At 45.6% G+C, this 59,353-nt stretch overlaps 8 protein-coding genes, 1 non-coding gene and 1 pseudogene across 22 annotated transcripts; 4 read left to right on the plus strand and 6 right to left on the minus strand.

The window, feature by feature from the left end:
• Positions 1 to 454, plus strand: part of LOC101784425 — a 2,449-nt pseudogene extending 1,995 nt beyond the window's left edge.
• A 3,172-nt stretch (positions 455 to 3,626) lies between these two features.
• On the plus strand, positions 3,627 to 12,660 carry LOC101784830 (protein RRNAD1). Of its 12 annotated transcripts, none has more exons than XM_022825465.1 (16): positions 3,627 to 4,605; positions 4,711 to 4,806; positions 4,915 to 4,998; positions 5,398 to 5,472; positions 5,593 to 5,673; positions 6,089 to 6,228; positions 6,302 to 6,535; positions 6,661 to 6,835; positions 7,386 to 7,469; positions 8,207 to 8,554; positions 9,309 to 9,516; positions 10,109 to 10,273; positions 10,346 to 10,465; positions 10,653 to 10,932; positions 11,089 to 11,373; positions 11,811 to 12,660. In XM_022825465.1, the coding sequence occupies exons 1-11, from the start codon at positions 4,462 to 4,464 to the stop codon at positions 9,510 to 9,512; spliced, it is 1,665 nt and encodes a 554-aa protein (XP_022681200.1). In that variant the 5' UTR covers positions 3,627 to 4,461; the 3' UTR covers positions 9,513 to 9,516; positions 10,109 to 10,273; positions 10,346 to 10,465; positions 10,653 to 10,932; positions 11,089 to 11,373; positions 11,811 to 12,660. The 12 variants fall into 12 exon arrangements, with proteins under 12 accessions (XP_022681200.1, XP_022681203.1, XP_022681205.1 ...); XM_022825468.1 differs by having other exon boundaries at positions 10,235 to 10,273; XM_022825463.1 differs by having other exon boundaries at positions 3,628 to 4,605; positions 9,309 to 10,273; positions 11,811 to 12,065; positions 12,156 to 12,660.
• A 1,131-nt stretch (positions 12,661 to 13,791) lies between these two features.
• LOC101785630 (NAC domain-containing protein 21/22) lies at positions 13,792 to 18,144 on the plus strand. Its single transcript, XM_004963092.4, has 3 exons — positions 13,792 to 14,132; positions 16,474 to 16,736; positions 17,424 to 18,144. Exons 1-3 carry the CDS (start codon positions 13,946 to 13,948, stop codon positions 17,898 to 17,900), a joined length of 927 nt encoding a protein of 308 aa, XP_004963149.1. The 5' UTR covers positions 13,792 to 13,945; the 3' UTR covers positions 17,901 to 18,144.
• Positions 15,746 to 15,819, minus strand: TRNAV-AAC. Its single transcript has one exon. It is a non-coding gene; the product is annotated as a tRNA-Val (tRNA).
• A 721-nt stretch (positions 18,145 to 18,865) lies between the features above and the next one.
• Positions 18,866 to 20,928, minus strand: LOC101786032 (CASP-like protein 1B1). The gene is made up of 3 exons (XM_004963093.3): positions 20,428 to 20,928; positions 20,188 to 20,302; positions 18,866 to 19,674 (listed from the first exon to the last, which is right to left on the minus strand). Exons 1-3 carry the CDS (start codon positions 20,787 to 20,789, stop codon positions 19,441 to 19,443), a joined length of 711 nt encoding a protein of 236 aa, XP_004963150.1. The 5' UTR covers positions 20,790 to 20,928; the 3' UTR covers positions 18,866 to 19,440.
• A 1,670-nt stretch (positions 20,929 to 22,598) lies between these two features.
• On the minus strand, positions 22,599 to 26,434 carry LOC101786434 (protein LOL2). 2 transcript variants are annotated; one of them, XM_004963098.3, is made up of 7 exons: positions 26,220 to 26,434; positions 25,698 to 25,811; positions 24,229 to 24,342; positions 23,468 to 23,580; positions 23,292 to 23,369; positions 23,123 to 23,194; positions 22,599 to 23,023 (listed from the first exon to the last, which is right to left on the minus strand). In XM_004963098.3, the coding sequence occupies exons 2-7, from the start codon at positions 25,807 to 25,809 to the stop codon at positions 22,979 to 22,981; spliced, it is 534 nt and encodes a 177-aa protein (XP_004963155.1). In that variant the 5' UTR covers positions 25,810 to 25,811; positions 26,220 to 26,434; the 3' UTR covers positions 22,599 to 22,978. The 2 variants fall into 2 exon arrangements, with proteins under 2 accessions (XP_004963155.1, XP_004963154.1); XM_004963097.4 differs by having other exon boundaries at positions 23,292 to 23,375; positions 26,220 to 26,430.
• Positions 26,435 to 26,675: 241 nt separating this feature from the next.
• LOC101753641 (septin and tuftelin-interacting protein 1 homolog 1) lies at positions 26,676 to 29,706 on the plus strand. The gene has a single exon (XM_004963100.3). The coding sequence runs from the start codon at positions 26,868 to 26,870 to the stop codon at positions 29,397 to 29,399; it is 2,532 nt and encodes an 843-aa protein (XP_004963157.1). The 5' UTR covers positions 26,676 to 26,867; the 3' UTR covers positions 29,400 to 29,706.
• A 237-nt stretch (positions 29,707 to 29,943) lies between these two features.
• On the minus strand, positions 29,944 to 33,230 carry LOC101754056 (cold-responsive protein kinase 1). Of its 2 annotated transcripts, none has more exons than XM_022825513.1 (7): positions 33,050 to 33,230; positions 32,504 to 32,644; positions 32,297 to 32,412; positions 31,797 to 32,007; positions 31,471 to 31,708; positions 31,220 to 31,370; positions 29,944 to 30,447 (listed from the first exon to the last, which is right to left on the minus strand). In XM_022825513.1, the coding sequence occupies exons 2-7, from the start codon at positions 32,568 to 32,570 to the stop codon at positions 30,094 to 30,096; spliced, it is 1,137 nt and encodes a 378-aa protein (XP_022681248.1). In that variant the 5' UTR covers positions 32,571 to 32,644; positions 33,050 to 33,230; the 3' UTR covers positions 29,944 to 30,093. The 2 variants fall into 2 exon arrangements, with proteins under 2 accessions (XP_022681248.1, XP_004963158.1); XM_004963101.3 differs by having other exon boundaries at positions 32,504 to 32,641; positions 33,038 to 33,230.
• Positions 33,231 to 39,302: 6,072 nt separating this feature from the next.
• Positions 39,303 to 43,045, minus strand: LOC101754452 (DEAD-box ATP-dependent RNA helicase 9). The gene is made up of 7 exons (XM_004963102.3): positions 42,604 to 43,045; positions 41,978 to 42,105; positions 41,480 to 41,888; positions 40,909 to 41,007; positions 40,562 to 40,786; positions 40,320 to 40,481; positions 39,303 to 40,239 (listed from the first exon to the last, which is right to left on the minus strand). Exons 1-7 carry the CDS (start codon positions 42,973 to 42,975, stop codon positions 39,778 to 39,780), a joined length of 1,857 nt encoding a protein of 618 aa, XP_004963159.3. The 5' UTR covers positions 42,976 to 43,045; the 3' UTR covers positions 39,303 to 39,777.
• Positions 43,046 to 51,387: 8,342 nt separating this feature from the next.
• On the minus strand, positions 51,388 to 53,475 carry LOC101754851 (patatin-like protein 3). The gene is made up of 3 exons (XM_004963104.3): positions 52,370 to 53,475; positions 52,126 to 52,188; positions 51,388 to 51,984 (listed from the first exon to the last, which is right to left on the minus strand). Exons 1-3 carry the CDS (start codon positions 53,348 to 53,350, stop codon positions 51,628 to 51,630), a joined length of 1,401 nt encoding a protein of 466 aa, XP_004963161.1. The 5' UTR covers positions 53,351 to 53,475; the 3' UTR covers positions 51,388 to 51,627.
• Positions 53,476 to 59,353: the final 5,878 nt, after the last annotated feature.

Genomic DNA, 59,353 nt, shown 5'->3' on the forward strand with positions numbered 1-59,353 from the left:
CGACGAGTTCACCCTCGCCGACCTCGCGCACTTACCCAACTGTCACCACATCGCGGAGTCCGGTAGGTTCAGGTACCTGTTGGAGTCGAGGAGGAACGTGTGGAGGTGGTGGAGCACCATTTCTTCGCGGGACTCGTGGCAGCAGGTGGTCCGCGACATGAAGACCGTGGAGCATGAGCACAAGCTGGCTTCGTTGGAGGAGCTGCGGTGGGGGAGGAAGCGCCGCGGAGCCGTCGTTCGACAGGTTCGGAAGGACCCCCGGAAGCACATCATCGCCAAGTCCGAGACGGTCTAGGGGGCCGGGGAAGATCGCTTGTGTTGTCCGTACTCCGGATCGACATGCTTAATTTCTGGCTTTGGTTTGAGACTTGCTTAATCATCGTATGCATTTAATAAGTGTCGCTGATGTGGAATGAGATTTTAAGAAAAAGTTATATAGTTTACTGTCATAGAATTTATAGCTTTAATTAGATTCACCACGAGAGCTGATGGTACGGTTTGATCTTGACAAAACTAAAATAACAATATTATTATATTCCTGAAACGTGTTACAACACGGAGGATGAGGATCCTTTGGTTGCGCTTTCAAAGTGTTGTGGCTTTTTAAAAAACTGAAAATCAACCAAAAGGACCAACTTCCTCCTAGGTGGAAAGCGGTTTCCGTATAGTTCATTTCCTGCAACAGCTTGGACCGTGCTTTTAGCGGCTGCGGTGGGCAGTTTTCGCTCAAAATTACCCGTCTGCCACTCGTAAAGCAGCGTGCCCCTTCAATCTTTCTTTTTTTTGCCATCGTATTCTCTTCTTCTCCGCTCCTGCTGGACCCAGAGGATCCCCGCAGGTGCCACTGCTCGCGGGCTCCCCTCCCCGGACCCCTCCTCCTCTCCCGGCCAGCGGTGGGCTCCGGTGGCGCGCTGCCGGAGTTCTTGGCTGGCAAGTGAGGAGGTGGACCTTCGGCTGACGGCCCAGGGAGCGGACGGTGAGCAGCAAGAAGCATTGGGGAGGAGTGGCGCGGAGGGGAGCAGCGGCGGTGTGCGGGTGTGGGACGGGCACGAGCAGCAGTGAAGGGGCGGCAGCAGTCGGCGGGTGCGAGGACGGCCCCTCCTTTCCCGGCGGCGGCGCCCCTCCTTGGGCCCTTCCTCTCCTGGTGGCGGCACCCCTCCCTTGGGCTCCTCCTTTCCCGATGCCGGCGCCCCTTCCTGGCCCCCTCTTCTCCCGGTGGCGGCGCCCCTTCCTTGGGCTCCTCCTCTCCTAGCGGAGCGCGCGGCGGAGTGAGAGGAGCCGAGAGTTGCAGTGCAGAGGGGAGGAGCGGCAACGGGCTGGCGCGGAGGAGAGGAGCTGCGGTGCCCCTTCTTCTCCTCCCGAGCGCAAGTAGTAGCAGCAGGGTGGCGGCGCAACTGGTGCTCCCCGGCCTTTCCTCGTCGGTGAGAGAGGGGAGGGGTACTATACGAATGACATGTGGGTCCGCTCGTTACTTTTTCCAAAAGCCACAGCTGTTTCACCAAACGGCTTTTCCACAGCCCACGGCCCACAGCTCACAGCTACTTTTCCACATCCCACAACTCATAGGTACTTTTTCAAAAGTTACAGCTCAACCAAATACATCCTTAACCTTTAGAAGAAACTTCTCATGTTCTTGTACAATGAACTGACATTGACATTCTCAGGTTTTACTAATAAATGGATGATGTGTGTCTGGAGAACTAAATTACCTTTGAAGATTAGAGTGTTCCTTTGGCAACTATGTAACGACAAAATACAGTCTGCAGAACAATTGAAGAAAAGAAATTGGCGTGGGGAAATTGAATACAAATTATATGGACAGGTAGAAACCACAGACCACATTATCTTTCAATGTGCTGTTGCTCAATTTTGTTGGTGTGTATATAGAGATGTTTTAGAGTGGCCCTTTACACCAACAAACAAATGTGGACGATCTTCGAGAGATACTAATAGAGGGATCTAATAAGCACATCAAAAATATTGTTTTCTTATTTGGCTGTGTGCCATGGAGTTTATGGCTTATCCTTAATGATTTAGCAATTTAGTAGTTCCCTCCCCTGATGTTGCTAGGTTTGTACCGTGCAATTTCCTTTATGCAGAAATGGAAGATCCTGAACAAGGAGAAGGAGCAACTCTGGATCGATATGGTGTCTCGGAAGATGAAACTCCAACTATCATTATTATTTAGCTGTTTCTTCTTTTGCTGTTTCTTCTTTTGCTGTTTAGTCTTTTGCTTAGAGGGTGTTTGAGAGATGAGTAGACATCTGTTATAAATCTAAGTACCTTGTAATAGCTAGCTGGAACTCTGTATGGTCTTGCGTCTAGAGGGAGTTGTAGAGAGTGGTGGTTGGTTATACTTAGCTGGTGATGCTTTTCTCTAGCTGGTAGCCGTACCTACTATTACTCTATATTAATGTTGCTGGACTGGGCGAATTCTCAGAGGCTGAGCTACGGTTCACCGACGCTGGTACGTGGGTCCGGAAATCCAATCAGTTATAAAAAAAAAAACAGAAAGAAGAAGACTCGAGAGTCCACAGGTGACACCGCCACACCGGGACAGGTCTCAGTCCTCCACGAAGAATCGGCGAACTCCATTTGCCTGGCCGCACCTATCGCCGTTGGTCCGCTCCGCACGCTGGGCCGCCGGCTCGCTCGACCGGCGGATCGCGCTGCCGCCCGCTCGAGCGGCTGCATGCGCCGCCCGGTGGCGGTGGGGATGGGAGAGCACATCAGCAACCACCGGCGGCCGTCGACACCGCTTGAATCTTGGCACGCGGAGAGAGAGAGCAGAGCTGTGCAGCGCAAGAATCTGGACAACCAATCGAATCAGGCGACCGGCGTCGGCTCTGCCATCCTGCTTCCACCGATAGACTTCCAGAGCAGTCTGCCACCGTGGCCTCTCACTACCCTCTCTGGAGCAACCAGCAGCCGTGGCTCCGTGCTCGCCGAGCCCAAAATGATGGCCTTCTAGGTACAGGCAAGACCTCAATCCCTTACTAATTACTATATATTAAGCAAAACAAAGAGAAAGTAGTATGTAGTACAAAAGAAAAGATATAGAGAGAATGAAAGAAAAATTACAGCAGAGTATGCAGCCGTTGTTCTACAATGGGAAAATAGGATTTCTTTGCTAAATAATGATCAGAGCAAATAAATGCATGAAAGTCTCTTTCATCTAGAGGACCGGCATGAATTTGATTTCTGGTTTCATTTTGATTTGTTTCCTAATTTTGTTCAATACTCAATACTATAATATATATTTATAGCAAATTAGAAAGACCATGTAATTATTTCCGTTATTGCTTTGAGTTAATAATTTTTGTATAGGCATGCGCATGGCGCACCAATATGTCTAGTATGTACTCCCTCCGTTCTTAAATATATGACACCATTGACTTTTATTCCAACTTTGACCACCAATATCTATTGAACGAGTTCTAAAGTAAAATGTTTATCATTATATCTATTGTCAAATATACATCATTATATCTATTGTCAAATGTACTTTAAATTTAACTCGTAGGTTTATCTATTTGCAAAAATATTTGTAGAAAAGATGAATAGTCAAACGAATAAAAGAAGTCAATGATATCATGTATTTAAGAACGGAGGGTGTACTCTGTAAGTTTACAACCCCAGTCAAAGGCTTGCTTTATAATAAAGCTGGACCGTATGGTCTTTTATCTATTATATTTCTGAAACAGAGGAACTATATTCTTTGGGCTTATTATCATTGAGCGGCCCAACCCAGGTTGCGTGGAGTTAGACCGTTGATTAGCCGTGGTCCGGCCCGTTCAACGCCCGCAGCCCATCCAGCAGTATGCGCGAGCCTCTCACATCTTTCTGCCACTCCGCTCCGCCGCTCCCGGCTCCCCTTCGCCGTTGGCGACTCGAACCGTAGCCTCCCCCGTCGCCGCCGGGATGTCCTCGCCGGCGCTGCCTCCGGACGCCGGCGCCCCTTCGTCTCTGCACCGCCTTCCTCCGCGTCGCCCGCTTCCTCCGCCGCAACCGGTCCCTCTACCGCCGGCCCGTCGTTGGGTTTCTCCAGTTCGAACTCCGCTCCGCCCCCCACCGCCGCCCTCCCTCGCTCCACCACGCCGAGCCGCCGCACCGCTTCGCGTTGTCCGGCCGCGCCCTCGCGCAGCTCGTCGACCTTACCTTCTCCTTCCTCCCCGACCCCAGCACCTGGCGGATCTGCGATGCCGGCGACGGGCGCATTCTCCTGGCCTCGCGCACCGCCGACACCACCGATGAATTCGTGGACCTCGTGGTCTGTGATCCTTTGCACCGCCGGTACGTCCGGATTGGGATCCCCGACGAGCGGAAAGTAGCCCAACACGGCCCAACATACAGAAGAACCCAGCAAAAAGTAGCCCAAACTCACTGACTGGACCGAACCTCACTTTCGAGTTCGGGCTCAGTTCCTCTGCCCACACAGCCCACCTCCCTCCTCCCCGCGCGATGGCGGCGACTCCGGCGAGCGGCGGCGGCGGCGCGTACTCGTGCGAGACGGCGGCGCGGACCCGCGAGTGGATGGAAGCCCTCGCCGCCTTCCTCGGCCGCCACCGCCCGCTGCTCGAGGCGCACGTCGTCAACTTCTTCAAGGTCGTCCTCGTTTTCCCCCGTGAATTTCAGCAGGCTCGGCGACGGATCGGATGATTCTGTTCGTTCGCTGAGTGTTTCCGTCCTCTATGGTTTGGTTTCGCGCAGGACAGGATGTGGGAGCTGGTGGACGCCGAGTGGATGGAGTGCCTCCGGCGGGAGCCCGTGGGGAGCTTGCTCAAGCTGCCATCCGGATGCGTCCAGGTATGCATTACTCTGCGTGCATGACAGCGACTCGATGTGTCCAAGTTCATCGTTGCTAGTTCACGCCCTTTCGAGTTTGATGGATCCAAGTGTCCGCTGCTTTCGCAGGAGCACTGGCCCGCTACGCTGCGAGAGTTTGTGCTTACTGCTAGGTCGCTTGTTGTTCCACGGGAGCAGAAGGCTCCGCAGTCGGTGGGTTTCCTGAATTTAACGGATTATTAACTGCACGCGCTCCACATGCAGTCGTGCTGCTTAGTTTGCTCTTCTCTCAATATATGTCTGCATTACATACTCAGTTCAATTTGCTGTCGTTTCTAGTCATTTAGTTAAGAGATTCTCTATTTTCCGTGATCTTCTTCAATATTGACATTTTTGTTCTTGAATATGTCTGGCAACTAGTCTCGCTCCACATGCAGCCGTGTTGCTTGGTTTCAATGAACAAACTATGAGATTGCTTTTCTCTTAATAGCTGTTTGCATTACATAAGCTCACTTGCTGTCGTTTCTAGTCATTTAGTTAAGAGATTGTCTATTTTTCTCATCGCTGTGATCTGCTTTAATCTTGACATTTTTTTTCCTTGAATATGTGCAGCTTGTACCTGATATTCATGTAGCTTCAATTGGCACCGTTCTCGCTCAAGGCATGAACTCAAAGAAGAAGCACGAAGTAGGTAATCCAGCTTTGTGCTGATTCTTGAACTTGCTATGCAGGCTTATTTATTTGCAAGTCTGATGTTATTTTTACTTGTTATTTGCACTCTCATTCTAGAGAAACTGCTTTATGCAGATTGAAAATCTAGCTGCAGTGGTTCATGCGATTGCTAAGAGTTGTGGAGCCAAGACAGTGGTTGATGTAGGTTCTGGCCAGGTAATGTCATCTGCATGCAAGCAGCTGCACGATTGTAATACAAGGTTTCAAGTGGACACAATTATCTTTCTAATACTTGGACAGTTGGCATTTTTCTTCATTGCTCTCGGTTGTGATTATGACATCTTAAATATCAGAACTGAAAGAACCAGTCATACATGAACTGCTTAAATTTAAGGTGGTCTGTATTTTTGTTAGATTTATTTACAAATTGGAATCAGACTGCGCAAGTCAGTTGTTTTCTAGCACCTGAAAATAGAAAACTGTTCCACTTGCATTTATTTGTGTAGACTTTGCATGGCCTTGGTTTTGTGTTGATATTTTCTGGGAGTGAAAGAAATGATTGATTTTAACATAATTCAACAGCAACGTGTTATATCATGTATTTATTTTTAATCTTATTTGATATTTTCAGGGTTATCTCGCACAAACTTTATCCTTTGAGTACCAACTCCCTGTTGTAGCGATAGATGCTTCATCACATCATGCATCAGTTACAATTGCTCGTGCAGAGAGAATAAAGAAGCACTATGCTGCTAAATGGTGCAACCTTCAGTGAGTTAGTTTGAGTTCTACTACCTTTGGGTTGATACCTGCTGCTATAAATTGCTACCTAATATTTTTGCAGTGTGGAGAAGCAACTGCTCACAGTACCTAGGACTGTCACCTGTCATGTTCTTTCTAGTGACACATTGGCAGCTGTCACGCTAGATGCATGTAAGGATAACCACGGTGAACATGTAAGCGAAACTAAGGCCTGTACTATGAAAAGCCCACAAATTCTGGAACCAACTCAGAACAGTCCTCCATTAATCCTTGCTGGTCTTCATGCTTGTGGTGATCTCTCAGTTAACATGCTAAGGTTGGTCTTTGCTGTCATGTAGTGTGGTCCTTTCTCCAAACTTGCTAAATGCTGCATCGTCAATTAAAAAAAATCCCCCACCTTGATGAAAATATTTTTAAAGTATGGCTATCTTTTTTGGACAGAGTTTTTGTGTCCTGTGAACAAGTAAAAGCATTGGTAAGCGTTGGCTGCTGTTACAACTTACTTTCTGAGGATTCTTATGAGGACACAAACACCTGTTCTGGTTTTCCTATGAGCAAGGCTGCCAAACTATCTAAATTGGTGCTTGGGAAAAGCATTCGTGATCTTGCTTGTCAGGTATGATGCATTTGACGATCTTAGTGTCGCCTGCTGTTCTTTTGAACATCTCTTGCTGCAACTCGTGAAGACACACAGCATAGACTGTATATACTAACAAGAGTTATTTGGTCAGTGGACTTAGACTTCTTTTTAAAAAAATGCTCACAAGCTCATTGAAGTTTTGTGCTTCCTCTGCACACTTGTGTCATTGTGTGGCCACAATTTTGTGGTCTAAATCATTATTGCTGAAAATTAAAGGATACCTATTTTCACCTCTGTAAGTTTTTATGTTCATCTGTTCTATGTTAGGTGAATGTGTTTAATATTGCATTCTAGAGCTAACTGTTACTTGCTCTGATAATGGTATCAGTTACTTTTATTGACATCACATGTTTGTTAGGTAACTAGTACACTTTGACTATATCTCTAGTTTGAACTAATTGCAAACATGACAATTGTATACATTTTAATCTACATACTATTAAAGATGCAGTCTTGGAAATATCTAAATGATTTAGTGATATTTTGGCTGCAGCTCTTTATTTATTGATATTTTTATTCCTTTTAGAGTGCAGAGAGATGGAGAAGTCTCACCGTGGACATTGCGCTGCAAAATTTTGATGTACATGCCTTCCGAGCTGCATTTCAAATGGTAAATGTTTTGTTATTTCAAAACAAACATTTTATTTTTTTCAATGTTTTCATTTATACTCTGGATATTTCACTGTGCTTTATGTTTGGTCACTCTTCATTTATCCTCATGTTCAATATTATTCTACAGAAAGGTCTTGAATATAGTGCACTTGCTGATGAGTATGTGTTCTTGTTTACCTAGTTGCATTGCATCAGCAATTCACTCATATGAATTCAGATTTATGCTATGCATTGTTATTTGTGCAAGCAACAGTTTCAATATAATATTCAGCTAGCTTGATGAACTGGCTTATAGGCTGGTCAACGGCGACAGGTCTTTGTGACATTCCCAACTTACCTTGCATGTTTAGCTAGAGATCTGCACAGTGGCTTCCTAGGAAAGACTAAATGCCTATGCACTCACGATTCACCACACATGCTGATATGCTAGCCACACTGCATGTCAATTGCTGTTTCTTGTATGATGTCAGTACCAAACATGTTTAGATTACATATTCATGCCTTTCTCTGTGAATATGGAAGTGAGTTGTGGTTTGTGAATATGTCAATTAATTTTTATTTGGACTTTTCTTCACGATGATTATTGTTCATGAAAGAAGATATAGATCCATTTAGATTCTACAACACTAGAATCCAGGAGCTTCTGAGTTTGACCTTTTGGGTAGATTTGTGAATAGCATTTTTTTTGTTATTTTAAAACTTTTGAATTCGCTGAACTATATGTTTCTGCTGTAGGTACTTGAGAAATATTTTCCAGAAGTGTCAAGGTTGAGTCCATCAATTGGAAGGCAAGGAAAAGCTCTTCGACGTCAGAGGCTTCGGAAAGTTGTGGAATCACAAATGGCTACGGAGAAAATTGATGATCTCTCCTGTTCAACTTTAAAGGAACAAAACATGAACACAGATAATGTTGATTCAGTCATATATGGAGTTGACACAGGACCAGATGACATCCATCATGATCAATGTCGAAAGTTTGCCCTTTTCAAAGATTTCGCACTATCAGGATTAGGTCGCCTTGGCTGTGGCTCAGTGGAAGACATGAGTCTGCTTGAAGTATGGAAGAGCGTGCAACCCTTCTCTGTAAGTTTCATTGAAACATCCTTTTTAATTATGCTGTCTTGTTATGGTACTAATTCCAAGAAGTTAAATGCGCGGATCATTTTCAATTATTTGTTCATTCTCAATAGAAGTGAAAATGATGTTATTCTGTCACTGTCTTGTACTCCTCCGTTCCAAATTGTAGGTCATTTTGGCTTTTTCAGGTGCATAGTTTTGGCTATGCACCTAGATATGGTATATGTCTAGATGCATAATAATATCTATGAACTTAGAAAAGTCAAAATGACTTATAATTTGGAACGGAGGGAGTACACACGTTAGGTAAGCAAGTCATCGGTAAACATTGATAAGTATGCTTGCTTAGGTCATTTCAGTTTTTAACACATGTGAAAGTCCTTGCAAAGGCCCATCATGGCTATTAATTTTTTGAACAGTACTTTAAATTGGGATTACATCACTGTGTTTCTGGTAGGTGAGTTGGTGGAACATGTATTGAAAGAGTTATGCAAAGCATAGTAAATTGATATGTTTTAATGCTGGATGAAGACAATATAAAGCAGATTGACAGTGTTTGTTGCTTATATCACAAAAAACTATATTAATGTGCTTAACAGTATGTCCGTCCAGATGCCTTTCCAACTGCTTCATATTCATAAAAGCATAGTAGTTGGGATATGATCGTGATCCCCCCCCCCCCCCCCCCCACCTGATTTTTTAGCATAAAAAGAACCACTCTATCACAAATATCTAATCACCATTTTTCTTATTCTTTCAGGAATATATAGGTCCCTTTTGGTGCCTTCGGGCTGCTTTAGGTCCACTGGTGGAAACATATATTTTACTTGACCGGTTATTGTTTCTTCAAGAGCAAAGCAGCCTAGTTGAAGCATTGTTGTTTCCTCTATTTGATCCTACTATGTCTCCAAGGAACATGGCCATAATTGCTTGGAAGTTATCTGCAAATTCTTCAGAAGCATGACATGGTAAATCTTCTGATGCTGGAATATGTAGGTTGATGAAATGTTGTGTTGTTACCAAAGACAGTCTAATGGCAGAAACGTGATCCTTCATTATATTTTGATACAATTATTGTATTTGTTGTTTTGCTGTATACAACAAAAACTGAAGATAGTCTTAGCTTTGAAATTATGATAGCAATGCATTATGAGACTGTTCTCATATACTTGCTGCAACCTAGCTTCTCCCAGATTGTATTTTGCTGCTTGTGTGATGTTCAGATTTTGCGAGAATGTGGCAGGCCATCTAGCCTGCTCGAGACTTTCAGTATATCTGCACAGGTAAGAAAGAAACCTCCAGCAGACTAGATCCTGCAAATCTAGTTGCAGGAATGTGCAAGATACTGCCCTCGAAGAGTGTGCCTTTATCCATTGAATGCTAAGTCAACATCTAGATTGATTCCATGGCCTTTAGTGCTTGCTTGTTTGCTTGTTTTTCTAAAGTGATCATGAAACAAGTTGCCATGGAACATTATCATTCCTGCAATATGTGTATACGTGTTCTATGCAAGAACTTATGTACATGTCATCACTCATTGCTGTTATATCGGCCTGAAAGAAAATGGCATTCGGACAACAGAAACAAAAGAGGATTTTGCTTCAGATACTCCTAGGCTTTTGCCTGCCTTGCATATCCTGATGCAATTGGTAAAGTTATGTCTGATCATGAGAACCTATGATTCAGCAGGGTTGACATAGAGGGGCAAATGATCATTTATGCAATGTAAGTTGCCTAACCACATTGACTATTTACCTGCAATCTACTGTGACTTGTCATAAAAATCAAATCCTGTAGGATCTCTGATGTGATGCCACCAACATGGGTAGGCTGAAAGAGGACCAGCAGAAGAGGTTGACTTGCGTTTTATGCACATGTGCTATCCACATGGTTCCATCAGTATGTTTGTGGTTTCAGGTTTGTCCTTGCTTATCCATGCATGTCATATGTGCGTGTGTATGGCGTGTATACATTTTTTAGTCCTTTGGTGATTTGACTTACTGTTCTTATCATATAAGCATTTATTTAATGGGTTTTTTATTAACTCCTTGAATTGTTTGTACTCCACCCTGCAGTTTGTTAGTTTTCTACTCTTCTGCTGCAGGCTTGACAACTAAAGAAAGGGCTTGGTTAATTGCCACTCCCAAAAAAAAACTTCCATGTTGACCAGTCATTTATTCAGTCTTATTCTCCACTCGTGGTTTGATAGTTTAGAGGGAAGTGATGAGAGCAGCAGAGGTGCTTGGTGTAAAGGCTAAATAATCCCTGGGCCATCATGGTAGCTCAAGAGCAACAAGCTGTCATATCATTTGTGGATGTGGTTTTACAATGCAATTTGACCAACTGAAGTTATATCCTTGCATTGGCCTGCTGTCAGAATCCTGGTACGTTTCATCCTTTTTGGCTGTACTACCACACAATAATTTGCTGATTTTACTTCCATGTGTCAAACGAAACTTTCCTTACCTAGATTGTACGTGATCTTGAGGGCGAGTGAGCTATGTAATATGCCATCTTCTTTTGTCCCTTCTTTTTTGCAGAATTTGTTCAGCCGTTGTCATGAGAGTGACGGTGCCTGTACTTCCGATGATGGATCAGTGTCAAGGTGGACACTCATCAGAGCCGTCGCGGCCCTTCTTTCCGTCCTCGAGCCCTTATCCAGATTTGCACACCCGGAGGTGGGCGACGAGGTCGCTGGTCAATTCGAGCTGCTTTTCACCGATGCAGCCAGCAGCATCCGGGAGAGGTAATGGCACACAGCTCTTGACCTGGAAGCTCTGCCCTTCTGGTGTGATGGACTGATGGTGGCCAGCCAATATCTTATGGTGAGATCTTGAGCATCATTTTAACCCGGAATATGCGACGAAAGACCGTTCCCTGGGCACCCGCCTGGCGCGAGCTGATTGATTGGTTTAGGTTAAAAGTGACTGGAATTGGGGTGTTAGGCCGTGCAGAGGGGGAGGGGGGGAGGTATGGGGATGAGCTTTCCGACGTTGCTGTCACGCCCATTTCCATGTCACTTTCAGCTCGTGTAGCGGTAGAGGTAGAGGTAGAGCAGCGGGGCATAAATTCCCCCCACTATTAATTATTAGTGTTGCGGTGAGGTCTTCCAAGAAGGGTTCCTGTTTACTTCTTGGATTGGATAGATCTGTGGGATGGCATCTCTCCATTTGTGTGCCGTGCTGCGATCTTATCGCGACTTTTTTCTTTTTCGATTCGACAGGAAATATGTGCTGAAAAGGATTTTCACCGCCTTTTTCAGGCTTGACTTGTCCGAGACCGCCGAAGAGCCTTTGGAGTTTGGAAGAAGCATGGCCGTGTCTTCGGTCACTGGCTGGGTTAGTGGCTGTGATCATATGCTGCACTTGCAGAGGAATCTGGCACTGGAGAGATGAGAACTTCTTTGAGAATTGAGATGGATGGATCAAATCAGTTTGGCCTGTGGTCGTCAGTTTCAGACGACCCGAAGACTGTTTCAGCTCAACTGCATAAATTCCGAAATACAGTACTATCAATGGTTTTTGCAGTGACTTTTTTTGTATTTCGAAAATAAAAATGTAAGTTCTTTCTTTTTCCAAAATATAAACGTTTTTTTTTCCCTGGACAGGCCTGGTTTGCTTTTTGTCGCGACGTGAGGCATGGCAAGGGAGAGGAGGGATGGGATGGGAGGCCGCTGGCTGGGATCGCTCACGTGATGCGGCTGCGCAACGGCAACGGCCGGTGCCGCCGCGGCGACACGGGATCACGCGGCAGGGGACGCGCCGCGCGCGTGTTTGGTGTGACGGCGGCGTACGCGCCGCTCGCATGCCAAGATCCATGCGCGTAACCGAACCGGCATCGGCCGGCGGCGGTCTTCGGCTTCCTGCCTCCGTCCGCCGCCGTGAGTTCGACGCGGCCACTTGCTCCTCCGGCCGGTCGGGGGCTACTGTTACCGGGATGCTGCACGTGTCGCCTTGCCCGTGGTGCCACGTAGCCCGCCTCCATCCTCTGCCAATCGAAGACTGCGCAAGTCTTTGTTAGTCTCGGTGTCTAAGAGCATGTTTGGACCGCAGTGATTTCGCTTGGATTTTATCCGAGTCTTCGGCGGATTTGCGGAAGGTCTCGCTTGTTCCGGTTCCTGATCGAGGAGGTTACATGGATGGTCATCAATGGCGGCTGGAAATTGCGTCGCCGATCTCGAGGCAGGCGCTAGGGTTCGTTCGTTCTTCATGGCTACGCCGTGGCCGTCCACTCGATGTCATCGTCGTCCTTAGCCGCCGGCGCTCGATCCTGATCGACGCACGCCTCCTCGGCTGGATGATTTTTTCCAGATTCCAAAGCCATAGCAGGACTCGGTTTATTTACATCCAGGTGTGGACAGAACGAAACCCGGTCATAATCTGATCAGCAGCAAGGCTTTAGCACGCACGAGGTAGGTGAAAGCAGAACGGTCTCGCCAGAAACCTGCCTGGAATTAGCTGACGGCAGCGCCAGCTTGCAAGCTACGTATTTGTGAATACGTGGGCAGGAGTTGTTGCAGCGACCAGTATTGCAATTTTCTTAGGATCAAGAAGATGAAAACACGCTGACTTGAGCTTTTCTTATTCTTTTTGTTGCGGAGAGAACAGGTACTGGTCTTCAATTGCGGGTGGGGGGGGGGGGGGGGGGGGGGGGTACGGTAAAATAAACAGTTTTTATTCCCAGTGATCAGGTTGGAAGGAGTCCTTTTGCGGTTTATCTTCTTCCCGTTTACGGCAATCCTCATCCCTATAAAATCCATTTTTTTATTTTCTAGGCAGAATATTTTTCAACATAGTGTATGTAGGCGCTCTACACGTAACATGATATACTTGAACTTTTCGTTTTCCTTCAGAAGTATTTAACATTTGACTTGAAGGAGTAGGGCAGCTACAACTTAGCTGACAAGTGGTGCACTTGCTTGTACATCCTTGGTGGATAGCAATCCAGCCTTTTCAGTTCTATTCCAAGGATTGCCTTAATTTTATAGATTCTTTTGCCTCCTTTAATTTTCTCCCTAATTTCCTTTTACATATATATTTTTAAGGGATTTTTTCTTGGTGCAATATGCATATATGGAGAGGTGTGCACATACTGTAGCATCTATTAGTCTCTTGTACTGACCTGGAAAGTGCTGCCCTTATTTGTGGAATGAAAAGGAAAAAATGGAAAGAGGGGGAAAAGGGATAGATGAGAAGCTTGAGGGAGACCCACCACCTAAACCACCTTATAAACCCCTCTTCTTCTCAACTTGTCACATGACACAGCACATATCTCAGTTCTTCTTGGCTACTAGGCTAGTTTCTCTCCCTCCTCCCCACCGTCTCTCTCTCTCTCCCTATTCCTGTTCTCTCTCTCATCTCACAGCTTGAGAGAGATAGGAGAGATAGGGGAGAGATCATGTCGATAAGCTTCTTGAGCATGGTGGAGGCGGAGCTGCCACCTGGGTTCCGGTTCCACCCAAGGGACGACGAGCTCATCTGCGACTACCTCGGGCCCAAGCTCGGCGGCAAGGTCGGCTTCTCCGGCCGCCGGCCGCCCATGGTCGACGTCGATCTCAACAAGGTTGAGCCATGGGATCTCCCTGGTGAGTTCAACTCGATCAGCCCACCTCTCTCTTTCCCTAAATCTTAAAGTTTGTTCCGATCCTTTTGACATCTCAATTGCTTAGCCATGACTTGCACCCAGTTGACGTGGGCATGGAGAGAGAGAGAGAGAGATCATTCCCCCGGATAAAAAGGAGATCCTTTAGTTTTGATTTTCTTCTCATCGAATACATATGATCTCCATCCTATTTTGTGCTATCTTTTTTTTATTTCCTAAAGCTATTTTGGGATCCTCGATTGCTTCTGCGTGAAGAAACGCCACTAGTTGCCAATGTGCTGTGCATACACTAAGTTGCACCCTTTCTTTTTTCCTTCCATTTGCGTCAAGGACAATTTCGCTCTTAATACCTAAACAAACCCTTAAAAATCATCTAGTATTTTATCTTCATATTATCCCTTTCTTTTATTTCTCCTGTTAGTATATGTATTTTTCCATACTTGATTTATTTTTCCTTTTGTGAAGTTGATGCCTCCTATAATTTCTAGTCATTGAGTTGAAATAAAGCAATCATGTAGTAGTTACTCGCAATTCAGATACATCTCGGTTGAATTATTCGAATTTGTTCTAGCCTTCAGTACTATTACATATAATTAATTCATCGCATAAAAAATTCTCATTTGTGTTGAAACCTCATGTGGCAGTCTAATATCAACGTCACTATCGGAGTACGTGTACTTGGTAGAAGACTATAATAACAAGCAGGTCTTTTTCCAGAAAAGAAAGTACATGTAGATCTAGCTAAGGACACTGCAGTACACATAATTCTTAGCATTTTCGATCAAACGAGAGGAAAATCACAGAACATATAGATTATACCTGCTTTTACGTGTTAGATATGTGCTCATGTTATTATCTAGCTTTAGGCGAATGTTTCGTATAACCGATATTTGCGCAATTTGTCATGAAAAATGGTACATAGAGAGATCGAATTGAAGAATACCCTGACAACCTCACAGAACGGAGTAAAAATATTCACCTTTTTTTGCCTGGGGTTAGAAATGCTCTCACTTTTTATACTTTAGCATTTTCCCTTATCCGCAATGGGAAATATTCCATTTGCTACACACTCTAGGGCCAACTTTTATTAACGTCTGGGATCAACGAATCTTCTCTGCAGCCTCTTTCAGTTTGTGTCCAAAATACTTTCTGAGGTGGAATAAAATTGCTGGTTTTAGGGTCTTGCTCTATATATATTCGTTCTATATATTCCCACAATTTAGGTGCACAACTTTATAGTATGTACACTGTATTCAACTTTTGAAAAAATAATGAAGCTTGTAGTCACATGACATATTGCATATTTGTTTCTCTATTTTTCAAAGTGATCGATGTTACTAACTTTTCTTATGTTTATAAAGACATGACTCGACTAGTTCTTTTAATTACGGTATATATATATACTAGCATTCATATCACATTAGCTTAGCAAAGTTAAAAACATGTGACCTACAGCCAAAATTTATCCAAGTTTTGATCATACTGGTTACAAAAAAGATTATTTCAATTCATATCATAATGGTATAAAAAACAAAGAGTAGGGGGAGCACATGAACAGAAATATGGATGCATGGGCAAAGAGATGGACAAAAAAAATGGCGTCGCCCGGACTTGAACCGGAGACCTTCAGTGTGTTAGACTGACGTGATAACCAACTACACCACGACACCACTTGTTTAACTGTAGGTTAATTATTAATCGAGTTTAATTAACGATTCATTTTTGTAACACTTTCAGTACATCTACATCGATATATCCTGAGTTCCTGGGCATTTCAAATTAGTGGCCATCAGAGAGCAACAAACTGCAAATCACATCTTACGCATGAGATCTCAGATTCCCAGCACACCCTCCGTGTGGGCCGCACACGTGTCCTCTGTTTTGCATCAGCACACCAGGTCCAAGCTATGGCAAGGCAGTCCCCATGCTATTTCTTCTAGTGGCTCCAAACCTCAGCATCCAGTAGCAAAAACCCCTTTTCCACTCATAGTGCACATGACTGCGACCACAAGGTGATCCATCAGCAGTTCAACATGTGCAACTACTGCCCATGAATAGCTTTCCCTACCGGCCAATGCCCAAAATGACTTTTATGAAGGAAAAAAGAGAGAGGGAGAGAGAGAGGTGAAAATGGAGCAGGTTGACCCCCTAAATTCACGGCATACCTAAACTTGTCGGTGTCACTGTCGAAAGATGAGCGCGCACAAGAAAACAAGAACATCTCTATAGCTTTAAGTGTGTGATCAATATTAATGATAGCTTTGCGATCAATGTTATTGCTTCTTCTGATCTCTTGATACATGTTGTTGTTTTCTGTTGACCAGTGGCGGCAGCAGTTGGGCCTAGGGAATGGTACTTCTTCAGCCTCAAGGACCGGAAGTATGCGACGGGGCAGCGGACAAACCGGGCTACGGTTTCAGGTTACTGGAAGGCTACTGGGAAGGATCGGGCAGTGGCGCGGCGAGGGGCATTGGTGGGGATGAGGAAGACCTTGGTTTTCTACCAAGGGAGGGCCCCTAAGGGGAGGAAGACGGAGTGGGTGATGCATGAGTACAGGATGGAGGGTACACTTGAGCAATCCTCCAAGGTAACGTGTGTACAATGCTACTGGTAATACTAGATTGCTATGAATCGAATGAATTATCAAAATATGTTTCATCTTACTTTAAAATATGTTGTTTAAGGCGTTCTGGAACCCAATTATCTTTAGATATTTTCCAAATAAAAAAATTAATTGCATAGCGTAGGTACAAACTGTGAGCTAGGCACATCTATTCTATAAGAGAATGACTTGTAGTGGGCATATTTCCTACTGAAAAGTCGTTGTCAAGACTTGTCACACTGTTCGTATGAGATGAACATCTCTACTTGTCTCTTTCCTTCGTTTATTTATTGTAGGAAGTTCTTCGTTTATTTTTGATTGATATTTGGCCAATATATTTTATTTTTGATATTATACTTCTTGAACACAGAAGGCCTTTTGCACCGCTTCACAGAACATCCTGAATTAACAGGTGCAGACATTAATATTATAAGAACCAATTCTAGTTTTGAAAAACTAAAAGAAGAACATTCTGAAGTAACAGAAAGATAGGTATCTTAATTCTTAAACGATGCATGATTTTACATGAAGGCTTGGATCAGGTCCGTAGAACTAGAAATATTCACCAGATCAGTGATGCAATTAGTGTTAGTACAGTCCAAGTGATTAACGAGACTGCATTCAATGAACTAACCGAGATGTTTTCACTGATCTTCCATGCGTCACCAACAGGATGAAGATTGGGTCCTGTGCAGAGTCATCTGCAAGAAGAAATTACCAGGAGGCGCCAGCTCCAAGGCGTCAAGAAGCCTCGCCACCAATGGCGGCCATGACACCGCACCAACCAGCTCGCCGCCGCTGCCACCCCTCATGGACACCACCCTAGCACAGCTCCAGGCCGCCATGAACACCACCGCCGGCGCAATCGAGCAGGTGCCCTGCTTCTCCAGCTTCAACAACATTGCCAGCAACAGCAACAGTGCTGCAGCAGCTCAGCCATGCTACCTGCCCATGGTCACTGGCAGCCATGGCATGAGCTTTCTGGACCATGGCCTGCCTGAGCTTGGCGGCTGCTTTGATCCTCTGAACTGCGACAAGAAGTTGCTCAAGGCAGTGCTGAGCCAGTTTGGAGGTGAGGTGGTGCCAAGCCTGCCGCATGAGATGGCTGCTGGTACTGCTGCAACCTCCACTTGGATGAATCACTTCTAGGGAAATTGATTCAGCAAGCACAAGCGATTGATGATTCCATATGAACTATATTTACTTATTGTGTGGTACAAGTACAATATTTATGTGTGAGTAGTAGAACATGCAACATTTTTTTTCTGTCGATTTCGATAAGGCAGGCAAAAATTAGGAGTGATACTCTGTAATGGCTGTTGAAGTGTGTATATTCAGATGTAGAGGACCAGAGGATTGAGTGATCAAGAGAATTTCAGATTTATTGTTTTGCTGTGCCTGAATCCTAATAATAGCGCAGTAACAGCAACAGAGCATGTACAATAATTCAGAACGCACAAGCTGCCATCCAGATACAGTACTGGTCCAAATTCAATCATGATATTTATTCAGGAAAGTAGGCATGACAGTCACATCCAGGCATCTCCTTGTGCATAACATCTTTCTTTTCTGCTGTATTATTGCAATGACAAGCATGGTAATCAAGCAGTAAGTTGAGAGTTCCTGGCTTTCCATTGCACTGTTCCTGATATGCTGCTGGCCAACTGCATGAGTGAGTGACCACTGATGACCTGTGTGCTTCATTGCACCTTTCAGAAAGAGGCCTTGATCGATCCTTATTGCTTTTGCTGTACTTTGTTCTATAAGTACTAGTACTCGTACGCTTATAAATACAACGTCCTGTACACCTCTTTGGCTCATCTTGTAGGAGTACAATTTGGAAGGTTACATGACAGAAAAGAAAGAGCAAGATGTGCTGGCATCAAGGTGATGGTTGCTAGGTACTGAAACATCAAAGTCTTCTCTGTTCTTTTGCAACAATTTGTTATTTTTTTTAGGCTACCTGCAATATTATGCAAATGTAAGATTGCACTCTAGATTCGCTTAGATACATGGTACCATTTCACAGTTTCTTCTCCATGTCAGTCCAATACATGAACATATATCTAGACTGTGATTTCACAGAGTGTTAGGTCGATGCGTTGAGCCAGATATTAATTAAATTCTTAATTTGTAGAGATTGCTGAAAGGAACACTTGGACAACCTCCTACATTTATGAAAATAAATTCGCTTATTGTGCATAAATAAGACCCTGTTTGGATGGATCAACATCCCATGCTACTCCAAACAACTTCTCTATTCAGATGTCTCCTTCTGAACTTCAGGCACAGCTTCAATATTCAGATTTATGTAAGAACTGTCTGCAAAGTAGCACCCTGAAGAAAATAAAGTAGCATCTGTACAGCATTGCCTGTTACAACTTACAACCACAAAGGATTAGAAACATTCAATAGAGTAATTACACAAACTTTTGTAAGAACTGGTCTAACCAAAGATCAATATAATAACCAACTGCAGCTATGTGCTTTTGTACTCTTGGCATACCCATTTCAGGCCAAGCAACATGGAACAGTTTGACACCAAATTTGGCAGCACTCAATGCTGTGATCCAGCTCCCCCACATGTGTATCAGAGCAGCTCACAGTTGTGTTGCCTTGACCCCCAGAGTGAGATCCAAATGCTGAAACAGTGCACTGTTGTGGATGAGCTGTCTGAGATATGGACTACTCATTGGCCTGCCACATTGGGCCGGTGAGCGTTGGATGCAGCTGATAGTAGGTTCAGTGCCAGCATGAGGACGACACCGATGAACGATGAAACGATCGCAATGCCTCCACGGCTGCAGAAGGAACCAAACTTGTCGCACATCGGGTTCCACCGTGCGTGCAAGTTACCGTTCTTGCCTAGCTCCGCCATCGAGGCCGCTGTGGCGGCACCGGTAGCCAACAGAGCCATGATCACCTGGACCAATGACAACAGAGGGAAAATAATGATGTGTATCCATATAAACTGGCATTGGTTTGACATTTGTCAGATAAGCTACAGTACATCCCTATGCAAGTACAGCAACAGAAGTTTCAGTCAGGCAACTGGTTTTGGACAGTTGCAATAGATTCTTGATTACGCTGAAATTTATACTTCTATAATAGCACACTAGCATCATTATTATAAGGCTCCAAATTCTGTTCTGCGTTCTCTGACCAGGTTTGGCTGCGTTATGTAGTGTGACGGCTCACATTTTCCGCGAGCAATCATCTCAGAGTGATTGCAAATGCACAGTTTGTCTCATTCCCTCTTACATTCAATTGATCGTTGATGTGGTAGTCTTGTTCAGACTTCAGAGAACTATTTCAGAGTTGATTTATGGTGATACTACTATTGAATTAAGTTGTCTTCAAGCGAACTAGTGCTACTATCAATTGAATCAATGGTATTCAGTTAGCTAACTGAACACAGAAGACCAGAAAGAATCACCATGTCGAGCATCTGCACGACCAAACTCGATGTCCTCCGCCGCAGAATTAGGCGCCTGATGATCAGCACCAGCAGGTTATACACACCGGCAATGGCATTGGCTATGACGAAGTACCTGCTCAAACAAATCCATCACCTTCCACAGTTACTGCTACACGCGCTGAAACACCGACGATTCATCAGAAAAAAAAAGAAAAGAAAAACTGTTTTGGCAATGAAGCAGAGGCCTTTCAGGCTTACACAAATGCAGGCGTGTCTCTGAACTTCGCGGTGAAGGTCTGCGTGAGCGGCCGGGTGCCGACGATGGCGACAACCGCGGTGTAGGACTGGGTGTTGAGCGCCATGACCGCCGCCGCCACCGCCGTGGCCAGGGCCGCGGCGGCGCGCAGCACGGCCGGCTGCACGGCGGCGAGCCTGTCCCTGAGGAGCTTGTTGCAGGTCGTCGGCGTCGCAGCCGCCGCCGGTGCAGCAGAGGGCTTCCTGCTGCTGCCATGCTCGAGGTCCATGGAGCGATCAGTGCTCGTGAATTGCACGTGAGCATTCAGTTGCACGAATGGAATCGATGCGTTTGTGCCGAGATTATATGGTGGCTGCCAGTTCATGTCAGAAAAAAAGATGATGCGTGTTGTTGGGTAATCGCCGGTCGGTTTCTGCAAGTTTGGGTTACTTGTGCTGCCGATTCTTCATTGAAGAAGTTTTGGTCTTGGCTTGCCTTTCTCTGTTCCGAATTGTATGTCCAGCTGATTAGTCAAAGAAGAGGTGGTGCTTTGGATAAAAGTTAGAACCTGTGGTCTGCATGAGCAGGGAAATGAGTGTCTGAGAAGAAATGTACATGCTGTTGTTTTCTTCTCTTTTTTTCAGGTTTACACAAAAGGTTGGTTTGGCAGAGAAGGGTGAAGGAGTGCGAGAGAAGGAATGTTGAGGAAAGAGAAAATTTGGCGCGCCACTGGAAAGGAAAACGGGCATTGAGTTCATCGGTAGATGCAGCTACCGTGGAAAGACGTGTTTGTAGAGTTATATGTGCATTTATAGACGTTTTTGGTGTTAGGCCAAAGGGGTGGTGGCGCAGTATGCTAGCGCGTAGGTCTCATAGCTATTGCGAGTGATCCTAAGGTCGAGATTTCGAGACTCTCTCACCCTAATTTTATTATCGTTTTATATGGTTTTAAAATGTGACGATTTGCAGTGAGACTGTTTTTTCTAGTATACTCGGAATCTCTCTCACCCCAATTTTTTCGTTTTACGGTTTTTAAATGTGACAATTTGCATCGAGACTGGTTTTTCTAGTTGTACCAAGTCTTTTTTTTTTGAAAATTTCTTATTTGACACTAGAAGATGACTAAATTCTTTTAATTTTTCATTCCTTTTACGACACTGAGTTCTATCTTTTATTCCCTATTTGATATTTTCATCACTTTTGTCACACAAGTCGAACAAAACAACCATTAAATCACCTCCAAAATTCGTAAAACTTTTTTTATAATAGAACAAATGAAGATGAGTCCATTTTGCTTAAACACGTACATGTCCTTTGCCATTTTCAAATTAAAATTCACCAAATCTGACTACTTTTGAAGCATGAGATGTAGTCACTTATAAAATTATTTTCTATCATAATTACATGAAGAATTACAAGGTTTTTTTAAATTTTTCCAAATTTACTGTTCTTCATAATTCTCTATGTAAGTTTTGCTAGGAAATAATTTAATGAGTTACAACATCTTATGTGAGAATATTAGTTATTTTCTTATAATTTTTAAAAGTGTTTTGGTGCCATGAAAATTCAGAGAAGTTATAAAGGTAGCATAAGTTGGTGAATTTTAATTTTAAAACCGTAAAGGTATATGTGTCCTTTTAATAAATATGGGTTCATATTCATTTGTTGTATCACTACAAAAAGTTTCATGATCTTTGGAGGTGATTTGTAGATCGTTTTACCTGACTTAACTAACACAAGTGACGGAAATGTCAAATAAGGAATGAAAGTTAACTAACACAAGTGACGGAAATGTCAAATAAGGAATGAAAGTTAGAAGTTGGTATCATATTAGAAAGGAAAAACTTTTCAGGGTCATGAAAGAAATTAACTCAACTTCCAGTGTCAAATAAGGAATTTCCTCTTCTTCTTTTTTTTACTGGAATGCCATTCTTCTTCTTTTTTACTGGAATGCCAGGACTTTTATAACTCAAGACAACAGGTTCATTCATTTGTACAAGCCTGTAGCATTTTTTAAGATAGTCTTTACACATCTACAGTTACTATCCCTTTAATTCGTACCAGCAGCACGAAAATAAACAATTTTACATAGGAGATTAGTATAGGTTCTTCAAAGAACCAGACCTGAATAATGCATTTCTGTCTCTGCATTCAGTCCAAAACTCCGAAAGGGAAGCGATTAGCATTTACCAGATTGATTCTCACCAACATCCAGATTGATTAAAACACTGTATTTCAAGAGCCATTTGTGATGTTTGTTTTGTCGTCATTATTCACTGAGAAGGCTGCAAGCACCCACGGGATAGGAGTTTGATCACACAGTGAGGTCTAACAGAGCCCATATTACATACAAAAGAATCAAGGGTAACAAGCTATAGTTTCTGAGTATCCACACCCGCACTTCGTTTTCGCTCGTTCTGGCATGATCAAAGGGGCAAATGCGAGCTTTGCCCCTATGCTCTTCAGGGGTTCCTTTTGTCGAGCAACCAATCGCCAAACAGCAGTATGATACAAGGTATTTTCAACTTTTTCAGGTATTAAGCATAAAACAAAGTTACATTGGGTTCTGATATGTCACTTTTTTCCACCAGTTGTAACCCCAACTACAACATTGCTCACCTGTGCACAAACAAAGTGATGTGAGCACGCAAAAAATAAACTTCACTTTACTGGGCACAGCAAATGCACAAGCAAGAGCAAACTGCAGAACAGACTTACCAATTTTCCCTTGTCATCTACTGTCATTGGATTTTCAACAACAACAGTTACGTTCTGTGATTGACTCATTGGCTGCACCAAGACAGGAAAAAGAAAAGGTAACTAACTAGAAGAGACAAACCACCCTAAACTTGTATGGATTTCCAGAGAGCTCATCGAATAAACATACCGCGGAAGTTGACGGAATGTTATATGAATTTCCACTTGATGCAGGCAGCGTGGGTGGCAAAGGTCTCACAGTTGGTACCTGATGCTACGAACATAAATATGTTGGAATCAGGTGGGTGTCACTAGGCACTTGGACCATTTGCAGCACAGGCAGACCCATAAAGGAAATTAACATACCCCACCAACACTTGTAATGAAGTTGCAGATGGCACATTTGACAGATGGTGCTCCATATGGATACATCAACACTGTTTGGCACCGGCCACAGTTCACATGAGCTATGCTACTCACTGCAGAATGAACAAAAAGATTTAATGAAGTTGAGAAGGCGAAGGTAATTTTTGAAAGATCAAGGCGAAGATAATAATACATGATATCATCATACAACACGTGTGCATGCATAAAGGAAACTTCAACTCTGAAGGTGAGACACACTTGCACACACAGAAGGATAGAAATGCAATAGAGTAATCCGCCTATTGTGTTTACATTTCCCATGATTGGATTGCTTTATATAGTTATAAACCACCATTATAGAAAAAGATATCTCTTTCCCACATATGCATGTGCAAATCCCAGTCCCCACCCCAACCACCAGAAGGATGAGAAGAGCCCAACTCAGAAACAGGGAGAGTATAATGCACTGATCTGCATTAGTGCTAGTTGCTGCCAGTTAGCAAGGAAGTGTGATCCAATCTACTGACAGATTGGCCTATGCGATTTTCAAAATGTAAGAAACTTATCCTAATGTAACTACACCTAGGGGAAGATAAATTACTAACACACAGTATCATCAATTAGGCTGTTTGAGAATTTAACAGCAAAACAACTTTCTTCCTTTATAGAACATGCATCCTACTCTTGAATTTCAGCATGTCAGTGGATAAAATTTTACAAGATTCAGGATCTGCAAGATAAGTCTACACATACATCAGTACCTGGTCTGACAAGATTGACTGTGTCACAACATGAGCATCTTACAGTTGTTGCATTGCAAGTATACATCAATAATGTTTGGCAGCCACCACAAATAAGTCGAGCCATCTCCATTCCTGCACAAGAAATTTACCCATTATTTCATAAGCATGCCAACTTGATTATGAAGCAATACAAATCCAATATAAAGCTCATGGTGCTATACAGCTTCAATGCTATGGCCTATGGATGATTAAAAGATAGCCAACAGTCTCATTTAAATTACTGAGCAATCACATGCAATCATTGTCAATGAACGGTGGAAGAAACACTAAAACACACACAAGATGACAGTAAGAAAGAATAGTGTAAAGCAGTCCATATTAATGAGAGTTGTCAGGCAAGGGAGAAGAGAATCCCATGTAAGAAGCAAGAGGTAGATATAATTGTGTGAATGTGGACAACATGGTGCTTCTTCTCAAGCTTTTCACTGAAGCACTTGCAGCTCCTAATATTTTCTACAGAGACATTTGCATCACCGCAATTCAAATCAGTGGACACTAGAGTCTGTAGCTCTGTGCAGCTATAACTGACATTATATCTACTTTTCTAAGAAGCACAACTTTCAATTGTATTTACTCCCTCAACAAGGATGTGGAATAGCAACAAATAAGAGGAACGTAGTTAGCATGGAAAGTGATGCCCCAAAACAGTCAAATGTAAATTTGCAGAAAAGCTCAGTAGCCTATCAGTGAGCAGCTGACATAAGCAAAAACATGACAAAGTAGCCTGTGATGTAGATCTTGTAAGGCAATTTGGTGATAAATAGACCTGGAATAACAGCAAGGTCATTTAAACATGACATCTAAATAACGCATCTAGAATATTACTGTTACATTTAATTATGGGCACCAACTTGTTATGATGCATTTATGCATCGACACTTAGTATGATTGAACAACAAATATTTTGTAAATGGGATCATGAGTATGAAAGTTGCAAATTGAAAGATATCAAACATAATTAGGTGAAGCAGAGTACATCCCTCTGCCACTGGTTGTCCTACTAAACTATACATGATATCACTACTTGTACACACTCTTGACACTCAACGCATAATATATAGCTGCGATAAAAGATGGATTTAATAAATGATAGACAGGCCACCTCCGCTCATCAAAACCATATAAATTTGTCATACATCTCTAAGTTTAGTATTTCCCTTGATACTGAAACAATATAATACAGCATTTATCTGATGCAAGACCAGATTGCAATAGTGGTAACCTCTCCAACGCTCCGGACCCATTACACCCCTTTAATTGTCACATACATGTATTTGCATCACCAGTGTCCTGCCAGCCCATGTATTTCTCTTGCTGTTACGAAACCAAAGCTCAATGTGCCTTTTTGTTCATGTGCGGTGCCACAAAAACATGTGCCTTTGACATTCGTTTATGAAACAAGAGAAACCAAAGCTCAGACTCGCTACCTGGAGGTGGCACGTTGCTGACCACACGGCATACCGCGCAGCACACGCTCGGAGCGCCTCTGGGGTAGAGTAGAAGCCTCCTGCACCCGTGGCACACGATCTGGCTCTGCATGCCTGCAAAGTTCCAGCCAAAGCCGCACAGGATGAGCACATACACATAAACACCAAACCAATCCTATTCACAGTTCCATCCTAAGCCCGCTACAGCAATCTTGTCCTTTTCTTGTTCTACGAGTCAAATGAACCCCAGCCATATCGTCCAATCCCACACCAACCAGATAGCAGAGATTATCCAAATGAGCTTAGATCGTGCAAGATCAGCACTAGCATGAACAGAAAGCTTGGAACCATCAACCAAAGCTCCGATTTTATCTTTCCTAATCCCAAATCCCCCACGGCGGCTGCTCATGTCTAGCAACGCGATTAGATCTCGCTACCAAACGTAACCGATGCCACCAAGCTTTCCACCCAGCTAACGAAACAGCAAGAGGATTGTGGCGCCGGGGGGGATTCACAGCGTACCTCAAGAACCGACGGGGGGAGGAGACGGCAAGAAACCTCCGAGAACCGACGGGACGGGAGGAAAATAAGAAGAAAAAATCTGGGCGGGGCGGTGGGGGAGAGGCACCAGCAGCGGCGGCGAGAGGCAGGCGCCACCGATCTAGGACGTGCCCCCCGAGGACGCTTCTTGCGGTGTGGCAAGAAAATGGTAAGCGCGGGTGGTTAATAGGTCAGGTCAACACGGCCGGAAGCGACGAGAGGTTGGGGACGACCCGCAGGAAGCGCACCCCGGACGGACTACGTGTCCCCGTGGAGAAAGCGTAAAACCCAGCTGCTGCCCGCTTCCGGCGGAGCCGATCCAGCGGCCGAGGAGGCGTGGCGGGGAAGCCGACGGCTCTGATCTTGACACGTCACCCAGCGGCGCTCCTCTCCGCACCGACCTGGGTGAGCGAGTCCGGATCGCTCTCCGGCACGAGCAAGGATAGCCTTGCCTGGCAAAGCAAGGATAGCCTTGCCTGGCAAAGCAAGGCAAGGCGAGGCCAGCTATTGATCCAAACGTGCCCGAATTCTTCTTCTCCCCCCAAATTTTTGAAAGGGGGAAAAGAAATCGGGGGCGAAACCCTAACCCTAGAGGAGCGGAGAGGAGGGGAGTGGAGGAGGCGGTCGGCGATGGCGGAGGAGGCGGAGGGGATGGACCGGTTCGACATGGAGGGGGACTTCGAGGGCGGGCGATTCGGCCGGGACGGGGAGTTCTACTACCGGAGCCGGCGGGAGCGGGCGCCGCAGACCCGCGACGACGCCATCTACGGGGTGTTCGCGGAGGGCGACTCCGACTACGACTCGGAGGACGACGAGGGGTCCCGCCGCCGCGGACGCCGGAAGCGACGCAGGGACGGCGGCGGGGAGCCCGACCTCACCAAGCCCGTCCAGTTCGTCTCCACCGGCAAGTTCATGCCCACCCAGGAGCCGCAGCCCGAGCCCGACCAGCGGCCGGGGCTCGGGCGCGCCGCCGCCGCCGCTGCCAAGGAGGAGGAGGCGGAGGAGGAGCAGGACGATGAGGGGGACACCGAGATGCTGCCGACGATGTTCGGCAGGATCAGGGAGGGCGCCCGTGCAAGGCGGGAGGAGAAGGAGCGGGAGCGCGAGAAGGTGGCGCGCCGTCGCCAGGCGGCCGGGGTGGATGCCGGGGAGCCGGCGGCGGCCCTCGGGAGCCTGGAGGCTAACTCCAAGGTGGCCAAGATGATGGCCATGATGGGGTACAAGAAAGGAATGGGCCTTGGCAAGAACAAGCAGGGGATCACCGCGCCGGTGGAGACCACTTTGCGGCCCAAGAATGCCGGCCTGGGGAGCGTTGAGGGGTTCAAGGAACCCAAGCCCATGATGGCTAAGGAGAACTTGCCGGCCCCGGCTCCTCCGCCGACATCAGGGAAGAAGGAGAAGCGTTGGTCCAAGAAGGCTAGCACAAAGAAAGCTCCGGTCATGACGAAGAATGAGCTCCTGGCCATGCGTGCCGAGCAGGAGCAGGAGGAGCAGCCCACGGTTGTCCAGAAGGTGATTGACATGCGAGGGCCGCAGGCGCGGGTGCTGACGGACTTGAAGGGGCTCAATGAAGAACAAGAGATGGAGGCGAATGATGTGCCGATGCCGGAGCTGCAGTACAATGTGCGCCTGCTTGTTGATGAGGCTAAGGCTGATGTTCTGAGGTTGGATGGGCAGCTGCGAAGGGAGCAGGAGAAGGTGGCTAGCTTGGTGCGGGAGAAGGAAAAGGTGGCCAAGCAGGAGGCAGCACAGAAACGCCAGCTGCAGGTGATGGAGATAATTGCAGGGACACTAGAGCAGGTCCGCGTGGATGATACAGCTGGCATGCTCACTCTGGATGGATTGCTTCAGACATTCCATGGCTTGAAGGTGCAATTTGAGGAGGAGTTCAAGATGTGCAGCATTGCATGGATTGCTTGCAGATATGCTCACCCACTGCTAATCCGGATCTTCCAGGGATGGCAACCCCTTCAGGATCCGAAGTTTGGGTTAGATGTCATGAAAAAGTGGAAGGACTTGCTGCAGGGGGACCAACCATTTGACTTCTCAGATGGTTCTGCATCAATGACACCATATGTGCAGCTTGTTAGTGAAGTCATCCTGCCGGCTGTGAGGATATCAGGAACTAATTCATGGGAGGCTAGGGAACCGGAACCAATGCTCAACTTTCTTGAGTTATGGGATAATAAGAAGTTGCTACCTCCTGTTTTGCTTCAATCAATACTAGAGCATGTCATAATGCCAAAGCTCTCAGCTGCTGTGGATTCATGGGACCCTCGCAGGGAGAGTGTGCCGATCCATGTCTGGGTACACCCATGGTTGCCAATGCTAAGGGAAAGGATAGAGACCTTGTGCCATTCTATTCGATACAAGTTGAGCACTGTCCTCCATGTGTGGCAAGCACATGATGCTTCCGCGTACGCTGTGTTGTCTCCGTGGAAGGATGTGTTTGATTCGGCCAGCTGGGAAGACCTGATTGTGCGGTATATCATTCCTAAACTGAGATTGGCACTGCAAGAATTTCAGATCAACCCAGCAAACCAGAAACTTGATCAGTTCAACTGGGTGATGCTGTGGGCATCTGCAATCCCAGTACACCTCATGGTCCACATGTTGGAAGTTGACTTCTTCAGCAAGTGGCAGCAGGTCCTATACCATTGGTTGTGCTCACCAAATCCTGATTTCAATGAGATAATGAACTGGTATAAGGGCTGGAAGGGCCTTTTCCCACCAGAGTTACTTGCCAATGAGCGCATACGGATGCTTCTAACTGCTGGTCTTGACATGATGAACCAAGCTGCTGAAGGACTTGAGGTGGTGCAGCCTGGGGCTAGGGAAAATGTGGGCTACTTGAGAGCAACTGAGAAGCGACAATTTGATGCAGCACAGCAGGCTTACAATGCTGTGCCAGGGGCAGCCATGGCGGATTTGAGCTTCAAGGAGTCTATCCAGGCATATGCAATGGAGCAAGGTGTGCTGTTTATGCCTAGAGTTGGCAAGTTCTACAATGGCATGCCGGTGTATGAGTTCGGCACCGTTAGTATTTGCATAGACTCTGTGAAGCGACTACTGTATGCGCAACTTCAAGAGGGAATTGAGCGATGGAGTGCTGTAACTCTTACACAATTGATGGAAATGAACCGAATGGGAAGATCACGCTAATAAATCACCTAGGCTTGGAGTTTCATTTTCAAATTTTGTCCCTGTTGTGTAAACTCTTTAGATATGTCAATTTATAGCTTTCATCTGCTATTAACTATTTCTTCTGCTATTAACTGCTTTTTTTATTTTTCTTTCTTTGACCTGTTTGCTGGAGGAATTAGTCTATTATTTGAAGTTTTGAACTAGTAGTTGATATGAACCTGCTGCTTATTATATATTGTGTAGAACAAATTTCAACTGTAACGACACATTGTTTTGATCCTTGGCCGGAAAGGGTGCCAATTTAAGCCATCTCTATTTTTCTGGATTTGCTTCTTCACCAAGATTGTAAATTTTTGATTTGGCGTTCACAGGTGTACAGTATGGTAGTCTGTTCTCATGTTTTTATACGCTTTAACATTTAACCTTGTTATGATGCATATCTGAAGATCAGACAACAGCAGATTTAGCTCATGTAGCCCGTGATGCTGTTTTGAACTTTCTGTACCTTCTCATTTGAATCAGTATGTGATTTTTAAGTGGCACTTGTAGACTCAAACCTCTATTATCGGTAATCAAACTAGGATGATATATATAGATCCAAACTGACACTCCTACAATGTGCTAAATTACTAAAAAAAACAGGCCATGCTCCATCCAATTTACAGCCCATTTTTTTCTCAGGCATCTGGTCCTTTAACTTGCTGACTTTCCATCAGGGACTCTCCTCTACAACAGTGCTACCAGCTACTGCAAGTGTGGATAACAATGAGTTGCTCAATGCAGGAGACATTGATGGAGACAAACTGAACTGGACTGGCTCTACTGTCCTGACTTTTAGGTCCATGACGTCTGTAATCAGGCCAGGCCTCATGATCTTGTCACCGACGGCACACTCACCCTTCAACATCTTGGCGACCATTGACATGGAGGGCCTGATCTTGGGGCTATCCTGGGTGCACAGAAGCCCTATTTTCAGCAACCGACGCGCTTCCTCGGTGTCAAAATCAAGCTTCAGGGTCCTGTCAATGATGCTGTCGAGATCACCGGACTCATAAAGCATCCAGACCTGACAGTATAGCAGAAATTTCATATTTCAGATGCTTTAAATTGAAATCTTGATCTGATAGCTCTAGCACTTCAGGTATTTCAAAGCTAGCAAGTTTCTTTTTTTTACACCAACCTAGCAAGTTTCTAATAGTCTGCCCATTTGCTGCATTCCTAAAAGATAAGTTAATTTCTCACAAATCACCAATTTGGAATGAACCAGATGTATTCATAAGAATTAGGCTAATAGCTAAAAGCTAGGAACACAACAGGCCAGTCAATGGAAGTATACAACTGCTTTGAATAATTAGTAGCAACACGGAAAGGGCACCTTCCTTACACTTTCCTTCAGAATTCTTCCAACTCTAACAAGCACTCTGTGCTTGTCCTTGTCTAACATGTGATTATGTAAACTGGTCCATAATGCAAACAGTACAGGATATGTCTAGTATGATTTCTCATGGTTTAATTGGGTAATCTGAATATTAGCACGTCTGTACTTCTACTTTTCATACAGTTTTGTATATCTAAGATCAATTTCATATTAAATATTCCTAACCTATGAAAATAATCATAAAAAATTCTTAGTATAATTTTTTAACATAAGGCATTATATTTTGTATCTGCTCACAAAATTTGAACTCAAAATTCAACTTATACATGGAGAAAAAAAAAGAAAAATCTAATTAGGGGGTAGATTGGACCAAATGAAATAGTTTAGGGGAGCAAAGTGAGCCTAAATTTTGTTCAGGGAGTAAAATCAACCGCAAACCATTGTTGGAATTTAGCTTCACCTTTTCTAGGAGGAACTGCTCATCAAGAGGTAATCTGGGATCGGTGTGGCATCTGCCACCGACGATCTCCAGCAGCAGTACACCAAAGCTGTAGACATCGGCCTTTTTGGTTAGCTGTCCTCGGATTGCATACTCCGGTGCAAGATATCCTCTGATAAAAGAAAATATGTCAACTCTGTTTTCCCAATTATATGGTATGTCTGCAAAATCAAAGAGACATGGACATCAACAGGAAGTAAGACACTACTTACAGAGTCCCTGCAACCCTGGTGCTGATATGTGTCATGTTGCCTGGGAAGAACTTTGCCAGCCCGAAGTCTGCTATCTTGGGGCTCAGGTTTCTGTCAAGGAGAATGTTGCTCGCTTTGATGTCACGGTGGACGATCGGTGGCCGGACCTCTTCATGAAGGTAGGTGAGCCCATCAGCAACACCAATGCAGATCTTCATCCTTGTCCTCCAGTCTAAGATGATGCCACTGCGTGACTTACCTGAAGAACAACATGATGCATCAGAGATCCAGATTTTGACTGAACAAACGCATCGTAGCACCACTGAATATCTAGGTTCAGGCATTACCGAAAAGGGTCTGTGCAAGGCTGTTGTTCTCCACGTAATTGTAGACCAGCATCTTCTGGCCTCCATCGAAGCAGCAGCCATGCAGTTTGACAAGGTTGTGATGGGTTATGTTGGATATGACACTCAGCTCATTCAAGAACTCCTTTGTTCCTTGCCTCGACTCTGAGGAGAGCACCTTGATGGCAACCTTCTCGCCATTATTCAGCTTTCCCTGCACAGATCAGGTCAGAACATGAGCTGATAACAAGGGCTGATCAAAATGTTGCAGTGAAGGAAGTTGCTCGAGTTTGAAGAACACTGTCATGTTCTAATAATTCAGTAACTGAGGCCCCATGAAACAGGAGTATTTCCCAAATCTTAAAATTTCTGCAAGTTCCTATGAGCCTGTATTCCAAACAGGAAGATAATTGGGCATGTAATACCTTACAGGATCCAGAGTCCCTGTTGAAACTATGCGTAACAGATATTAGAGCAACTGGTATCTCAACGTCTGAACCTACCAGGTAGACACGGCCAAAGGAACCCTGTCCAAGCTTGTTTCCAGGGCAGAAGTTTCTTGTGGCTTTCCTTAACTCCTTGGACGAGTAAATTTTCACGTTGCCGGTGATCGGGATGTCTGTGAACAGAATTGAATGAACTACAGTAAGGTTCTAAGATGCTTCAGAAGATCAGCAGTTGGTACAAAAACAAAAACTGCAAAAGTCTACCTTGGTCATGCTGCACAATCTGGCTTCTGGAATTCTTCTTCCTCCGGAACACAGAGAAGCAACCCATTCCTATTGTTTTGAGCCTCTCTTATTTGGAATTAGGATCTTCAGATATACAAAAGAGGTGTTGATAGCTACCTGAGAAAGAAATTAGTCAGTAGGTTTCCAGAGATCAAGCAGGTATTGCATGATGACACTCAGAAGTAGCAAATTTACTCTTTCTATGAGAGCTATGAAAACATAAGAGTAGTAATTCCCAGCCAAGTTTGCAGATTCGTACAAAACTCTGACATCAGAATGACCGAAGAGTGTATGGTAAAAAGAAAACTGATTGAACAATTTCATGTTTGAACAACAAAATTCGATGGAACAAGAATGTCTATTGTCATCCTGATTCCTGAACACTGAAATAGAGAGTAAACAAATTTACAGGATAGCATGTAAACTCCAAGAAATCTAGAAACCTACATATCTAGTCAGAGAATTGAGACGATTCAGCAAGCAAGAGAACAGAAGCTGAGAAGTGAAATTCACCTGCAGATTAATTGATCAGTGGAAGACTTCACTCTGATGGGCTGAAGTCTGCATAAAGAGCCAAGAACATCGAACACCCAGCAAGGAACTCTTGGAAGGTACTAAGAGAAGATAGAGAAGAGGATATGTTTCTGCAAGACTTGCAATGGCAGAAGGAGAAGACTAGCATGGCTGTGCCATAAATACATGACAATCTGGGCAAGGACCCACTGGGACTGACCAGGCTTGTTCTCTTCTGACCTTTGAGAGTTCAGTTTTCTTTCAACTTGACAAGGTACAGCATGGAAGACTTGTGCTCAGCTCACACCAAGAGCCATAAAATAAGCAAAGGATCAGAAGATGCCAAGATGATAGACAAGTTCAAGCTATTTTTATAAGCTGATGATAGGTGTGGATGCTCTGGAGCTGTTGGCTGTGCTTGTGAAGCTGCAGTGTTTCTGTTCACATCTTAAGGTAATACTTAATAGTCACATCCTGGTTTAGTTATGCTAATGATGGATTGATCACTGAACAAACGTGTTTACCAGTGTACAGTTGTACAGTGTTCAGGTAGCCATGTGTGTTCAAAGACCATATAAATTGGTCATTATAAAATTATCATAAGAAAATGATCGTTGTAAATAGGAAATGACTCAGCCTTGAAAAGGCAGATGGTTTCTGTATTATCAATTCCACTGTACAATCATTGACTTTGCCCATACGCTTGCATCGTACCTAAATATCTACAAAATTCAGCCACGGAGGTCGAAACGCTACTGGGCATGGACAAAATTTCTTAATTCGAATTTATGACAGCCACTGATTTCTTCTTGAAGGCTGAATTCGAGCCCTATTTTCATATGTCATCGTTTGTTCTCCCTCCTTCCAGGATGCTTCAGTTTAACTCTGCATTTTGATCTGTTCCCTTTTGTCTGACCACTGTTCATTGCTCAACGATTAAGAAAAGAGTAGACTAAGTAGCTGAAAAAGGTATGCTTTGGATTATACTTGAAATACATTCAATACCGAATTGAGGAGTACTTGTGTACATCAGTGGGTAGCAGATGGGAATCCGTTGGACTTAATCTTAAATGCAGAGTTTTGTACGAGGTACGAGTATTAAAGCTTGAATTCATCGCTGAAACCAAAATGTTTTGACTTGTAACCTGGAGAAGTTTTTTGAGTTGAAATGAGATGTTACACTAAGTCTACATTCTGGAGCAGCCCTTTGCTGGCTAGCAAAGAAATCTTCAAGTTTTTTACATTTCCTAGGTTGCGCTCACAGGGAAAAAGAGATACATTGACTACATGTATCCATTTTATATATTGGTCTAGTCACATTCTTCCATTTCTTCCTCTCCAATTTATAGCGTTTGGACTCTTGGTGAATGAAACAAATAGGCATCAAAGTACCCGGTGACTTTGACAATAATGATGTGTACGGTGTACCTACCACTTTTATTTCGTCGACAAGATCTCTTGAATTTATTTTATAAAATTATTAATGTTTTAAAATTTAACTAGTGCCTCACCTTTCAAAATGGCAGGATTTAGTATATCAGGTTGCTAATCCGAAGCAAGACAGTAAGATCATTGATATGATATATCATGTGCGCTGTTTAAAAAAAAGATTTTAAGTTTGAGGACATAACAAATAGAAAAGATTCAATAAAGCCCAAATTGCAAACGAAAATGCATGCGTATAAAAAGCAATTTTCATGTTCACCGTCACAACACAGTTGAACAGCCACGGAATATTCAAGAGGCAATACAATGCAGGAATCAGTCACTCTCTGTACCAGCTGCACGAATCAGTCATGTAGTCATGTCTTTCATCATCATGCATGGATGTTACGGATGAATTTCGTTGATTTCGTCAAATGGCGAAAGCGAAACAGGAGGGAAAGAAAATAACACGTGTGCTGCTTTACAGAAGATTAACGAAGCGATTAGGTCTCAAATCATGATTCAGTCCAGTATTACTGGTCTCTAGGTACAGATTATGCTCAGTTATCGGTGCAGCAAGCCAACAATGGTCAAATATTTCAGATCTTCAACAAAAATGGTCAAATATTTCAGAAACACGAACGTGGAGAGACCGAAAAATCATAGAGTATTTATCCAAGGACGATTCTGTACAAATCTTGCACGACAGAGTTTCATACGTATTGTTCCTCTTCTGGGCATTTTAGATCATGAGATTGAGCTTGACTTGTTCTGTTCATACACTAACTAATACTATGCCCATGCAGATCATGAAAAGGTCAACCATGCATCGTTGAACATTGCTCTTGACCCATAGCCAATAGTTCTACATTTTTTTAAAAAAAAGTTTGAGAAAAGGAAAAGGTCTAAGTCCGTCTTACTCGTCGAAGACTTTACTCGTTGAATTTTGGAGACGCCAAGAGAGCAGTTTGCAAATTGCAAAAGGGCAAGATTGTCGAGAACGAGCAGCTTATGTGTCTGAAAGTCTTGACCTCACTGGTGGACCTGGCCCCACAAGCGTTGGTAAAACTGACTCGTGAGCATGACGTCACAGTGAGATAACTTTTTTTTTTTGGCCATTTTATTGCTAGGCAGGTATCGATGGTGAGCTGAATGGAGTTCACCAAATGACCTGAACAGCAATGTCCAGGAAAATTACATGTGCAGGAGATAAGAAAATGACATGTAAAAAGCCTCTCTTGTTCAAGGTGGAAGAGAAGAGTGGTCAGACTCAAGCAGGAAATGGACTTGGGAAGACAAGCTCGTGGCGCGCCGAGAAGAACTTAGTTTTAATCATGTTAGTAATCAATTTGCATTTTCGAGCTCGAGAGTCTACCTTTATTAATGTAATAAGATATAATGAACTGCATACTCTTTTCTCTTCTGCTTAAAAAAAGAGTGGTCAAACTGATGTTGCAGTTGCACGTGTGGGGCCAGCTGCCAGCCTGCCACTGTCATTGTCATTAGAGCCGTGCCCATGGATGAAATTACCCTTACAGTTACAGCTGATGCATTCCAATCTCATGAGCATGCCCGTACAACCATTGCTAAAATCTTTCTAGTAGATTTTTTTACTTTAAAGTAAAGGAAGTTCTTTTATAGAAAAAAAGAATAAAAAATTATCTCTTTCGATCGACGTGCATCGGTGCATGTCATACACGCTGTTCTCTGTCAGTGGCTTAACCGTGTGGCACTGTTTGGACTTTGACGCCGTCTGAGCCGCGCGAGAGGTCGCCGGCAAGCCAGCGACGGCGTGTCCGGGTCGGGTCTCCGGCACGCGCACATGCGTATGCTACTCCTTCCAGATTACAAATTATCATATTACAAATTATCAGTCATTTCAACTTTATTAGAGAGTTAAAACATCTCAAGGTTGATCAAATTTATACAATAAAGTACTAACATTCATTATACCAAAGTACCATTAATTTCTTCATTAAATATATTTTTTATAGTATATCTATCGGTGTTATAAATTTTTATGATCCTCTCTAAAAAATTGAAATGACTTTGTAATTTTTTATAATCCTCTCTAAAAATTGAAATGACTTTGTAATTTTTTATGATCCTCTCTAAAAATTGAAATGACTTTGTAATTTGGAACGGAGGGAGTACGTCCTGCCATGCCATGCCTGGCACTAAAAGTTCAGAGGAGATTCAGACCTCGTTCGGCTGGCTGCTTTGCAGCTGGCTGCTGCTGCTCGGCTCTCTGCCGCAGCAGCTGCAGCACGCAGCAGCTCTCTGCCGCAGCAGCAAGAGGCCAAACGCAGCAGCCAAGCGAACGAGCTGTCAGTTCCGTCAGTTAACAACTTGACATCAGAGGAGATTCCGTTCCGTCGTTGGGATTCGGATCATCAGACATGCAACAAAAAAAGGATATGACCCCCCGCGATTCCAGGCCCAATTCATCGATGCAAACGGGGGCCTAATCGGATTCGGATCGATGGGCCTCCTGCCCGGCTGTCTCCTGCACATCCGTAAAACGCAACAAAATAGGAGAGCGCGGAGAGAGAGACTCCTCCCATCCAAAAAAGCGCGCCAAAGTCCAGCCCGGCCGCTTACATTCGGGTCGATGGACATCGGCGGTGGCGCCGCCACCGAGCATCCTCGCACTAGGAAACGGAAGATGGCGGCGGCAGAGGAGGAGGGCGTGATCCCGGCGGAGGTGGTCGAGGAGGAGGGCGTGATCCCGGCGGAGCTAGTGGAAGGAAGCAAGCATGGCGACGGATCCATCTTCAGGCCCGACGAGCACCCCTTGCACCGGCTGTACCACCTGCACGACACCAGGGAGAGTAAGTGCCGCATGCCAAGCCTCCCTCTATCTTATTTGGATCGATTAATCGATGTTTTCATGCTCAATTTCACTCCCAATTTCCTTTGAATCGAAATATATTTTATTTATAGGAAAAATGTATTTTTTATCCCTAAGTATTACCCCTTAACTAACTATAAATCGGTGCATTTATTATCCCCACCTTAGTTTAACAATGGTATATTATAATATTACAATAGTTTTGGCCATATGATCATCCTGCGACTCGTTGCTTAGCTATGTCTTATGTTGAGTCAATCGCTATAACAGTGTTTCCTTAATCCTTTTTAAAATATTTATGGATAGTCATTTAGAGGATTTATTATAAAAAAATTGTGGGTTTTATATTTTTGGCTCGTTACATCGCTAAGCAGTGAATACTCAGATAACTATGTGACATAAACCGCATTATATCAGGATGGCACTAAAAGGTTTGCATCGATGTAATTAGATAAGGGATCGATTTGCACCAATTAAAACAAATGTGATAGTTTCAAAATACTTAGGGATGAAAAATATACTTTTTCCTTATTTATCTTCTATTCAATTATATGTATAAATAACAATACCACTGGTGCTCTCACCAGCTCGCCTGGAACCAATGAGGCTGTCGGACCCGACCGACATCTGCCATCCATGCTGGACCGCCTGCAGGCAGCACGCCGGCGGCGGTGGCGACCCCGTTCAGCTGTACGGCTTCATGGCCGTCCGCGACCTACTGGACCCTCTCCGCAACTACGTCTTGAACCACAGCAGGGACGATCCGATCCCTTCACCATCCAAGACCTCACCTCGGACCCCTTCATCTACCTCTCCGGCCCGAGGAGAGGCGTCTACTTGCAGTGCCGAGTGCTGATCGAGTACGACATCAGGATGAAGCAGAGCGGGGACACAATGCAAGACGACGATCTGCCGCTCATCAATGGGGCTGCCACATTCATCGATGGAGCAATCACCAACGGTACAAGTTTGGATGGAACAGATACATCCAGGGAGGCATCATCATCATCGTCCCAGCGGTCTGGACCTATGTGAGCTGGTCGGATACCGCAAGAAATCAAGATCTTCGATCCGTGGCGATATCGGGGACCTATGTGAGCTGAAGAGATTTGTGGTCGCGGTGAGATTGAATTCTCCCTTGTTTCTGTATTTCAAGGCTCCGGCTCTTGGAGTAGATCCTATCTGCAAGTTTGCCTTCAGGGCTGTTAGCCATGAACTCGATTCCTCTTCAACTATAGAGGTCAAAGTGACTTGTCAAATCTGTACCAGTAGCCGGCTGATGTGATGTCAACTCTGAATCCACAGTGCAAGCTAGTTTAACATCGGAAGAATATCCATGTAATCTTCTTTTTTGTTCATGATCTAGTACAAGTTTTCTTATCCAAAATGTATTGAAGTGCAATTTATCTTGTGCACATAGATGACTTGCCTGTGTTCCCAAACAACTATAATCATACCATGCACTGCATTGGGATCCCTCTCCAACAAGAAACAGTGTTATGCGCTTTGCATCAAATCCCCGCCCAAATGAGCTCAACAAGAAACACTGGGACGTCCTTAAATGTGAGGTTTGTCTTCGTTGAATGAGCTTGGAGAAGATGCTAAATGCTCGGACACCCAAATGAGCTCCCAAGTCCCAAGCTACGCAGTAGTAGAGCCCATCCATCAACTGTGCCACCAGTAATGCGTGTCCTTTTTGTCCTGGTTATCAATGTAAAATGGACGGAGGCGATGCCAGCTCTAAAAACAGATGTTCAACATGTCATGGCAAGATTTTGCCAATCATTGAAATAGGTGGAAACATGACTTCTGAACAAAAAATGTCTTTCATATGACAGAAAGAAGGATCTTTCTTTCCAGGACCTACATACCAAGCGCTGTTTGATTGTTAATTTAAACACTTCCATAAATTTTGAATTTCATGATCAAGCCGGAGCCTTTTATTTTCAAGAGAAAAGTCGCCACCAAAAGGTAAGGCAAAAGCTTATGTGGGGTAGAATGGTAGATATACGATACGATTATAGAGAACGTCATTCAGGTCAGAATGGCCTACAAGGTCGCACCAAAATCATCATACAGTACAGTGCCACTACCAAAAACGATATAAGAAAATCATCCGCAGAGAACCCTCTGCATATTTTACAGGTATGATCTATTGCTAGAGCTTGAAGGATCAAAAGGCAAAGGAAAAAACAGAACAGTAATGAAAAATAGCACTCGTGATTATTTCCTGCTGCATTCTGATCAATCCCTCTCCAGACAAAAGGATAAGCGAGTGTTTTCCACGGCAGTGACTCCAGCCTTGTCACCAACAGAGCCTCAGAGGGATCAAACAACGGGTCAAGAATGGCCTATCTCTATTATGACCCTCAAATGTCCATACTAATCATCAGGATAACCATATTAAGGGTAGATGCTATTACTTTTGCCCAAGTCCATCTTCAGACTAAGACGAGTTGCCAAATCAACCCGACTTCCTGTCACCAAAGCCACCACCAAAACCACCTGAGCTACTACCAAAACCGCCACCAAACCGACCTGAGCCAGAATCCCCAAATCCACCGGAACGACCAAAACCAGATCCACCACCACTTGAGCGACCAAACCCTGAGTCACCGTATCCACCGCTTGAGCGACCAAACCCAGAGTCACCAAAACCTCCTCCGCCACCTGAACGGCCAAATCCTGAGCCACCGAATCCACCGTCTGAGCGGCCAAATCCTGAATCTCCGAATCCACCACCACCACCTCCTGATCGGCCAAATCCACCACCCCTGCCTGATGAGTTGCCAAAACCACCACCACGTCCACCGGAGCCCCGTGAGCGCCCAAAGTTTGATCCACCATACCCTCCACCACCACCACCACCGAAGGAATCGAAGTCACCACCAAGCAAGACAGATCCCTCGACATTTACCTTTGGAAGCTGCAAGGCAATATAAAACTACATGAGCATAACGCAACCAAAAAAGCACTATAAAACAGCATTGCACAATGCCAACAAACCTCTTTGAACTTGGATCCAATATCACGTTCAATGGACTGGACGTCCCTATTTTGTCGATAGTTGTACATCGCAATTGCAGTACCCTTCTTTCCAGCACGGCCAGTTCGGCCAGATCTGTGGACGAATATCTCAGACGAGTTTGGCAGTTCAAAATGTATCACCTGAAGGAGAACCAGTCAATGGATGTTGAAATTAGTCGGTAGAGAAGGAAAGAACTCAATAGAAGGGGAGAAGCACGAACCAGATCAACATTTGGTATATCCAATCCACGGGCAGCAACATCAGTGGCAATCAAAATATTAAACCGTCCATCACGAAATCCTGCCAGTGTTCTCTCTCTTTGGGCTTGTGAGATATCCCCATGAAGAGCTTCACACTGGAAACTTCGACTCATGCTGCATGACAATCTATCAGCGTCCCTTTTTGTTTGCGTGAACACAATGCACTTTCCACCTTTAGCGTGCTCCTGCATGAATAAATAAATTACCAATGAATTCCAGCAATTAGAATTAGAAGTAAATTAATACCACTGGGAATGGATTAGAGTTGCAGTGGCACAAAGATAATACAAATCTGATTCATATTCACCTTAATAAGTTCTCCAAGGACAGCAGGTTTTTCGCGGTTCTCCGTAGCGATAGAAAACAGACTAATTCCTTCAGCCAGCTTTTGATCATCCTCACCAACCTACAAATGGGGAAAAAAAAGTGAAAATCAATTCCATGTATTAGCAAATGATTTCTTAAGAGGCATATAAAAACATTTTTGCTTATAATGGAATAGATCACACATAGGAAACCACATGCAGCAATCAACTCTATATTTGTTTTCTTTAGAAGTGTCCTCCATCACAGTTAGCAAACCAGATTGCCAACAGCTATCACATTTTAGGGTAAGTTACAAAGAATTTAGACCAGATGTAGCAATAAACAAGATAGATTCAACATAAGTTGTGGCACTTCAAAACAATGGAATCCATCAAGCAAAACATAGTCATTTTGACTGATTTAGTTCCCATTTCAACCAGAGCATGCAGATTAATGTCTTATTCAGTGAATCAACACCAAATACGGTTACATGGCTTATTCAGTGAATTTTAGTAACAAAGTCTAGCAATAAATGCACGTAAAATAAAAGTAGCGTTGGAAGTTGAACTCACTAGGTCAACTGTAACAGGATTGTTGAGGTACTTTTGTGTGAGCTTCCGTATCCAGGTTGGCATTGTTGCAGAGAACATCAATGTTTGACGCTGCTGAGGCACTTGCTGCAAAATTGTCTCAACATCTTGATCAAAACCCACCGACAACATCTGGTCTGCTTCATCAAGAACAACGAACCGAATCTCTGCCAAACTCAGAGAGCCTCTTTTTAGCAGATCAATCACTCGTCCAGGTGTCCCAATGACCACATCAACACCATAACCAAGCTTCCTTATTTGCTGGCTAATTGGAGTTCCTCCATAAACACATAGTGTTTCCAAGGGGGAAGACTCAATGAACTCCCTCTCAACCTGTTTTGCAAGTTCTCTTGTTGGTGCCAAAACAATAGCCAAGGGAAACTTTCCAGGCCTGTACCCAACAAAGAATAAATACAGGATTAGTGGGGACCAAAAGGAAGAGATGAAAAAAATAGTGGCAGATATATATTGTTAGCTTACTTGTACTTGTCATTGTGGCGGATAATAGCATCCATGATGGGGATTCCAAACGCCAAAGTTTTACCTGTCCCAGTTTTGGCACGACCAACCATGTCCTTTCCTTGCATTGCTGGCTCAAGAACAGCTCTCTAAACAAGTTGCAAAATAGAAGATAAGGTTTAGTATCAACTCAGTGCTGATTTAAAGCAAACATTTTTTCCTCATGTACAAGATCCACAAAACATGGAGCAATTAATTCATCTTTGGTAAATTAGCACCTAACCCCTAACAAACACAAGTAATTCTAAAGTCTCATCCAATCACCATGCCAGGGTAGCCACCCAAACTGAAATATGAACAGAAGTATGTGATCTCTGGTCGTAACAAATTTGGGGCGTTACAACTAAAACAAAAGGAAGACTTAATTGAACAGTTTTGCAGTTGGTGATAGCTAATTAAGCATCGAATCATCTTAATGTATGTCTACAGAGAATAGGGCTAGTAGGTTGGTACCCGGTTGCTACGATCTGATCAAACCTCAAGCGTGAAAGAAAAAAAATCTACTTTGCACAGCAAATAGATGATAGTACTGGCATATTATTCGTCTTCGACCGAAATAGTGGTGAAGATCCACAGCTCCTCGTTACCTGGATGGGGAAGAGCTTGGTGATGCCCTTGCTAGCGAGCCTATCGACGATCTTGGACGAGATCCCCAGCTTGGCAATCTCCAGCCCCTCCTCCGCCGCGGCTCCACCGCCCGCCCTCTTCTCCTCCTCGTAGAACGACCCCTCCTCCGCGAACTGCGCCCGCGCCGACGCGCCGGCGGGCCCCGTCTCCCGGAACCCCAGCCACGCCGGCGACGAGTGGAACCACGCCGCCGTGGCCGCCGGGAGCTGCCGCGGCAGCCGCGGGGCCACCGCCCCCATCGCCGCCGCCGGCTGCTGCTGGAGCACCGCGGCCGCCAGCGCGGACACGGCGCGCCCCCGGAGTGGCGCCGCGCGGCGGAGGGCGGCGTACATGGCTGCTGCTGGGCTTGCTTCTGCTGCCGCGACGGCTGCGGCGGCGGCGGCTAGGGTTTAGGGTTTTGGAAGGAGGGGAGGAGACGGGAGGTGGGGGAGGCGGACGAAGCGAGAAGGGGGGAATGGGTTAAAAGGCGCAGGGCACAGAGATATTTCCCCCCCCGCTCACGTGCACAGCACGTGCGGGAAATCTAGGCCCGTTGCTGGAGACGCTTACTGGTGGGCCCTCTGTGCACCCGGATTTTGGGGCCCATATGTCAGTAAAAGAAGAGATGGTGAGTAGGATCACCGTCGGTGTGAACTGTGGCGAGCGGAGTGCCTAGTGATGTTGCGAAGGGCTGGGAGGAGATGAGGATGACAGGTGGGGAAGGGCAAAGTGGGGCCGGTGTGTCAGCTGGGCTAGGGTAGAGATGGTTTGGGGAGAGAGGGTATTGCTTGGAGCAAAAGTAAGGCGGTTCGGATTTGTGGCGGTGGGCTTTTATTGCTTGTTTTGGCAAGTTATAAATCAAAGGAGGGAGAGGTTGTGTGAGACGAATGGGCCTCCACAGGCCCGTTGGGTCTTATAGAGAGAGTGAGTGGCGTGTGTGGGGAGGAAATGGCCCGATCATTGGGCCATTTCATGTCGCCGGAGGAATTGCTTGCTGGACTCAAAGTCCACTTCACGTGGTTGTAGCCCAACTGAAAATCTTAGCAAGGGCTTAAAGCAGAGTCCGGACTCACAGAATGAAAAGCCGGTGATAAACCATTTTTCAATATAATAATTATTTTATCATGATTTCAGTGGAAAATATGCAAATTTTCTATCATATAATAACATCTACCTAAACATATCGTATAAGACATAATAGATGAGAAATATAGCAATACATTGATAGTCTTTTGTCCAAGGTACTGAAGTTTTTCCAATGGGCAAATGGTAATAGTACTGAATTGTTTTTCAAAGGTGGAGCTGCATGTAACCAACGGGGTCGATAGCCTGTTGCTAATTCCAGACAACTTTTCTTGAACTTAGCCATTTGCACCATGTAATAGTGAGATCGAACCCATTTGTTCTCCTCTACCCATGATTGTTTTTACAAGCGTATAACATTTGCGAGTGAAGAAACACTTCACGTGCAACGGTGGACGCTATTGGCTTTGGTGGCACACCAGAGGTGGTAATGGATCATGACCCTCAAACCTTGTTCACAGTTCAATTCAGTTCTATCTATTTTTATCAATAATATTATGGTCCGATCCTTATTGAGCTTGATCTTTAAATTTGCTAGACCAAATTAGAGGACCCTTTACCACCCCTAGGCACACCCTTTTGCGGAAAAAAAATGAACACACCCACTTGTTCATCTTGATCGAATACCTAGCAATGGTTCTACTATTTTCATTGGAAAAAAAATCTCTTCCTGCATAAAGGTTGGACCTTTAGACTTCATTACCCTCGTAGAAAAATGAGCAGGAGCAACCTCATCGCTAGACGACGGAGCTGTCCAATCCCTAAAAAAAGCCAAGCCCTGCTTTGGACTTTACCCCCACCCATTTCCCTTTCTGAAATAGCGAAATGTCCAATCCTGCCAATCATTTGCGCCAGCCGTACGTAGGTCCCCCTGCCTGCATGGACGAGCTTTAATTCAAACGACAAGGAGCAAAAGCCAGGCAGACAGTCCCCAATCCAGACGCGTCGCTTTGGTCGCGGATGGTTCCAAAGAGCAAAAGGCGGCCATGGAAGGAAAGATCTTGCTCGACCGCCGCGCTGGCTCGCCTTTCCTTGCCGCCCTGTCCTTCACCTCCACCAACTGCTGCTGCTAGCGTAGCGACGAGCAGCGCTCCGATTTCAGACATGGAGACTGGAATCGCTGAACTGAAGCGGAGAGCTCCATTTCCATTCCAGGAATCTCCCGAGTGCTCCGGTCTCGAACTCTTGCCGGCTGCATCGACTGCACCGGCGGCTTTCGACCTGAAAAGCAGGGCCTGATACTGGAGCTATCACGGCAGAGTTCGTTGAGAAGATCGAGCAGGGCTGCAGGAGCATTGGAGCCTGAAGAATTTACAGAACCACGGCAGAGTTCCAATGCATGATTGATGGCCCTCATCATCAATTCATCATCATCATCATCTCGAGGCTGACCTTTACGCTTTTTCTCCCTTTCATGGGGACAAGTGCAACTGCCCTTACTACCTTTGTTAGTTGCTTCGTTCATCGCTTTGTCCAGCTGAGCCAAGGGGGCAGACACAGGTTAGTGAAAGTTCTTGAGCATTTTGAACCGCCCAAGGCTCCATTCCTTTCCTCCGTTTCTGACATCTCCAAGAGTACGTACACTACACCAAGTGAGCGGTACGCGTCCGTACGTCCGTTCACGATCGGACGGCGGTGGGTGCAGTGGGTCGACGTCCGTAGCTGCTGGCTGCACCGGCCTCCGGCCGGGACCCGGACAAAGCAGTGGCATCACAGGTACTGTACAGTGTACACCTACCCTGCATGCTGGGTAGCACCTCCTTGCATACGACGTGGCGCTGCCACTGCACAAGCGGATCGATCGATCGCCATGTCCTAACGACCCCTCCTGCGTGCGTGCCCACTGCATGCCCCATGGATGCATACGTGTAGGGTCGCCTAGGGCCATGCATGTCGTCGTCTTGGTGTCTCTGTGTTTTTTTTTTTCCTTTGCATTTCGTCCTTTTCTGCATTACATTGCATGCGCTACGTTCTCGCGCGCTTTTCCCTTCCCGAGCCCACTCACTCAGCTTGCAACTTTAATTTCCCTTTCTCTCCCCCCCTTTTTTTTCCACGCATGGATCGGATTCGGAACAAGTGCAGCAAACCTAGATCACTTTGTTCAGCAGCATGGTAAAATTGTTCGGATTTAAACCGATCGAATTTAAACCAGTACAACCTTTCGTAGCTTCCGTGCATGCGTGTTTGCACGTTTGACTTGGCATGGCGGGATTTCACTCAAACGTGAGGGTAGTAGGAGCGAGCCTAAAGTAGTTTGGTACTCTCTCTCCTGACGAGTATTCTTTGATAGAGAAGAGACTAGCTGACTGCCAATAGTGCCTACTTTTAATCTACGCTTTATTTAGTTTGGGAACAAAAAATCAATGTGTAGGTTTTTCATGAAAATTACTTTTTTATTTGGCATGACACCGCACATCGATGGATGCATGGGCAGCAGCATTGCTAGTGCCCATCAAATTAATAACATGTATCTTGCTAGTGCATTATTTGGCATTGTAGGTGCTTATAAATCTTTTGGTGAATTTGTCCAAAGTAAAAAAAAACTTTAGATAAAATTAAAACGATCTACTACCTCTTGTCCTAAAATATAGCAACGTTTATATTTGTCCTAAGTCAAATGTTTTAACTTTGTCCAATAATACCAGTAAAAATAATTTATTTCAAATAGAAAAAGTTAGAGATCACGACAGTTGGCTTCGTTCGGAATGTACCATCATTTTTGTGTTGTCCATGTTTAGGATTTCTTTTTGTTATCTACAGCTAGTTAAAGTTTAAAATATTTGACCAGGATAAATTTAAACATAGCTATATTCTGATACGGAGGGAATGTTTTTTTTTAACCGAGGGAGTAACGCCTAACACATGTTATGTAGAGTACTCCTACATGTACACTCTGGTCATACTATACACTAGCTAGTAGCTAGGTGGGTATCTTGTTGGCAATCAATCGGCATCTCGACCGTGCCGTCGTACGTCGTACGTGGCTAGCTACTGGTCCACAGTCCAGACCCGTGTAGTACCCATGGCGGCCGACGACGGCAGCTACCTGCATGCATGCTAGCTGCTGCGCCGTGGATACATCGTTTTCGTACATACATACACGGCCAGATCGGCCGCCGGTACGCCGTCGTTGGCAGTCGCCGGCAGCTGGTGCGACGACGACGACCGCGCTCTTGGCTGCTGGTCGTGTGTCGATCGCACCGCGACAACATAATGCTCACCGGCCGGCCGGACACACCTGCTGGTACGCGTATACGTACGTGTAGCGCCGGTCAATATCATCGACCGACCAGCAAGCAGCTAGCCAGTAGGACGTACGTACGGGTAGCAGCCAGTATGCATCTTATACGTCTTTTGTGTGTTTTGTTTCTTCTACAAAGTCGTTGCTATACGAACTGTGGAATGGAGGGAGTAGCTCATACACAGACACTCTACGAGATCGATCTCTGACGCACAAAAGTATACGTTTCCTTTGAGCGGTTGCTTCTGGCCTTATTCACTCGGCCAAGCCAACGAGTAAGTTAACAAGCATATGCATCCATGATCCATGCATGCTACGCACAAAAGTCACAGGACGCGGCGGATTGTAGCTAGTACTCCTCCGTACCAAATTCTGGTGCAATCCTTACCGATAGAAAAAGATTGCACTCGGATTTGATAATAATCGAGTGCCATTACTTCGTCGTACCAAATTATAAGTTATTTAAATTTACCAAATTATAAATTATTTAATTTTTTTAAAAAAGTTGGATCAAATTTATACAATAAGTACTAATATTCACAATATCAAGTACTATTAGTTTTTTCATTAAATATATTTTCGTAGTTTAACTATTCGGTGCCATAAATCTTCATGATCATCTCTGTAAGTTTGATCAAACATAAAATAGTTCAACTTTCTAAAAAATTAAAATAATTTATAATTTGGAATGGAAGAAGTAGCCAGTGCGTGGAGTGTGCACGGACGTTAACACGAGGCATGGCAGCTTCGTAGCTTCATTGATACCACGCGCGGCTCACGTAGTCACGTGCTCAGTCGCAGGTCTCCATGAACAGCGGTCACCTTCCGTCCCGCCAGATCTGGCGCGTGTGCGTGCAGGCGTTTACTCCTCCGCCTACGACGACGTGCGTGCATGCCGCCAATTAATGGACGGGCAAACGAGGCCGTAATTCCGTCAACGCGGGTAAATAAATTCAACCGAGCAATCCTATACCATTGGATCATTATCAATGCAAAGTTTCATATTTATGTTTCCAAGAATACCATATACTCCCTCCGTCCAGGTTTGATCAGTGTATAAAAAAATAATAAGTGTTCAGAAATGATCTGTGTATTCCCGGTTGGAACCGATCGCGGGAGCGACGCGCACGCGCCGTCCGCCTCTTCAATGCAACGCCCAGCTCGGTTTGCTTCGCTTCTCATCCGCGCTCGCGTCGAGGCCATGTCACATCATAAAATTAGCTAGGTGGCAGCTCATTTATTGTCTATGAAACTCTCATTTAGGCCAGTCTCAGTGTGAGTTTATCAACATTAATTTCTATGCTACATTAACAATTTTGCTGATTTGGCAAGGGTTTTACGAGAAAAGAGGGGACAAAGTTTCATGAAATGAGAAGAAGTTTCATTCCTATAAAAAACCAACAATCATAATTACCAGTGCAATGAAATTATATATTGAGACTGATCTTACTGACCTCGAGTACTTTGCTGGTTTTACTACCACCACCACTATATGCCGCGCCACATGGAAGAAGATGTGGAATGATAATTAATTAGTTATTCCGAAATTTCCTACACGGACCAGCTAGCGGAGGCAATTAAGGGTGTGTTTGGTTCCGAGACAAAGTGGGACGGGATGGTCTGACCTAATTTTGTGGGATGGAACGATTCTATCTAATGTTTGGTTAAGGTGGGATAGATCCGTCCCTATTTTTTGTTTGGTCGAGGGTTAAGAAATGTGGGATGGACGATACTTTAACACAGTTAGCAATAGGGTTTAGTAGGCCCCATCTATCATTTTAGGATCCACATGTCATCCTCTTCTGTTTTCTTTCAGTATCTTTTTCTCCCAGCTTTCTCCTCAGGGGCCGCCTCCTTCCTGTCGCCGCCTTCTCTCTCCCACCTGCCTCCTTCCCGTCGGGCTTCCTCCACCCCGTCGCCTTCTATCCCCACCCGAGCATCTAAGCCGGCTGGTCGATGCCCCATTGGAGCTGGCCCGCCGACCCGCTAGAGCTGGCCGCCGCCCCGGCACTGGGTCGCCTCGTCAAAGCTGGCTGCCGCCTCCCCACCAGGCCACCCGGAGGACCTCGCGCCGCCTCACCGGAGCCTGCGCCATCGCCCATCGCTCCACTGCCTCCCATGGCTCCTCTATCCGCACCGCCACCTGTGCCTCGCTGGAGGTCGCACCGTCACCTGTCCGCTAGTTTCGGTGGGATGGAGTCATCCTGCATCTAAAGAAAATATTTCCCTTCAGGAATAGTTTCATCCCACCTATCCTCGAACCAAACATCGCGAAAAAAGGGAACAGCCCATATGCAAACACACAGTAAGTAAGAGACTGCCTCTCGATCGCAGCAGCTTCGTTCCGTCGCGCGGTGACAGCTGCGTGCTCGGGGACGGTGAAAAAAACAAAAGAAAAAAACGCCAGTCGCAAGTACGATTGGTAATTAAGTTGGTTAATTAACCACAGGGGCAGGGGGGACATGCAAGATTCGGGCCTCGGTAAATCCAAGTGCTAGGCGCCGTGACATCTCTGGCGAGGCATACTAGTTTACTGGCTCCGTTAAATAATTAACCTTTCCTTCTTCTTCGATTCTCTGACCAAGTCGCCGCGGCCGTTGACTTGCCCAGGCGGCCAGCACGGCCAGCACGCCCCTCTCTGCTCTGCTGCTTCCTTCTCTGCAGAGGGTGCAGGTTCACCTGTACCGGGGCGGTAAAAAGCAAACACGTACGTGTGGAGTGGGAGCTCGCATCGGCAATGGAGCGCCGTGAGATCCATGGAGTCTCGTCTCTCGTCAGATCAGCGTTAGTTTAATCGCGAGCGGTCGTGGATCCAGGAGCATGATCCTTTCCTGCTAGGATCATGCAGAGTGGACAGTGTGTGCAAGAATAGCTGCCGCGCTATGCTCTCATTCCCGTACTTTCCTTTCTAGCTTTCTAGTAGCTATTATTCTGTTTCGGACAGCAAAAGTTTTCCACGACAACCTTTCACATAAGTTTTCAGGAAACTTAAGTTGAATGTAGGATGAATTTAGTATATATAAAAAATGAGGGTGTGCATTTTCTACCGCATTTTCTTTGCAAAAGTCACCCGCAGATTGTAACAGTTAATGATAGACGTTGTCACTGAAGCGTCCGAGTGTTCCCCTCTCCGCTCCTTCATTCTGTACCATCTGTACGGGTGACTGCAGCCAGGCACATTGACACGACACAGTTCGGTTGAGCACGAAACGGGAACGGCAGGTTCTGAGGGGGAGAAGCGCAGACTTGTTCCCCTGACAAGAGAGTTTGGAGTTCATCTCGGCGTCCGTGGATTTTGTGCTCTGCTAGTGCTGGCCAAAATTCAGCCGAAAAAATGACCAACGGCATTCGCCGGCAGCCCGGCACTATGCACTCGTTTAGATGTATTAGTTTGCTTATATTATTTGATTCATGTATGGAATGGTTCAAAATAATAATGATCCTTTAGTTAGGTGAATTGTATCACCTTATCCAGGATGATGCCATCCCACTTAATACATTATTGTACTAATAAGATTGAACCATCCATGCATACATCATGTGATTCATGCAACCAAATACACCTATAGATTCATGTGATTCATGCAATCAAATGCATCCGTCCTATCTACCTCTCTCTGGTCCATTTTTCATGCCAGAATTTTTGACTTAAAATTCTGTCGGAGCTCCATCAGTCCAGCTTCAAGAACCTTTGAATTCTTTTTTAAACAAGAGCCATGATAGGATTAATGGTATTTAGTTGGCCTGTTTTGTTCTTATGCAGGATTAAACAGAGGTGTAGAGTTGAAACCACTTCAATTCATCGTACAACATGACAACCTCCGAATTCAGCACACATATATCCTTGAGTTTGAGAGCTCTTCTGAATGTGTCCCAAATTAATCCCCAACCAAGATCAGATTAAGCACAGATATTTCAGTGACCACCATGAGGAGCTGGCTTGCGCTTGTAGGCACTTGGCACACACAAGTAAAGGTCGAAAGGAAGCTGCAGCCTGCAGGTATTTCGCGCCACCATGCTCGTATTCGAAGCTACTCGCAGCAGCTTTATGCAGCCTTCAAGTCTCATACTTGCCCTCTCTCTTTTCCGGCCCTCTCTTGAAAGCAAGCCACAGCAGCCCACGCAGACAAAATAAAGAGCATCCATGAATCCATCGGTCCCGTACCTGAGCCGAGAGAGAGAGAGAGTGCTGTTGGGAGAAAGAAAGGAGCGAGAGATCAAGTCCTACGGCCAGGTCCAGTAAATGAAAGCTTGCACATACCAATCGATCCCTGCAAGTACTCCATTAACATCCCATCTAATGCACCATTAAGCCTAGTATGATGAGTGACGTCTGTTTCAATCTACTTGGGGAAGATTAAGGTGTGCTGTTTGAAGAGCATTCTAATCTCCCTTTTTATGCTAACTTCAGCGCTACCCGTTTAAATGTCGTGCTGGTTGATGCATGGAACTCAATAGGATCCGCTCGAGCCGATTCTTCGCCAATTTTCACATATATAAGTTACTTCCCCCGTGACATAACTTAGTTTAAGCTCAGTTGCCGGCCTAGCTCACGTGTCAGTGACCCGTGAACATGGAAGAGAGAAAAAAAAAACAGAAGGAAGAAGAGAATAGCGCCCCTTTCCTCTGTGTCGTCCACGGCATGTACAAAACTTAGAACGGGCGGCGCGGCGGCGGCCCGCTAGTGGCTGTACGAGCCCTGCGACGCCGGCGACGGCATGGTGGAGGCGGTTCGGCCGGTGGCGGTGGCCGAGGAGGCGGTGGTGGCCGACGACGGCCGCGGCGTCGCCGCCCCCGCCGCCGTGGGCGCCTGCTTGATCACCACGTTGGGCAGGCCGTGGCTGCGCGCCCGCCGCTCGTGCTCCTTCACCAGCTCCGCCGCGAACGCGTCCAGCTTCTCCCGGTTCGACTTCTCCGACAGCCGCCGCCCACGGAACAGCTCCGCCTCCACGTTCCGCTGCGTCAGCATGCCGTCGGCGACCGCCACCGCCTTCTTCGGGTCCACCGACTTCTTCCCGGAGCACGCCGGCGACGCCGCCTGGTTGAGTGAAGTTGTTAATAACACTTTGTTACGGTCTACGGAGATGAATGAATTCGACGCTTCGATGGATGCCAGTAAAAAAAGTGAAAAATCGTGAAGAGCAGTAATTCGGTAACTCTTTCTCGTGCGCTGACCCACCTGGATGCGAACGTAGTTGCGCCCGCACGTGTGCCCGAACGCCATGGCCACTGCTTGGTCGACCTGCGGAGAGAGAGGGCGCGGTAAATTAAGATTCTTTTTAAACCACGGTAAATGTTTGAAGGCAGCCGTCTGATGCAGGATGGAGGGATGAGATTGCTAACAAGTGGAGTAAGAAATCTTTTTTTTTTTGAAATAAAGTGGAGTAAGAAATCAGGGAGTTGGTTTGAGTGCTAGGACTTACCATGTCGGCGACGCCCTCGGCGGTGAGGCGGACCATCTCGGCAGGCGACGGCGAGCGCGGAGGCATGGGCGTTCGCCAGCCGGCGGACGGGGTGGCGCTTGCGGCGGCGCCGGCGCCGGCAGAGGATCCGGAGCCGATGGACACGACGAGGAGGTCGTCGACGCCGGCGGCGAGCGGGAACTCCTGCTTGTTGTGGAGCACGTGCGTGATGGCGGCCGCGGCGGGGTTGCCCATGGCCGCCACTCCTCCCGACGCGGCGGCGATGGACGTGCGCCCGTCCACGGACCGGACGGCGGCGGCGGCGGCCCCGCCGGCGCAGGTGGCGGCGCAGACGTCGCGGAGGTGGAAGTCGAAGCTGTCGCTCTCGACGGCGTCGGCGCGGGAGAAGAGGAAGGGCGCCGCCGTGGCGAGGTCGTAGCAGGGCACCAGCAGCGGCGCGACGGTGTCCCGGAGCGTGGCGTCCCCGAACACCCGCCGCAGCGGGGACGACCGCTCCCCGCGCCGGAACAGCAGGGCCGCCCACCTGCTCCGCCGCCCGCCGCCGCCGTCGCCGCCCCACCCTCCCTGCTTCCTACCGAGGCTCGCCGCCACGAACGCCAATGCGTCCGCCGCCGTGTACCGCGCCCGCCCGTCCTCCCCCTTGAGGAACAGCATCGCCGCCAGCACGCCCCCGGCGCCGGCCCCCGCGGCCGCGTCGAAGAAGTCCGCGACGCGGGCGTCGGGGTCCCCCGCGCGCTCCCGGAGCGCGGCCTCCAGCCTCGCGAGCGCGACCGCCGCCAGCAGCGCGTCGCCGGGGCCCGGCCCGCACCCGTCGATCGCCAGCACGCGGACCCGGCCTCTGTCCTCCCCGGCGGCTGCGGCCGCCCGCGCCGGCGTGCCCGGCACGGAGCCGGCTCCGCCGAAGAGGAACTTGCTCTCGAGCAGGGAGAAGATCTCGTAGCTGAGCTTACCCAGGTCCACGTCGGCTGGAGGCGACGCCATAGCTGCTGCGGCAGCTGGGCTAGCTCGTGATGGATGGATGGAGGGGTGGGGGAGGGGGGAGTAGGAGAGTGGCGAGCTTTCGGTGGGGTGGAGGTGGTGATGTCTCGACTGCCCAGCGCGCTCGCGGCCCCGCCGGGAGGCCTTCCTTATAGCTGGCCGCGCAGCAGCCACGAGTGAGCAGGCGCCTCGGCTCAGCTGCGAGAGGGAGGAAGAGGAGGCGGGTTTCACGAAATGCGTTTCCTGAGTAGGGTGGCGTAGAGACACGTGGAGGCGGCGGGGCGAAGAGACCGCGCGCCGACGGGCCGCACAGCGGCGTGTCGTGTTCGCCGCTAGCTGGCAGCCTGGCACGTGGGGCTGGGCGCTTGGTTCGCCGACTGACATGTGGGTCGTGTTTGTGGGCCCGTTATGTCAGTGAGGGTAGGGGTGGAGCGCACGTGCGGGCGGCGTGGGGCACGCGTGACCGACGGGATCGGGGCGTGTCGGGGCCGTTTGGGCGTTTGGCTGCCTCGCGGGATCGGTGGGGCCGGGCGGCTCTGCACGTGGGACCGGTGTGTCAGAGTCCCATTTGGTGGATGACGGGGATGGTTTCGTTGCTGGGCAGCACAGTGGTCAGCAAGTCAGCATGCCTTCGTACTGTCACTGTGCAGTACTCCATTCCCAGCACCGACAAAAATCAAAATATGACAAAAATGTGGGGTTTTCCCCGCCTTAAAAAGGAATTCGGGCCGTTTAGATGTTGTTTTAAAACAAATAGTGAGAATCATCTACTCAGTAATACTGTTGCATAAAATTGACGCAGCATTCATCGCAGGACAATAATCCCACGAACGAGAGGTGTGATGTCACAAATTTGATATGCTTGCCTTCTAACTGCACCGATCAAGGGATGCAAATTCATAGTTGTTGTACGGACTAATTCTGAGTTGGGCAAACAGTTGAACAAGCATATTTCGTTTACGAGCCTACAGTAATCAAGATGTTGAAAATTTCATGTAAACTTTTATATAAGAAAGTTTTAGAAAATTTATCGTGCTCCAAACTAAGCAATAAGTACTCCACACAACCATCAAAGCCACTGTTGCACCCATCTTCGGCACTATCATAGCTGATGAAAATTGCGTTCTCTATCTCTCTCGATTTTTTTTCGCGAGGACTATCTCACTCAAACTTAATCTAGTCGCTCAAATGTTATATAGAAAAATAATGAATTTACGTACTAAGCATTCATTGTCACAAAAATTGATAATTTGCGACATTTGTCGAAGGACAATAATCTCACATACAAGGTATAACGTCATGCATCCCACAACTAACCAAAATATGGACCACATGTGGATATATATTGCTGATAACATTAATTCATGCCTTACTATTTATGCATAAATATTTCATATAGAGACTTTCTTCGCAAAAAAATTACACATAAAGACTTTCTTCGCACTTGTGGTACAACACGAATGAGCTCCAAGTTGGGGTGCTGGCACCACTATGTTAGACTTTTGGTAACTGTACTCGAACCGTAAAACAGTTGGAATGCACATCGCATGCCAGTATGCCACTATGGGCATTAAATATTTGGCAAATGGTTGGACTTTCACAAAGAGACAGTACACTAATCCAAAATTATAAGATTTTGACGTAAGCTTATATATGATGCAAAATTTAGAGAAGATTCTCACACCTTAATCGGAGAAAATCCATTTTATATAAACCTGAATTGTATATAAAATCTGATGGAAAAAATCCATTTTACTCCCCCCACCTATCCACTTTGTTCACTTAACCCCTAAATAAATGTAGGCTCGCTTTACTCCTCAGAACTATTTCATTGGTCCAATCTATCTCTAATTATATTTTTTTTGTTTCTTCGCGTACAAGTTGAGTTTTAATTTCAGATTTTGCTAGTTGACTTATAACATGATACTCTATGTTAGAAAAATGCATTAGCAATTTTTCATGATTACTTTTCATATAGTTTTGTATATCTAAGATTAATTTCATATTAAATATTCCTAACCTATGAAAATAAACTTGAAAAAAAATCTTAGTATAATTTTTTTAACATAAAGCATCATGTTTTGTATCTAGTTACAAAATTTGAACTCAAAATTCAACTCGTACACGGAGAAAAAAAGGAGAAATTTAATTAGGGGTAGATTAGACCAAATGAAATAGTCCAGGGAGTAGAGTGAGTCTACATTTTGTTTAGGGGGTTAAGTGGACGAAGTGGATAGGTGAGGTGAGTAAAATTGACTTTTTCCAAATCTAATTAATGACATCAAGTTTACATAAAGAATAAAATAAAAATATTAGCGAAATAACTATCGGTCAAAGACTTATCCAACGAAACCAAATACTAGGTCATATGAATAAAAATGGAGGGAGTACCACACTTCTGATTGATGGATGCTGGGAGGACCGGAGCTCTACTGAATTAGCTGGCGAGCTTTCTGTTGATGCAAATTTAGGGTCAACACACGAAAGCACTCGAACGTGCAGCCCGTAAAAACGCTCCTTGCTGTGTTGATGTGGAGGCCAGTCAAACCGATATGGCAGGCCGGTTAGACCGGTCTCGCTAGGGAACCCGGCGAGAGACCAACGAACGCCTGCTCGGGAGGGACCCCGTTAGGGCAGACGCACCTTGGGTTGCGCTAGGCTCCATAGGCCCTGTTAGGGCAGACGCACCTTGGGTTGCGCTAGGCTCCATAGGCCAGCTAGGACGCCTCCTCATGCCATGAAGATAGAAGAAGAATAGCACATGAGGTTGGAAAAGTAGGATAACGAGGAAGAAAGGTAAAACGATAAAAGATAAATTAGTTTTTGATCGATTGGATGCCCTGAATCGGCCGTGGCTCTTTATATTTATATTTATAGGGTGAGGAAGTCTTGCCCCATTAGGAGTCACAACCCTAAAAAATCTCGTGTCAAAATACAACTCCTAACTCAGACTAAACAGACCAAATCGGTCTGACTGCCCTAGGAAACCGATCTGACTGGTTTTCCTTGGTGCATATCTTTCCTCTCATCCGAATTCCAAATCGGACGTTCTACGTGTGCATTTTGATCTACTCGACGAGAGCTACATAATGGTAAAGTGCAATTTGCATTTTGAGGATTTTGTCCAAACGGTCTGACCGGTGGGGAGACAGAGACCCTCCGCCAAATTTGACCTCGAACACTTTCCATGTACGTGCAGCATTTAAAATTAGCACGGCATTCAGCCATTTAAGCTGCTCTTTTGAATTCAATTTGCGGAACAGTTTTAACCGTGCAGTCCAACAGGTTGGGCCGTGTTAGTTGTGGGATTGGTGCGTGAAGACAAGCACGACCTTTCCGCCGCCGTCTGATGACTGCGGGCTTTTGCCTGCAGCCGATCGATCAAAGTCGTTGCAGAGGCAGTCAGGCAGGTGAATTCAAATCGAGCGCCTGCACGCTGATCACTGACGACGACCGTCGCCACTGGCCGGGATGCTTTGCTTCCGATGCTGCCGTGCCGGTGATCGAGGCAGCAGCAGCACCATTGGAGCAGCAGTAATTACCGGCGTCTGGATCGGCTCGTACAGCAATAATTACTTGAGATTTTGGAACAGTGACTGTTAATAAATTTACAAAGTTTGATCGATTCCCAAACATAGAATTGGCATCTATACATTTTTTTTCTCAAAGATCAATTTTGCAAGTACAAATTATTTTTGAGTTTGAACAGGTGGCGGAGTAGTTAACTTATAAAAGCTCATGCCGAAATTGGTGAAAACAAGAATTTGTTTGCAGTAAAGCTCTGTCGCGCGTTGTGAGGGTCTGCATCTCTACTATGTTTTGAAAAAAAAATTCTTATCCCAAATTCTTACCATTATGATAACGCAATTAATGGGTGTGTTTTCCAGAGATCGAGTTGATCTTTCGACGAGAAAGAAAGAAACAGAAACACAACGTTAACAAATTGCCCGCGCACACGTGCACCGGAATGTAAGCCAAGCTAAGCAAGCGACCTCGCCGGCCACGGCCAGCTCGTCTCCACCCGGCCTTACCGTCGGCGTAAAGTGCCGGCGGCCGGCCACCGGCTCTACGAAAGCTCAAAAAGCACCTTCTTCATGCATCAATCGATCTTATATCCCCCAACAAAATCCTGATCTGAATTAGTCTCACAAATCTCTCAATCAATCACTACACATAAACTAGCAAAGACCTTGCATATCTGAAAAGTGGTAACCACTCTTGCACATTCAGATAAGCCTTCCGGATGACGACGACTACACGGTGGTTGACGCGTACAACAAGAGCTTCGATCATGCCTCCTATTCCAAGCTACATTGCCCACCCATACCCATGATTGGCCCAACTAAGCTTGATAATTATACATGTATATATAACTAATCCCACATCTCGCAGGTAGCTTCCTCCACTCATATAATGCTGCCCTGCCTCCATACACGATTTCATTAGTCAATTCGTCCGTCGCATTCCCCGAAGATATGCGTAACACCAAGCTCGCATACAGATATGCACACTACTATCTACCATCTCGGGAAACCTCTCTTCAGGTATACATCTTTTGGTCGCGACTCGTGACAATATTTCGACCGGTTTTATTACACGGTGAAAAAACGTGGCGTGCCAAATATAAAAGATCGTTCGCCACCAAGTGTGGCGGGAATTGGTGAGAAATTATGACCAACAAATTAAAATTAAACGCGTGGCTAACCAAGAAAAGTGTGAAGTTAAAATCAGACACGACGCAGCGTCATAAAAATCAGGGCACGTACATGTGCCGATGGACAAAACAGCATGCCAAACAAAGCCGTGACTGAGGAGAATGTCGTTTCAGGCGTGGACACGGCGGTTAACCCGGAGGGGTTTTGGACGCTAACCATGTGCGCTAAAGCCTAATCTACAGCGCGACGGCGGATTAGTTAGCGTAATTAATGAATTGATGAGCTGCATCATCAGCTGATCAGGTTTTGTTTTCACTCTTGGAGATGGACATGAGCCATGAGTGTGGGAGTAGGTTTCTTGGTGCGTACCGTGTACAGAAAAGGGGTGTGCTTGGTACAGGTCTGTCCTGCACTGCAAACACACATGTTGGCAGGCAACGCAACAACAACCACCTTTGATGGTGGACACCTTTAATTGTCGTGCAAATTGTATTGTTCTTCGCCGTGTCTAATCTCAGGTCATTAAAATCAATTTAATCTGCGTGTTCTGATGAACCTTGGCTTATGCCGAGCAGTTGGAGAGCGAAGGAACACGAGACAGCGACACTTGGCGGTGTTGTTATTATACAATAATTACAATAATGCACACATTTTCCCTCCTCGTCGCGGGAAAATGTGTTATGATTTCATTAATATTGTGCGGTTCATGAATTGATACCAGGTCTTATTCATACACACGCGCTTTATTTTATTTTTGAACTGACGTGTGATTAATTTGTAGTATCTGTACGCGTCCACGTCAGTAATTTTGAGTATTTTTTTTATCATTTGAGTTTATTATTGTTGCGTACAATTCGCCACGAGTTGTATAATGGCAGCCACAACTTGGGTACGATTTGATGCTACTACTTCCTAGACCATTCCCTCCTGGATGCGAACTCACAAGCTGCAAACGTGCAAGCATAAAAAGTGGTTGGGGTGGTGACACTTGGGATTATGTTATCTCCAAATAAACATTTGGAATTAATATACTAATGCTTTTGGTGATTATGTCCTCCAATGATTATTGAGAATTGAGATCTTTGCATATTGCTACTACACAACTTCACCATATCTTTTTAGGCAGTTGGTCCTTTTTCAAGAGATTTATTACATGTTGTCAGGAATTAATATTTAATTTTCCTGATGGAATACAGATTATTGAATGTTATAGAAACCGTCATAGTGGCAGACGAATCTGTTTGTTTATAAGTGTATATGCCGCTCAATTATTTCGATGCTTTGGATCCAATCCTTGTACAGTAGAGAGTAGTATAATCTTGTCTACAATCCTATAAAGTACGACAAGCAG

The sequence above is a fragment of the Setaria italica genome, chromosome III, assembly GCF_000263155.2.
Source record: "Setaria italica strain Yugu1 chromosome III, Setaria_italica_v2.0, whole genome shotgun sequence".
Classification (NCBI taxonomy): domain Eukaryota; kingdom Viridiplantae; phylum Streptophyta; class Magnoliopsida; order Poales; family Poaceae; genus Setaria; species Setaria italica.

What these genes read in the sequence shown, in the direction of transcription:
- LOC101784830 (XM_022825465.1), top strand. Translation starts at nt 4,462, where the DNA reads ATGGCGGCGACTCCGGCGAGCGGCGGCGGCGGCGCGTACTCGTGCGAG. An exon ending in ACTCAAAGAAGAAGCACGAA is followed by an intron (nt 5,473 to 5,592) that starts GTAGGTAATCCA and finishes TGCTTTATGCAG; the next exon opens with ATTGAAAATCTAGCTGCAGT. An exon ending in TTGATGTAGGTTCTGGCCAG is followed by an intron (nt 5,674 to 6,088) that starts GTAATGTCATCT and finishes TGATATTTTCAG; the next exon opens with GGTTATCTCGCACAAACTTT.
- LOC101754851 (XM_004963104.3), bottom strand. Translation starts at nt 53,350, where the DNA reads ATGGCGTCGCCTCCAGCCGACGTGGACCTGGGTAAGCTCAGCTACGAG. An exon ending in CCGAGGGCGTCGCCGACATG is followed by an intron (nt 52,189 to 52,369) that starts GTAAGTCCTAGC and finishes CTCTCTCCGCAG; the next exon opens with GTCGACCAAGCAGTGGCCAT. An exon ending in GCAACTACGTTCGCATCCAG is followed by an intron (nt 51,985 to 52,125) that starts GTGGGTCAGCGC and finishes TCACTCAACCAG; the next exon opens with GCGGCGTCGCCGGCGTGCTC.
- LOC101754452 (XM_004963102.3), bottom strand. Translation starts at nt 42,975, where the DNA reads ATGTACGCCGCCCTCCGCCGCGCGGCGCCACTCCGGGGGCGCGCCGTG. An exon ending in ATATACCAAATGTTGATCTG is followed by an intron (nt 40,482 to 40,561) that starts GTTCGTGCTTCT and finishes GTTCTCCTTCAG; the next exon opens with GTGATACATTTTGAACTGCC. An exon ending in TTGGATCCAAGTTCAAAGAG is followed by an intron (nt 40,240 to 40,319) that starts GTTTGTTGGCAT and finishes ATTGCCTTGCAG; the next exon opens with CTTCCAAAGGTAAATGTCGA.
- LOC101753641 (XM_004963100.3), top strand. Translation starts at nt 26,868, where the DNA reads ATGGCGGAGGAGGCGGAGGGGATGGACCGGTTCGACATGGAGGGGGAC.
- LOC101785630 (XM_004963092.4), top strand. Translation starts at nt 13,946, where the DNA reads ATGTCGATAAGCTTCTTGAGCATGGTGGAGGCGGAGCTGCCACCTGGG. An exon ending in TGAGCCATGGGATCTCCCTG is followed by an intron (nt 14,133 to 16,473) that starts GTGAGTTCAACT and finishes TCTGTTGACCAG; the next exon opens with TGGCGGCAGCAGTTGGGCCT. An exon ending in CACTTGAGCAATCCTCCAAG is followed by an intron (nt 16,737 to 17,423) that starts GTAACGTGTGTA and finishes CGTCACCAACAG; the next exon opens with GATGAAGATTGGGTCCTGTG.
- LOC101786032 (XM_004963093.3), bottom strand. Translation starts at nt 20,789, where the DNA reads ATGAACTGGCAGCCACCATATAATCTCGGCACAAACGCATCGATTCCA. An exon ending in AGAGACACGCCTGCATTTGT is followed by an intron (nt 20,303 to 20,427) that starts GTAAGCCTGAAA and finishes TTGTTTGAGCAG; the next exon opens with GTACTTCGTCATAGCCAATG. An exon ending in TCGTGCAGATGCTCGACATG is followed by an intron (nt 19,675 to 20,187) that starts GTGATTCTTTCT and finishes TCATTGGTCCAG; the next exon opens with GTGATCATGGCTCTGTTGGC.
- LOC101754056 (XM_022825513.1), bottom strand. Translation starts at nt 32,570, where the DNA reads ATGGGTTGCTTCTCTGTGTTCCGGAGGAAGAAGAATTCCAGAAGCCAG. An exon ending in GATTGTGCAGCATGACCAAG is followed by an intron (nt 32,413 to 32,503) that starts GTAGACTTTTGC and finishes TTCTGTTCACAG; the next exon opens with ACATCCCGATCACCGGCAAC. An exon ending in CCTTGCACAGACCCTTTTCG is followed by an intron (nt 31,709 to 31,796) that starts GTAATGCCTGAA and finishes GTTGTTCTTCAG; the next exon opens with GTAAGTCACGCAGTGGCATC.
- LOC101786434 (XM_004963097.4), bottom strand. Translation starts at nt 25,809, where the DNA reads ATGCAGAGCCAGATCGTGTGCCACGGGTGCAGGAGGCTTCTACTCTAC. An exon ending in CAGCAACGTGCCACCTCCAG is followed by an intron (nt 24,343 to 25,697) that starts GTAGCGAGTCTG and finishes TTTCTTGTGCAG; the next exon opens with GAATGGAGATGGCTCGACTT. An exon ending in AGTCAATCTTGTCAGACCAG is followed by an intron (nt 23,581 to 24,228) that starts GTACTGATGTAT and finishes TTCATTCTGCAG; the next exon opens with TGAGTAGCATAGCTCATGTG.